At 40.7% G+C, this 72,089-nt stretch overlaps 1 protein-coding gene and 1 long non-coding RNA gene across 16 annotated transcripts; one reads left to right on the top strand and one right to left on the bottom strand.

Annotated features, from left to right (window-relative positions):
- The first annotated feature begins 29,369 nt into the window (after positions 1 to 29,369).
- Positions 29,370 to 30,342, top strand: LOC124289280. 15 transcript variants are annotated; one of them, XR_006901649.1, is made up of 5 exons: positions 29,684 to 29,793; positions 29,840 to 29,862; positions 29,908 to 30,032; positions 30,103 to 30,204; positions 30,274 to 30,342. It is a non-coding gene; the product is annotated as an uncharacterized LOC124289280 (long non-coding RNA). The 15 variants fall into 15 exon arrangements; XR_006901647.1 differs by lacking the exon at positions 29,840 to 29,862 and having other exon boundaries at positions 29,690 to 29,793; positions 29,886 to 30,055; positions 30,103 to 30,135; positions 30,182 to 30,219; positions 30,256 to 30,286; XR_006901651.1 differs by lacking the exons at positions 29,684 to 29,793; positions 29,840 to 29,862 and adding an exon at positions 29,370 to 29,405.
- Positions 30,343 to 31,018: 676 nt separating this feature from the next.
- LOC124289282 lies at positions 31,019 to 58,917 on the bottom strand. The gene is made up of 25 exons (XM_046725894.1): positions 58,837 to 58,917; positions 56,640 to 56,746; positions 55,500 to 55,563; positions 53,915 to 54,169; positions 51,906 to 52,115; positions 48,301 to 48,420; positions 47,294 to 47,444; positions 46,407 to 46,613; positions 45,445 to 45,540; positions 44,794 to 44,907; positions 44,390 to 44,648; positions 43,695 to 43,760; positions 42,805 to 42,881; positions 41,655 to 41,729; positions 40,381 to 40,388; positions 40,098 to 40,170; positions 39,361 to 39,401; positions 38,850 to 39,024; positions 37,972 to 38,043; positions 34,534 to 34,615; positions 34,299 to 34,360; positions 33,017 to 33,088; positions 32,452 to 32,491; positions 31,828 to 31,919; positions 31,019 to 31,344 (listed from the first exon to the last, which is right to left on the bottom strand). Exons 1-25 carry the CDS (start codon positions 58,846 to 58,848, stop codon positions 31,181 to 31,183), a joined length of 2,694 nt encoding a protein of 897 aa, XP_046581850.1. The 5' UTR covers positions 58,849 to 58,917; the 3' UTR covers positions 31,019 to 31,180.
- Between the last annotated feature and the right edge of the window lie 13,172 nt (positions 58,918 to 72,089).

The following is a 72,089-nucleotide window of genomic DNA, read 5'->3' as shown; positions in this document are numbered from 1 at the left end:
CAACAAACAAAAAGGTCAACATGTGTACGTTACACTATTTTGGTCCTGCCATGTACGTTGGAGGTGATTCAGTCATGATAATAATAAAGAACGTGGGGTTAGCGTAATCGGGGTTTAATGTCGGTGTTTCAAATACCTGTACTTCTATAGCAACGTTGAAGCACGCGTGGGGCTTTGTGTCCTGCACAATGTGTTCGTGTGATTCTGTCTTTTTGTCACTGAATGTGTGCAATATATTAGAACTGTTTCTAGATTATAAAAAAAGACATAGTGTTCTCGGGTGTATCACATACTTATATTGACAGTTTGTCGATTTTGTCTCGTGACTGCAAAGAGGCGACGCTGCTACGACTGTCGCTATTGAAGAATTATCCATGTTTTACTTAATCATTTGAGCTGTGGCCAAGTTTTGAAAGCTGAACAATATTTACTGTAGCTTGATCCAACACTGGTGGCCGTTTTCTGAAGAATAATAACCATAGTTCCTTTTTGTATTTTACAAGTTCATGTCACAAGAGTGCTATTGCCACGAGACGACTTGTCCACTTACCTTATCGCGCCAGTCAGCCGTGCATGCTAAACCATAAATCCCTGCAAACAAAACGATAGCCTAGACGATCCTCAAACCACCCCCGGTTCCAGTCAAAATCAATCCGAGACAAAATTTGTACAAGAAACCTTTTGCTGTTGATATTTCAGATAACATCGTTAAGTTAGGGTTAATGAAATGACCAGGGTTCTCATCACCGACAAGCAAACACAAACGGAAAGATTATTCTAGCGCCATGCCATGTTTCTGCCAACCATGTTTAAACAGCTCTTCAGTTGGTCGCTAAAATATGCTACATGAAATAGTCTGTTAATCCTTTGTTTGATCTCCGAAGTGAATTTCCGATCCCTTTCAATGTTATCAGATCGGTAATCTCCGGGCTTTTGATAACCTTCGGCAATTGTTGTTGGAGTCGTCGTCGATGTCGTCCTTGCAACAAGCGTTCGACGTCCAACAGTATTTCAAAGAGGCTCTCAGGCAAAGTTACTTCTGTCGCCATGACATATTTCTGCCAACCATATTTATACACCTCTTCAGATGGTCGCTACAATATGCTGTTAATCCTTTGTTTGATCTCCGAGCACCTCTTCAGATGGTCGTTAAAATATGGGCTTTTATAAATCCTTTGTCATTCGTTGATCTCCGAGGTGAATTTCCGATTCCTTTCGTTGTTATCAGATCGGTAATCTCCGGGCATTTGATAAACCTTCGGCAATTTACGTTGTTGTAGTCGTCGATGTCGTCCTTGCAGCAAGCGTTCGACGTCCAACAGTATTTCAAAGAGGCTCTCAGGCAAGAGTTAGTCTTTGTCTCTTACCGTGAGTGACAGGACTTTGTTTTCACGATGCTCTCATTTGATTGGCTAATAACGTCGTGTTTTTGTCACGATATGTGCATAAACTAAACAATCACCTGATACACGTCACATCAAAGTATGTATTCCTTCGCCTTTAATGTTTTTAATCTCGTAATTTCTGTGTGCATTAAATTTTATAATTGTTCTTGATTAAACCGTTCTGTCATATTTTTGTGGAAACCAGAGTCCCTGAGTGGGTAAGAGCGTTGATGTTGTGTGCTGGCAATTAGGTGCCTGACCGAGTGTGTAGGTTCGGATTCTGGATGGGAAGTAATAAATGTACTAGAATCTGTGTATTTACTCAGAAATACCCAAATATAACATATATTGCATATTTCTGTCGTTGTCCATGTTTTACTGTGTAATTTGTTGGGTTTTTTAGGTATAATAAAACAAACGACACTACAGGGACTAACACAGTTTGCTCTTCAGATGTTTGATTCATACCCCTCATTATACCGACAAAGATCTCTAAATAATCTATGCTAATCAGTGGGTGAAACAAAGCAGTGACTGCTGACACAGTCAAACAAGGCGGCCGTCCACAATAACAAGTCGTCCCCATGAGGCAACAGCAAGATATGCCTCCATCGTTTCCAGTAACTGGACAGACTGGAATCCTAACGGGGCTGGCAAATGTGCGCTGAAAAGTATGGCAACGTCCCTGGGATGCCCTAATTTATACACAGTCATTGTATACCTAAATCCACTTTTCCACTTATCGCTGGGTCAGTCTGTGTTTGCTTTAATACCTACTCTTCCTCATAGTCCCTGAAGAATATACTTTTTCATTTTACAATGCCTTTACTGTGGTGCCACAGTCCTAAATGAAACAGGTTTGGAATTTCATCAACAAATGATTCTTTAAGTGTACGATTTTAATCAAGTGTCTTTACACTGTTCAATTTCCTGTAAATTTCGCACAATGCGTTTTTCAAAACAAGCAACTTCTCAGTCTCGTCACCTGCCAGATGACCTGCGCAGTTGCAGTTTCTTGACGCGAATGTGCAAAAGAAAACCCAAATGTTTGGAAATTGCATCTGCATTGTATCTAATAGTATGCAGTGGCTTATTAGACAAGTTGGGTTGAATGACATGTTTTGAATTAACCCAAACCCGGAATACGTTGTCGGCTGTGTATTTTATAGATGGTCTCAGTAAAAGGTACACCCTACTCCAATGACAGGTCAGTCAATTGAGTGTTAATAACACGTACATGTAGGATTACATTCATGATGCTATGTATTACAGTATGATAGAACTTCCCCTCCTGACACCACAGTCCATCAGTGGAACGACGACCAGGCCGTCTGAACTTCTAGGTGTGTGAATCGGTGTGAAACGTAGACATTGTCAGATTGATACAAATGAACTGTAAGTCATCAGACAAACAGACATTTGTTTGAACGACATGCACCAGGTTTACTTGGACCGCCAATCTGCGAAGCCATTTAATCAGTAACAGGGTCAAATACAAAAACATTCGTCTGGGGCGTAGTTTGAATCTCATCGGACAGTGGTTTCAAACCTACAGCTAATTTGTCCCATGCTTTATGGTCGTCTCTCTCACTGGTAGCTATTACCATTGGACCCCAGCCTGATTATGTGTTGGTAGGAGGCCGGGCAGACTGATCCCAACACTGAACGCCTGTAACGAATGTGTTCGTCTACTAATTACCTCGCCAATGGTGGATATATCTGCCTGCAGATGATCCTTGTTGAGGAAAACCTTCATCATTAGTGTTGTCTGTGTTTCCTGGGCGAGAATCACGCGATTAGGGCTAAGAGTTATGTAGGGCAGTATGTCATTATCAGCAAATGGAGACCTATGTGTATAAAGGCCTGCAGGTTACAATGACCCAAGTCATCTTAACTTTTGGCATCGTGTCATCCTTTATACATTAAATGGTAGGCTGGATATTCTGAAGAGCATGTTTGTTTTACAGCAATTCTCAACGATCGAGATTTCAGAAGCAGGAAATCTTTTGGTATCATTCTCATTGAGAGTTAAACGCTCCGTCAAAGTAGCAAAGAATTAAAGCCTTATATTTTTGTAAACGAGATATATGAGATAAAATGATTTAATATTCCCATTAAAGGACGCGGGAGACACCATTCATGCTCAGTCGTCCCATGGTCTGATGAAGCTGATATGTATGTTTCAAATTCTGATTGTAAGGGATATGTTCCATATTGAAATGTTCAAGTATACTCATTCTAAAATGCTTAAATGGGTAAGGATATATATTTTAAAGAATGTGATATATATTCATCGTTGATGTTTTAGTAGTGAAACTTGGGTGTAGATAACTCTGTAATGGAGCTATATTGTAAGTGAACCACACAATATCATGGAGAGAAAAAATAGGAATTGAACATGGGCTTCCGAGCGATCAGAAATTGCTTCAGCCGAGTGATTAAAGTATTCAGCCATAAACCCAGATCGAAGACCCAGGTTCGTTTCCTGCAAAAAAAGGTGAAAAAAGAAAACTTCAGCCAAGTGATTAAAGTATTCAGCAATCACGCCGATTCCCGACTTTTTAAAGATATGTATGCTTAATGAATATATTCACACACTCAACTGGACCTAACTCGGTCAAACGATCATAGTTTTCTGGTGGGTCTTAGGGATTCTAAACAGCAGATGAATATCTAAGGTTGAGAGAATGAATAATGCGACATGGTATCTGTGACCATTTTAAGGGAGGACTGGTCTAATCGCTGCAATGTGTCAACAAAACCCTTCTGAAATCGCAACATTTTTGTTGTCAGCACTTTGAGTGGGGAGATGTTGCTTTCGTAGCGACATGGGGGCGTTGATTATATTACTGAACAAACGCCTGGTTACCTGATAACCAAATGACTTTATGGGGGCCACAAATATTGAAATCTGATGTCTAGACTCTTATGTCATTATCAATACATTCGATGCATACATCACTAGGTATTTTCATCGATGGCGGCAATATCATGTCTCTATCAGTTAACTGGTATAATCTCTTTGTTCCATAATCTTGGATATGAAATGATTACAAAAGACTTTGGACGTGAGTGGTCAATTTCTTAACTGTTGCTATTCTAGCACACGCAGCACACCGAGAAAAAGTATCCTATCGTATTACACGTTTGTAGCTGATCAAACCGCCTCCGTGGTGTAGTGGTTAGAGCGTCCGCCCGGACGGCGGAAGGCCGCGGGTTCGATCCCCGACCGCGTCATACCAAAGACGTTAAAATATGGTACTTGTTGGTTCCTGCCTGGCGCTCGGCAATAATGGGTATAACAAGGACTGGTCGGCTTGGAGTCAGTATAATGTGTCTGAGTTGGGTATTCATGCTTCACTGCGGCATGGTATCTCAGTGGGCTAGCACTATAAAACCAGCTTCAGCATGGGCTAGTACAAGCAGCCGCACATACACATACACACGCATGCACGTCGTCACATGAGCGAAATATTCTCCAGCGCAACGTTAAACCCAATTTCACCCCACCTCACCTCACTGACGTTCCATGACCCCATCTCCCACCCCTCAACGCGAACTGCACACCGATACAACTATAGCAACAGAAGAAACCAATAACGAGTGTGACCTACCAGAATGTCCATGAGGGAAACACAATGTCTCCTCGTGGACAGGGGAACTTGTCGGAACACTCTAACAGGAAGTGTTCGACATTGGTCACCGAGGTCTTGCCCCAGGTCTTGTTGCCAATCTTAACAATAACCATCTCTACTTTCAACAGACGCTGATTAAGTAACCGAAGCCAAATGCTACTTTAATTGTGGTAAAACCCATAGGCAAAACAATTCTTGTTAAACTATCAGCTATATTTCATTGAAAACGTGACAGTGTCTGTATCGAAACGGCACGCTCATGAATAATAAAAAGGTTTCATCCATAAAGTTTGTCAATATTGTACTTCTCTACTTCTAAAATGTCACTCAAAGAAGTTTCCTAATAGTTTTGATCATCCAAGCTTATGTTAAAGCGTTCGACAAGCCACGTTTGAATGAATTCACATGACAGTTTGTATGCAAACATGGTGAATCTGACAACGCAAGGATGTGGTCGACAGAGGAACTAGCTCGGAATTAAGACGAACAATACGTTGACAAAGACGAAGGATAGGTTGAGTTCAAACTTCTTCAGGACATGGCAAACAAGTATACAAGACAAAAATTAGCTCAATTGCCGGCTCAGACATAAATGAGGTGAGCGGAGTTCCCGCTCAACCCCAGAGCGTTTCCTACGAGCAGCAGTATCCTGCTCGTGGTCGTCCCTACACAGACAGTCGGAATACCGGACTGCTTGACAATATATACTTCCCATCAAAAGTTTAGACTCACTTAAAACACTCACTATATGTTATGTATATGTATATTGTTACATCGAAGACAGATTTCTCCACTAACTTTGGGGAACCAACTGCAAACTTTATGCAGATGAATAGCACGAGGACCATGCATCAAATTGCTGAAAGGTATGTGCAAATATCGTGCATGTGAACAGCTGCATATTGGTGTAAAGTTTTGTTAAAAATTCGCCAATTCTTACCGAGTTTAATCATTTATTGAACTCATGACAATAATCTTTTCAACGTTACGCATTTGGTTTACAATACATCAGTTCATGTGTAAACAGTAACTTTAAACAGTATGGAATATTTTGCAAAATATAATTTAGAACAGGTTCCTGAAGTAAGTGGCTATATTTACACTAATGAGTCTAAATTTTTGATGGGAAGTATAGATGTGAGCATCTATAAAGTTTTTTGACAACAACGGACAGGCGACGACTCATAATTATTTAAGTCTCACATGGCTTGGCTACATAGTTTTTGGTCTTTACAAATATTTGGACTATGGCTGTCCTGAATTAGACGCTGTAACAAATCTGTGAAACAGCTTACCATTCTTAACTATAAGAGATGTCAGAATGGGCTTTGAATGAAAACCATCAGCAAACGTCTAACTCCCGCTCATGTTTTCTTCACCGAAAAAATATACAGGTAAAATATGGTTCTGATTTTCATTGATTAGTAGCACAACGACATTTTTCAGTAAAAGAAAACGTTCGCGAGAAAAGGAATGGGAACCATGGTGCTGACGGTACGTGACTATAATACTGCTTGCTGGTATTAGATAACTCCATGCTTTAACACTGGTGTCACGAATGCGTGGTATTCATTTTCATATGTTAAGTGCACATTAAGGTGAGGTGAGGTGAAATTGGGTTTTACGTCGTGCTTGAGAATATTTCGCTCATATGACGACGTGCATGCGTGTGTATGTGTATGTGCGGCTGCTTGTACTAGCCCAGACTTAAGCTGGTTTTATAGTGCAAGCCCACTGAGATACCATGCCGCAGTGAAGCATGAATACCCCACTCAGACACATTATACTGACTCCGAGCCGCCCAGTCCTTGTTGTACCCATTAATGCCGAGCGCCAGGCAGGGACCAACAAGTACCATATATTAACGTCTTTTGGTATGACGCGGTCGGGGATCGAACCCGCGACCTTCCGCTCTCCGGGCGGACGCTCTAACCACTACACCACGGAGGCGGTCTGCACATTAAGAAATACTGTGTAAATATCTCCTATCCTTGAAGAAAAGTTTGAAATAACGAGTGATTCGAATATATAATTGGTTCACATTGTGAGAAAAATTGAAATACGTGATTATGATTGACAGAAGGGACTGAATCAGTGGTGAAGTGAAAGGAGGTTGGTTGCTCAATACTCAGGCCTAGTTATACCCAAAGACGTTAACACGATGGAATTTGTTACCCTGTCTTCCACTCAACCTTAGGTGAATGAAGTAAGTGGGTGAGTATGGTTTTATGCCGCTTTAGCAACATTCCAGCAATATCACGGCAAGGGACAGCAGAAATGGGCTTCAAACATTGTACCCATGTGGGGAATCAAACCCGGATCTTCGGCGAGACGAGCGAACGCTTTAACCACTAGACTACCCCACCGCCCCTCACGTGAATGAAACTCGGACTTTCTATGTTTGTTCTTCAACGCCGCACTCAGCAATAGTCTTGCTATGCGGCGACCGTCTGTAAGTTTATGGGTTGCTGAAGATCAATTTCAATCCTGAGTCCTCATGGGTGTTTTTCAGCTTGGAGTAGTGTATCCAGCATGGGACTTCTCACTCTCACCACATTACCTTGTGCATGGATGACGTAAATTCCCGTTTCTCTTTCAAATGACTGAAACATAACGCTAAGCCATAAATTATTACCTTTAGGGGTCTCTTGAGTAAGAGTGAGTGTGTTTGATTCAGCGCCGCTTGAACAATATTTATGTTGAATACGACAGGAAGTCGCGAATTAATGCAGTTTTGCTGTAACCAACAAGGACGGGTATGGTGCAGATGCCAGGCGAATATGGGATTCTAACAAATTCTCATACTATTGGGAATCCAAAAGGAGGCAACTGTGAACAACAAGGGACAGCATGACTTTGTTTCATCATATTGTTGGATTCAAACCCAAGATCATAGGTTTCTGTCAGGCCGAGGACCTGCACAGACAATTGTTTCAGACGACGGGGCCACCTTGTATCGCGCTATAAGCAAGAGTGTGATGAATTTAAAACTATGGTAAAATTGAAACATGTGGTATTGACACCACACGAAGGATTGGGACGCGTGCTCTGCCACTGCTAGGACAATCTAATCTGTTTGTACCTCTGGAAAAGTCGAGACCTCTCTTGTGAAAACCTGCACTCTCCTTACATGAAGTTTATTCGTGGACTCCCGTGACGAGAACTATGCGAGGGTGGTGGCAAGACGTGATCTACGTACAGGAAACACTCAGAATGTTCTTGTGAGGAAATTGATTTCTTGTGAAACAAGGTCTACTGGAAGAAGGAAATACCCTCTTCGTGCAAAGCCTTATTATTGAAGGGTTCATTCTACACAAACTGCGTCCTGAGTTGCTGATTGGTATAACCGCGGATTGTGCCTTGAGGCATTTGGTCCATACTAAAACGATTATCTCATAAGCGATACAGATAAAGAGGCGATTTCAAGGTAATGCTCAACTGTGTGGCTGTCTGGTACATATACAGTCAGTAATACCCTTCTGTATTCCTATTTCTAAGTATGGCACTGATAAAAAACGCTTGCATTTCTTCCTGACTGACTGACTGACTGAGTATGGTTTTACTTCTGCATTTCCCTATTTCGAACACCAGCATGGCACTGATAAAAAACGCTTGGCTACCCCACCGCCCCGCATTTCTTCCTGAAAGCAACGAACACAGTTAGTGGGCTATCCCGTCGATGATCATGCTCGGAACAAAAAATCATCGGATCCTGATACGGCTAAGGATAACAACTGTGATTTTACATATTCGAAACGTTATGTGTATCTGTTAGATCGGCATTCTAGAAGTTGGTGAGTCAAGAATACAACTTTACATACAACTTCTATGGATGACAACCAAATGTTTTACCTCGTTAGCTAAAAGTGACTACAACCAAATGGTGAGAAGTATATACGATGTGCCGTTATGTTACGACAAACAGCGTAACATTAACATATAAATAACATAATAATGTATGAACGCCAGGAGGGAGTCTTTATTAACATGTGTATAAAACAAGGAGGATAACCTACGAGCGGTTACAATGTTCGTTGGTTACTCTCAAAGTCAGTGTTCGACTCTGCACAAGTGCCTTCTGCTTGCAGTCCATGCAAATATCTCATTCCATTATCACCGAAGTTAGCAAGACGACCATTATGTCAGTCTGAATTATTTTACCTTTCTCTCAATGCATATTTGCGATTCTATTCTATCAGCTACTAACGAGTAATAATTACATACGAATACGTATTCTCAGTGTGCTGCTTATGCTAGAAACGCACTAGCTAAGACAACAGTTCGTATATTATCAGTTTTGTTATTTTCTAAATGCTAATAGTGGAAGGGAGACTTTCTCTGCCTAATCCTCCCAAAGATTTCATTACTTCATTGGTTAATATCTTTTTTCAATTTCATATGGAATGACAAACCTGATAAAATCAAAAGGAACAATTTGAAAAGAGTATACAAAAATGGTGGACTAAGGATGGTTGATACTACAACTTTCTGTGAAGCTTTGAAACTAGCTAACCTGAGACTATATTGTAGAAAAACAACAATTAAAAATCCATGTAATATTCCTTTTGATGTCATTTTACAATCTGATGTAAATGTTGATCAAGTAACGCACATCGACAACCCTTATTGGAAGGATGTTTTGAAATCTTGGAACAAATATTGTAAAACAATGTCATGTGAGTTCTGGTAATAGTTATGAAGTCGTAGCCCAATCGCTATGGTTTAACCATAATTGCAAAAATCTAACACATTACAATAAAAACTGGGCACGTAAAGGCATTTTTACAATTAAGGATCTGTGTTAGGGCTGGGTAAGGCAATATATTATTCAGCTCGAAGGCTAAAATATCGAGTTTTTCAAAATCTTAATCATGCATTTTTCAAAACATTTGCCTGTAAATAATGTTGAAATCTCCGATGACAATACAACCTTTTAATCATGAAAGAATAACATATTACCTTGTTAAATATAACAGTCACATGATCATAACGGGTCCGGGTATTGAGACGGGTACCCGGGTCCAGCTCATTACCCAGCCGTCCCGGGTATCCGGGTTACCCGTCCCAGCCCTAAACTGTGTAACAAATCTGGTTTCTTATCCTTTGACAAGTTGAAGGAAATGTATGGCATTAAAGGCACATATCTCGACTATTTGTATGTTTTAATATACTACCTGATACTTGGAAATATACTATTAGACACTCTAGAAATATCCCACTTTTTTATTTACTCATAACTGAATGTCATTTGAATTTATTGAAATCATGCAAAGGCTCTAGAGTCTTTTTATGACGCCTTGATTGTAATGAAGAGTTACCTAAAGTGTCTCTTAAATGACAAGCATCTTTTGCTAATGTTACTTTCAATTGGAATCAGATTGTTATGACTTACAGAAATGGTTTGAGAAATGTCAAACTACTTGATTTCCAATACAAGTTTTTACATGGTATTATCTATACTAAAAATGAACTATTTAAAATGAAACTTGTCGACAATTATGTGTGCTGTTTTTGTAATGAGCTGAATGAGAGTATTTGTCATGTTTAATGTGAATGTAGAGAAACACAAACATTCTTGAATGAACCTTGAAGTTTGGATGAATAATCATATTGAGAACACAATCAAAATAACAAAATACCTTGTTTGGTTTGGAACATTATACAGTGATAGACTATTAAATCATATAATCCTAACTTCCAAAAAATATATCCATTTATGTTTGATTAACCAACATACTCCAAAACCTCAAAGGTTCCTGGTTGTTTTGAGAGACATTTTCAATGTGGAAAAGTTCATTGCAATTAAAAATAAAAGCCTTCAAAATCATGACACAAAATGGCGATCTATATTCCCACCTTAACAATAAACCTATACTCTATATTCGGTACATAATTTTGAACTCTGTGTGTCAAAACCCTAAAATGTGATTTTTTGTGTAATTTCGAACTCTCAAAAATATGAACTGGTGTGTAACGATGTACCCTTGGGAACAATAAAAGCATGAAAATAGTAGACTTATGCCCCAAGTCTTCTGTAATAACTTCATGTTCCAGGTTATGAAACGAAGAGATTATAATAGTTAACTTACAGAGAGATGATATTGTCGCCATCGATGAAAATACCTAGTGCTGTATGTTTCGAATGTATTGATAATGACATAATAGTCTAGACATCAGATATCAATATTTTTTATCCACATGAAGTCACTTGTTATCAGGTAATCAGACGTGTGTCCAGCAATACAATCAACGTCCCCAAAGCAACATCTCACCCGATCATGGCTGAAAACATAACTGTTGCGAGTTCAGAAGGGTTTTATTAACATATTGCAACGTTTAGCATTATATGCAAAGCTTCCAAGTGCCCAGGAATTATACATCCTCCACACACAGTGACAAGAACAAATCTGTCAAATTCAATAGGCCTCGCTACCAGTCAAAAGCCAACAGCGCACTCAACAATGCCTTAAACTTATCAAGGTTCATGGAAGTAACGGTTTACACATTGGTAGTGGTTGTAGCTGGTCCGTGCCACTAGCCTTCAGCATCTAAGAACGGCTTCGTCAAAATGTTTGAGAAACCAAAGTTGTGAGTTTCCAAATTGATCATGTGTTTGATTCCGCTGCAGAAACAGTGGATGTAACATTTGCTGGCTATTATAAACGTGTGGCTGACTTAACGAGTCATTTCTATCGCACATCAATGCCCTCTTTCATAATAACCTCAGTAGCCATGGCGAATACTTCGTCAGCTCATCCTAAGCAATGCCTCTGCCGTTTAGAGTCCCTAAGGCCATTCAGAAACATATGATCGTGTGCTCAGATCCTGGTTTTGACACGCCTTTTTTCCCCTGTTGAGAACATTTACCCTGTTGTACGCCGTCATGTACATAGTGTCACTTTTGTGTGTGGTCTGCAATGCTGCTACTCATGTCAGCAAAGTGTCTTCATGTTTAGGAACTTTGACTTTGACAGGTTCAGTTGAGTGAAGTGATTGAATTTGTTCATTGACCATATATATCTTTAAAACGTCAGGAATCCAACCTGTCTTCGGACTGGGTCTATGGCTGAATACTTTAATTACTCGGCTGAAGCTTTTTCTGGTCGATCGACAGTCCCGGGTTGATTCCTATTTTTCTCCATGGTATTGTTTGGCTCACCTACTCCATAGCTTCATTGGAGAGTTATCTACATCCAAGTTTCTCTTATAAAACATCCACGAGCTGTATGAGCTGTCCGCTATAACAATGAAAATAACCCCCATTCTTTAAAATATATCCTCCATAAATACCTTACCCATTTTCAGAATGAGTACACGTGAACATTCCAACATGGTACATTTTGTACATATCCTTTTTAGTCGAAATTTGAAACATACACATTTCAGCTTCACCAGTGCACGGGCCGACGTAGCAAATATAGTGTCTCTCACGTCCTTTAATGGGAGCATTAAACCATTTTATCTCATATATCTTGTTCCTTTGCTACTTTTACAGGAGCCTTAAACCCTCGATGAGAATGATGCCAAAAGATTCTCTGCTTCAGAAAACTCGATCGTTGAGAATTGCTTTAAAACAAACATGCTCTTCAGAATATCCAGTCCACCATTTAAAGTATAAACGATGACACGATGCCAAAAGTTAAAATGCCTTGGGTCATTGTAACCTGCAGGCCTTTATACACTTAGTTCTCTATTTGCTGATATTGAATTATTACCGTACGTACCTCTTAGCCCTAATTGCGCGATTCTCGCCCAGGAAATACAAACAACACTAATGATGAAGGTTTTCACTCAACTATTGGCGAGGTAGTTTAATAGACGAACACATTCGTTACAGGCGTTCAGTGTTGAGATCAGTCTGCCTGGCCTCCTACCAACACATAATCAGGCTGGGGTCCAATGGTAATAGCTACCAGTGAGAGAGACGACCATAAAGCATGGGACAAATTAGCTGTAGGTTTGAAACCACTGTCCGATGAGATTCAAATTACGCCCCAGACGGATGTGTGTTTGTATTTAACCCTTCTGCTGATTAAAGTGGCTACAGATTGGCGGTCCCAGTAAGACCGGTGCATGTCGTTCAAACAAATGGTTGTTCGTCTGCTGGCTTAAAATCCATTTGTATCAATCTGACAATGTGTACCTTTCACACCGATTCACACACCTAGAAGTTCAGACGGCCTGGTCGTCGTTCCACTGATGGGTTGTGCTGTCACGAGAGTCACTTCCAGCTGTAATACATAGCATCATGAATGTAATCACCCATGTACGTGTCATTAAAACGCCATTGACTGACGTGTCATTGGAGAAGGCTGTACCTTTTACTGAGACCATCTATACATAAACGGGCCGTCAACGAATTCCGGGTTTGGGGTAAAAAAAACCAAAGTCTATTTGTTCTTTAACACGCCATTCAACCCAACATGTCTGATATGAGGAGCTAATGTATACTAGTAGATACAATGCAGGTTTCCTTTCGAAAACTTTGGGTTTTCACTAAAGTGATACATTAGCAATGCTGACATTCGTGTCAAGAAACTGCCACTGCCCATACCATTTGGCAGGTGACAGGAAGGTGAAATTGCTCGTTTGGAAAAGCGGCATTGTACGAATATAGCGGGGAATACAACAATATAATGAAATTTATATACAATACAACAGTGTAATGACACTTTGATAGAAATCGTACACTTAAAGAATCATTCCAAACCTGTTTCATTTAGGGCTATGGCACCACAGTAAATGCCTTGCGAAAGGGGAAAGTACATTCTTCAGACTGACCCAGTGATAAAGTGATACAGTGTTTATTTTAGGGCATCCCAGGGACGTTGTCATCCTTTTCAGCGCAAGTGTGCCACTCCCGTCAGGATTCCAGTCTGTTCTGTAACTGGAAAGGATGGAGGCGTATCTTCCTGTTGCCTGAGAGCCTCTTTGAAATACTGTTGGACGTCGAACGCTTGTTGCAAGGACGACATCGACGACGACTCCAACAACAATTGCCGGAGGTTATCAAAAGCCCGGAGATTACCGATCTGATAACAACGAAAGGGATCGGAAATTCACTTCGGAGATCAAACAAAGGATTAACAGGCTATTTCATGTTGCATATTTTAGCGACCATCTGAAGAGCAGTTTAAACATGGTTGGCAGAAACATAGCATGGCGCTAGAATAATCACTCCGTTTGTGTTTGCTTTTTCCGTGATGAGAACCCTGGTCATTTCATTAACCCTAACTTAACGATGCTATCTGAAATATCAACAGCAAAAGGTTTCTTGTACAAATTTTGTCTCAGATTGATTTTGACTGGAACCGGGGGTGGTTTGAGGATCGTCTAGGCTATCGCTTTGTATGCAGGGATTTATCGCTTACTATGCACGGCTGACTGGCGCGATAAGGAACGTAGACAAGTGGTCACGTGGCAATAAAACCACACACAAGGCTCTAGTGACATGAACTTGTAAAATACAAAAAGGAACCATGACTAATTTTCTTCAGAAGACGGCCACCAGTGTTGGATCAAGCTACAGTGAATATTGTTCAGCTTTCAAAAACTTGGCCACAGCTCAAATGATTAAGTAAAACATGAATAATTTTTCAATAGCGACAGTCGTAGCAGCGTCGCCTCTTTGTAGTCTCGAGGTCCGGACAAAAATCGACAAACTGTCAATATAAGTATGTGATACACCTGAGAACACTATGTCTTTTTAAAAAATCTAGAAACGGTTCTAATATATTGCACACATTCAGTGACAAAAAGACAGAATCACACGAACACATTGTGCAGGACACAAAGCCCCACGCGTGCATCAACGTTGCTATAGAAGTACAGGTATTTGAAACACCTACATTAAACCCCGATTACGCTAACCCGACGTTCTTTATTGTCATAACTGAATCACCTCCAACGTCCATGGCAGGACCAAAATAGTGTAACGTACACATGTTGACCTTTCTGTTTGTTTTCAATGGCGAGACAATGCCATTGAGTTAACGTGACAGTAACCAGAGATAGGGCAATATCTGATTTATCTGCATGTTTCCGCCTCCTTATCAAATGGAATCATCAGCGCCTCTGGAATATGATCCTAACTTCCCACGTGTTTTCACAAACCAACGACGCGAACACTTCAAAGGAACGGCGATTTACAGTTAGAATTAACACTCTCTCTCTCTGCGTGGGGTGGTGGGGGTTGGGGGTTGGGGTTGGTGTTATATATTTCCTCACTGATTTGGATTTTATTACATTGTAACATAACAGAAAGTCCATTTGTGGGAATTAAGACAACGCCACCAATTAAGGCTGCTACGATTAACAAGGGATCTGTGATGAGGATATACAATTTCAACATGGACGAGAGCACAGTTTATCGCACAGTAGAAAACAATACTTACTCACATTGCATATATCCTTGGGTTTAATATTAGCCCCACTGGGTTTAGACGTAAGGTACAGCTGACTCGCCGTATGTCACACGTAACTGAGATGTGATTCATATCGAGGGTATCAATCTTCAGCAAGGTCACAGTGACCTACAGGGTGAAGGCATAACATGAAGCGCAAGATAAAATAGAGGATGGCTTTGTGATTAGAAGATCCGCTAAGTAATCTGCGCAAGCGATGTATTTGTTGAACAAGTGAGCCGTTTTAGGTAGACTTCATATATATATTCCAGGTATATCACCTCTTTAACGACACACAGAGATGTATCGGGAAAACTAATCAAAGCGGTATTATGCTATAGGAAAGCTGGAAGCGTTGTTTTTCATTTGCAGTTCTTCCACTTCTTCACTATTCCCGTCGTCTTTTCTAATCAACTGGTGCTCAAGATAATAATGAAAAAAATACTTTGCATGACAAAATTACTAATCATTCAAACCGTTTATAACGACATTTATCGATGCAAACAACGCCTGTCTTGTATGATTTACTGAATACATTTATAATGTCATAACTGTCTGGACATGATATTTATACTAGTAATGCAAACACTATGTGTCTTGCCTTGATCTGTTGTGTGTCTAGACATCTGATGTTCAATATTTTGACACCCACCTTATGTCAGAGTTACAAGTCTAAATAAGGAATTGCATTGGACATCACTTCTGTCACTGATGCATCAAATTTCGAAATGTCCTCCACATGTGTATCGTAAAAAGATTGGGAAGCTTTACTGAGGCCTTGAATGTTTTAACCTTGATTGAATAATTTCTGAGCACGAGTGGTATGACGCTCTTAAGCAGCGTCCCCGAGTAACTTCCAATAAGAAAACCTCTTCCAATCCAAGTGCTGGAAACATAACTGTTGCGAGTTCAAAGGACTTTACACATACTGTTGCAATTAGCTTCATGACCAGTCAAACGCCAACATAGCACTTCAGAAAGCCTTAACCGTATCAAGGTGCAATGAAGCAATGGTATAAAAATTGGAAATGGTTGTAGTCCGTCCGTGTCACTCGCCTTCAGCATCAAAGAGAAACGTCTTCATGTTTCCACATTGATCCGTTGTAGGTTCCTCTGCAGAAACATTGGACCTAACGCTTTGCTGGTTGTTTCGAATAACGTGTCGTTGAGTTGAACCGTCCTTTTTAGTTCAACATAGCTGTCCTTTCTTAAAAACAGTTCAGTAAGGTTGCTAACTGAGTCGCTTTCTTTGTCAGCTCAGCAAAAAACCCTACTATATCAGAATTCGATTCGCCCTTGCCATCTACAATGACACATTTATATTTCCATACCTGAGCCTGTTGGTATTAATTTGAAATACTTCATCCCTGCATGATTAATAAAGTCAACGAAGTGGAAGTTATGTTCAGCAACTCAGCTTGTTTGATTCAGTTGCGCAACATCACTGTCAATTGACCATGCACATTCGTAATATTTTGAGGAACTTGCAATTGGATCTTCGGCTTGACGAGCGAATGCTTTCACAACCAGAATGCCATTCATATGATACCTGTACAGCGCAGAAGTTTTCTTTTAGTGTTGATCTTCACATTGTTCTTCGCTGTTCCTCGTGAGGTAGCCAAGTGGTTAAGGCGTTTGTTCGTCATGACGATTACCCGATTTCGATTCCTCGCTTGCATGTAATGGGTACATTTCTGGAGTCCAGTTTGAGTACTTAACCTCGGAAGATGCCTGCTTTCGAAAACTGGAAATTCAACACGACGTGATAAGTTTGCCAAGTCGTGTTCATTCAAATATGTTTCCCAAGGAAAGCTCGATCGCTGAAAATAACCATAGAAATGGGAACGTTCATCGTAATAACAAGCCTACCATTTAACATACAAAAAGAGGACACAATGTCAAAGGTTATGCTGACTTGGGTTAGGTCAACCTGCAGACATTTATGCACTTAAGGTCGTCATGTCCTGACATTAAATACTGCCGTACGTGCAGCTTGAACATAATCACATGATTCTCGCCGTGAAATGCAAGCACCAATTATAATGGACGTTTTAGCGGCTCACTCAACAATGTGAGTGCTTAAAGTTTTCAAATTAGCGTTCAGTCTGGTGTCCAGCACACAATCAGGCCGATATCCAATGGTAATAGGCGTCAGGGAGGGACACGACGATAAGGCATTTGATAAATTAGCTGTGGGTTGAACCCTCTGTCTGTTCAGCTTCAAAGAATGAGCCCAAGGCGATTTGTGTGTTTGTATTTGGCCGTTCCGGAAGTTGGTGCTACTGCTTAAAGGTGGCTGGGCCTCGCTGATTAACGGAGTGAATCTGATTCGTGTCGTTGAAACAACAGTTTGTCTGCTGACTTAACTCTGTTATGAGTTTCAGTTTTACAATATCTCAGTTTCACACAGAATCAGTTTTCTGTACCTTTTGACATAAGGACATTGTATACACATCTGGGAGTTCGGAAATCCTGAGCACCGACCGATCGTGTTGTTACAAGACTCACTTCTAATCTACTTGAATACAGTATTATGAATGTTATCATGCAATAAAAAACACATTGCAATGAATAATGTGCCATTCAATTCGATTGAAGATGCCACGTACATTAACGACCATTTACGTCATAAAGCTTGTGGTACCATTAACCTGCACAAAATAAAACCACGCTTGCCTCATAATGTGAGAAAATGTGTTGACAAAATGCAGACGTTTTGCGTGGAGGGGATATATTGGTAATCAGGATTTGTTCAACTTTCAAGTCAGACAAAACTATTATTAATGCAGCTTGGCAGATGATAGAAAGAAGAAGGTTCTATTTCTGTAAATACAAATGTGTACTGCAGGTCTGAGTCAGGTGTCCATATTAAACTGTGGCAGGGTAGTGACGCCAGCCCTTTTCGCCTCGCCTCGCCCCGCCTCGCCTCGCCTCACCTCACCTTCTAGATACCTCCTAATTACAGAAAGGTTCAAATGAAGGACCTCGTCAAATTTACAATTTACAAACCCTTGCAGTTGTACGGTCTCATCCATGTCCTGGAAGTTCTACTCCGAACCTACTGAACAACTTCATCAAGTCTCGCCAACAGGATTAACAGACAAAATCACCTAACATTAAAAAAGGACATTCTCTGTTTGATGACAGTGGGTATGTTTGAAGTGGTGGCTAATAGTCTGGTCAGTGCTGGACCATCTAGAGTCATCGTGCTGTTGTCACGTTCTGTGTTTATGTTGAAGATTGATGCTGGTCAGCCTGGCACGGTATGTTCTAGCCTACGTGCCCAGTCAAGCAGTAATTAGTCTGTTATGCTGAGGAGAATATTGTGACTCGATGAAAGTAAGAGACCTAGATGTATGACAAAGGTACGTTCTCTTCCAGACAACCATTTAGCCAAGACAATTACTAAGAGTTTTAACATGCATGCTTTTCGTGCATTGCAATGGAACGTGATCTCAGAGGTTGGACATTTACCCATGTTGAATATTGAATGCAAGAAGATAACTAAGTGTATCAGTCTGTATGTCTTTATATGTTGTCGTGGAAAGTGTCCGCAAAAGCTAGACATGGTGACCAAACATGTAAGCTGTTGAATGTTGTTCTCTGCGTAGATATTCCTTGGTGACCATTGAATCAGTGAACCTGTGGGGGCCATTGAATCAGTAAATCTGTGGTGACCAGTGAATCAATGAATCCTTGGTGACCATTGAGTCAGTAAATCTGTAGTGACAAGTGAATCCGTGGTGACCATTGAATCAAGGAATCCTTGGTAACCATTGAATCATTAAACCTGTGGGGACCATTGAATCAGTACATCTGTGGTGACCAGTGAATCAGTACATCCGTGGTGACCATTGAATCAGTGAACCTGTGGGGGCCATTGAATCAGTAAATCTGTGGTGACCAGTGAATCAGTGAAGCTGTGGTGACCAGTGAATCTGTGGTGACCATTGAATCAGTGAACCCGTGGGGACCAATGAATCAGTGAATATGTGGGGACCATTGAATCAGTGAATCCTGGTGACCTGTGGATCAATGAATGTGTGGTGACCTGTGAATCAGTGAATCTGTGGTGACCATTAAATCAGTAAATTTGTGGTGACTTGTGAATTAGTGAATCTGTGGTGACCATTGAATCTGTGGTGGCCAGTGAATCTGTGGGGACCATTGAATCAGGGAATCTGTGCTGACAAGTGAATCTGTGAGGACCATTGAATCAGGGAATCTGTGGTGACCAGTGAATCAGTGAATTGGTGGTCTTCATTGTAATTGGGCTGTGGTTGAGTAAGACAATGAGTTAATGGTACTGGCTCACCTATCACTGTCATCAATGTTTAGTCAGAGTTTGCTACAGGCTCAATAAAGCCGAGTGGCTCTGTTTCCAATGCCAATTGTTAGGGATGGCATTTTATTACCATTTAAGACCAACTTGACTCCTTTGCACTTTCAATAAGTCTAAGGTATTACAGGCTTAATCTCTAAATATGTGCTATTTTGATAGACCTCCAAAGGAGCAAAGGAGGGTGAGATCTTGAAACTGTGAAATATCTAGACTTAACCTCTTGGGGCCTTTGTATCATAGCATGGACGGAAAATTATTTGCATGATTGACTGTGAAGCACACAACTGTACATAGAATAAATCCACACCCAATCACAAGTGGAAATTTGTCCGTACGACTCTATCGACGGCGTGTTGAGTGAGCATCCTGTTTAGCGTGGTCAAATTGACGATATTGTCCATAGCAGTGCAAGAATGTCATCTCCGTTGGGATCCCAGGGTAATTATCGATCTCAGCAATCCGAAAAACGAACACATTAAGGTCTGTCTTTTTTAATGTCAACAACATCAGGTTTACAGCTGTTGCTTCTTACACAAGACTTGTATTTGTGGGCGTCTAGCTTGCGTGACTTTGTTGGCAATATCTGCGTTATTTTACATCAACAACTCACTCACTCATCAGATCAAACGACAAAATGCTACAGGAGTTCAGATTAGGATATCTGGGCCTCTTTTGTAAAACTGGTTTTATATACCGATAAGTAAGTATTTTGAGCAAAGGTTGCAGTACCTGCAATAGTATCAGACTTATTGTTCATCCGTTTCTTGAGTGAATCTGGAATCCCGTTCTTGATCGAATCAGTGAATTGGTAGTTGCGTGAGTCGGCGAATAGGCAGTGATCAGTGAAGGATGGTTGTGTGAGCCAGTGAGTTCCTAGTTCTGTTCCCAAATGTGTAACAAGTGTGGAGTTGTTAATGGAGTTAGTGGATGGGGTAAATGGTTCTGTGTTTGGGTAAATGATTGGCTGTTAGATGGAGTGTGAGTGTGAGGGAATGAGAGAAAGAAGGCACGGGGCTGACCTTTGTGTCCAGATGTCTGACGAGCACCGATGTAAGCTTGTTGTTACAGTGTTGATCCATCACCCTGAAAGTCCTAGTTCAATTCCCAAATGTGTTTAAAATGTGAAATACATTTCTAATGCCCGCCACAGTGATATGAAAGTAATGTTGTAACACAACGGCGGAAAACAATGCTCAAACTTTACTCGAGCTGTTTCAGTATTTCTGGAAAGCCTCTGTAACGCTTGTTGTGACGACGACATCGAGCATGCATACAACAACGCAAAGTGCCAAAAGTCTTCACCAGCCCGGAGATTACCGATCTGATAACATCGGAAGGAATCGGAAATTCATTTCAGAGGTCAACCAAAGGATTAACAGGCTTTTTCATGTAGCATATTGTAGTGAGCATGTGAAGAGCTGTATAAACATAGTTGGCAGAAACATGGCATGGCGCTAGAATAATCTTTCCGTTTGTGTTTGCTTGTCGGTGATGAGAACCCTGGTCATTTGATTAACCCCAACTTCACGATGTTATCTGAAATATCAACAGCAAAAGGTTTCTTGTACAAATTTTGTCTCGGATTGAGTTTGATTAGAACCGGGGGTGGTTTGAGGATCGTCCAGGCTATCGTCTTGTATGCAGGGATTTTCGCTTATTATGCACGGCTAACTGGCGAGATAAGGAACGTAGACAAGTGGTCCCGTGACAATTAAACCACACACAGCGCTCTTATCACATACTTTTTACATTATACAAAATACTGAATCGAAGTATTTAGGTCTAAAAGGAATCATGGTTATTTACACCTGTGCTGGACAAAGCCTACCGTGATTACTGTTCAGCCTTTTGAATCTGGCCACGACATTGTAGCAAAGGAGGACAATTAAGGGTTTGATGAGGCATTGGAAATTCTTCCTTAGTGCGACAATCGTAGCAGCGTCGTGGCTCTGAGACCCGCAAAACGATAAACTTTCAATACATGTGTTCTGTTTTGTATCAAGTGTTGTGAGTTAGCTGATAACACTATGTGTCTGTAAAGACCTACTTATGATATAATGCACACATTCAATGACATAGGGTTCAGCTTCGGATTCAAATGAAACCCTGCCTGGCATTCGGCATTCGGGGGATAAAACAAGAAGTGGTCGGCTTAAGAGTAAGTATTCTGTGTCTGGGAGGAGTGTCCATGTCAAAATGGTCAAGGCATCCTTATGGGCAAGCACTACATGTATGTATTATGGTATTAGACTGGACAAGTGCACGCACACACACACGCACGCGCGAGCTTACACACACATGTGACATGACGCGCGAGCGAACTAACATTGAATAACGTTGTACAAATATCGACCACGGTTAAGGCTGTTCCCAAATGCGAGACAATGCCATTGAGTTAACGTGACAGTAACCAGGACCAGAGATAGGGCATATCTGATTTATCTTCCAGTATCATTCCCTTATCGCATGGAATCATCGGACTTTCAGGAATATAATCCTGGAAAGACTTCCCATGTGTTTTCACAAACCATGTGACACGGACACATCAAAGGAAAGGTGATTTGCAGTTAGAAATTAACACTGAGTTTTTCTCTCTAAGGATTTGTGTACGATTATGGTCAAATCGTTCATCACTGATTTGGATTTCATTACATTGTAACATCACAGAAAGTCCTTTTTGTCCGAATTAAAACAACGCCACCAAGGCTGCTGCGATTAACAAGGGCTTTGTGATGACGATATGCAACTCCGTCATGGACGAGAGCATAGTTTATGGTGCAGTAGAAAACAATCCTAACTCACATTTCACGTGTCCTTCAGTTTGATGTTAGTCCCTATATTGGGTTGAGACGTAATGTGCAGCTGACTCGCCCGTATCTCACACATAAGTGAGAAGTGATCCAAATCGAGGCTATCAATCTTCATCGAGATCACGGTGACCTTCAAGACAGGGATGAAGGCAACCCATAAATCGCAGGATAAAATGAAACATTGAATTCTCCGCAGAGTTTGTTTGCTCATTTTGTTTGTGCACTCTGCACTATTCCAGCTGTATGGCGACGGTCCGTAAATATTCGAATCTGGATGAGACAATCCAGTGTGCAACAGCATGAACATCGATCTACGTAACTGGGATGCAATGACATGTAGTCAACCAAGACAGCGAGCCTGACCACTCGGTCCTGTTATTCGCCTCTTACGACAAACAGGGGTTGCTGAAGACCAATTCTAACCCGGATCTTCACGGGTCTTGTGATTTGTGGAAGTGTATTTGTTCTTGTGGAAGTGTATTTGTTAAGTGCATGAGTGAGTGAGCTGGTCAGTAATTCAGTACTATCACAATGTGTCAGTTTAATGAGGGTTACTCGAGCATTAATGGGTTTGGTCAATTAATTTGAGTCGTGTCAATTGACAAATGTGAACCTAGATATTATTCATATGGAATAAAGAAGTTATATGTTTTGCACACAATATTAGGATATATGACGAGTGCACTTAATTACGATTTATTTAGAATAAATATTTAAAATATGACGCATCATGTCAATGTGGCCACGGATGTGAGAATGTTTTTCATTACTTCCTTGAATGTCCATTGTATACTACTCAAAGACATAAACTGTTACAATCATTAGAAAGTATTGTTGAAATTAGAACACTGATTGGTATTAATCGTATCTTACATGGCAATGCAGGTGTCTCATTTACTGCAAATCAGAATGTTTTCAAATATGTACATATCTATATCTCTCCAACAAAACGTTTTCTCAGTTAACTTCTGTTGTACATATGCTATTATTGGGAGGGATCTTTTCTATCAATAAACACAATCAAGACTCTCATTGACAAACCTGTTTTTAATATTCGATAGAGATGAGAAATCATTTATCATTTAATCACAACAAGGTTCCACTTACCCACAATCAAACTTCTCAGTAACGAATCTGTTTCAGGCCCACCCTGCTCTACTCACTAGAAAGTGGACTGTTCCATTAAACCCGTAGGTGTTACCCTAATTAGCCTTCTAGTTCAGTGTCTGTCAATTGGGTGTCTGTCAAATGGGAGATAACCACCAATTACGGTATGAATACTACCTGCAGCCAGTGTAATTGGCATTATAACCAGGGGAAAATGACGTTTTTATTCTAAAAACTATTGGCAAATAACATTCTATCAAGTTTGGCATTATAATCAGGGTAATATAGACAGGGAATCCGTTCTGACAAAACAAGGCATTATAACCAGGGTGCACTGTACATGCAAGTGCTGGTGTATTGGTGCAGCTATCACATTCGGTTGGCGTGTGGGTCAGCAGCTAACAAGTTCTGGTGGTGTGTGGGTAGTTCTCACGTGTATGGGGGTTTTGATACAGCGAGGAAGTTCTCGTGGAGGGTGGATGGTTTAGTGAAGCTAGCAAGCTGTTCGGGATGTGGGTGGTTCAGTGATGCTAACACGTTCTATTGGTGTGCGCGGTTACCAAGTTCTGTATTCGACTATCTACTACTGGTGGTGCTGTGGTTGTTTAGGGCTAGGTCAAGTACTAATGTAGTATGGGTGGTTCAGTGCAGCAAGCAAACACTCCGCCTGGACTGATGGTTCTATGGGCTATGATCTCGCAGACCAAGGGTCATTTAGTGCAAACATCTAGTTTCTGAAACCCGTGAAGGTCCGGGTTAGCATGAACCTTCAGTAACCCATGCTTGTAAGAGGCCACTAAGGGATCGGGTGGTCAGACTCGCTGACTTCGTTGACACGTCATAGGTTCCCAATTGTGCAGGTCGATGCTCATGCTGTTGATCACTGGACTGTCTGGTCCAGACTCGATTATTTACAGACCGCCGCAATATAGCCGAGTGCGCCGTAAAACTCAACTCACTCAAGTTTCTGCTGACTTAGTGTTTTAATGCAGCCATCACATCCTCGCCAGATTTGTGGAACAGACAAACCAGTATCTGGTTCCAATGTCTCACATCGTCAAGCTTCCAAAACATGCAATCAACCATGTCACCAAGGCCGATAAATTGCTCCCCTGAGTTACCTCTCATGGCCAGCATAGGTCGGTGTGGGGCATGGCAGGGTCACGATAACATACACAACAAGAAATTCATGATAACATATTTTAATGAAAATAACTCCAGATAAGAACAAAGCATTAAAACGGCTGCCACGTCTGTACAAACTATCACTGATTAAAATTTGGAGTGTAATCATCAGCACTGTTTACCTTATGATGGTGAAAGGAAAACAAATCAGCTTCATAAATACCAGCACATATAAGCTTGTCTGAAGTTGATTATGCTGCAAACCAGATTTCCAAACATGACCCTGGTACTTCTAAAATGCATACTATATACACAGTAACGATGAAGCCTGTCAAACAATAGACCAAGATGGCAAAACCTTAAAACTCCTTACACCATAAATTGCAACTCTGAATTGTCGTAAATGTCTTTGAGAGTCTAAGAGTAGGATTCATTAGGAAAACACTGGTGCTATTTGCTTTGGCTGATGTTTTCTGTTTGCTTTTTAATGACTCTTAGAAAAGGTCAGCAAAATTTATACTTCATCACTTTTGACTTGTATACTTGTATGTTTCCATGATACAAAAGACTGGTTCTCATGTCAAGTGGATATTTAGATATACCTGACATACTGTCAGTTTGTTATTTAATTTTGCACTCACCAATAACTAACTTGTATGATGATGGTCTTTAAATAATCGAGTCTGGACATGGCAATCTAGAGATTGACATGATGAACATCGAACAACAAAATTGGGATCTAATGATATGTGACAACCAAGTTATCAGTGCTGAACACCTGATGCTTTCACTCCCTCTTACAATCAAATCTAACCAGAATCTCCACAGATCTGACATATCGGATTAACCCTATCAAATGTGATGTACTACATAGTATATATACACCTGTACATCAAAATGGGAAAACTACAGCCATCTAATAGAGTCTAGAACCATATACTCCAGCACTTGATAGCAAATCCATCAGTAGCATGACATGCCTGGACCAGACAATCATGTGAGTGATATCATGAGCATCAGTCACGTCCTATTTTCAGTCATCCCATAAAATCAAGTCATGCTATTAATGCATGCCCATAAAGTCAAACACAGGGACACAATCTGATCTGCATATTAAAAGTCAATCAAACTGAATCAAAGGATAAGGTATGATTAGGGCCCTTTGGTCTCACAGGATCTGCATATTTGAAAAAAATAGTATAAGTTTTAGATACAAGTGAATTGGGTTTAATGCTGCTTTGAAAAATATCCCTGGTATATGAGGGCATGTCAGCTTCATGTGGGAGGAGATCCCTGACATACGCCACCTTGGAGAAACCCATAACCACATGTACCGTGCCGACAATCCTTGAAACATAATCAGACCAAACTGGGATTCATGTCCACACTTAAAGGCTTCTGATATCTCCCCGTAAAAAACCCGGTGTTGCAGGCCATTTCTTTCCCCGGACTAAACTCTCCGCGGGGAAGTTTTGTCCTAGGATATTCTTACCCTCAAGAATTTTGGGCTTGGCTAAAGTCACACACAGTCACACACAGTCACACACAGACACACACAGACACACACACACACCTGTTTAAACTAGGATAATTTATTCTGTTTCTATGGAAAAGGGAAGGGGGTGAGATTCTGGCCTAGCTAGGACACCTCTACTCCACCCTTGCTCTTATATAAAAAGGACTCTTATATAAAAAAAATAGCCTAACTAGGCCAGAATCTCCCCCTTTTGATATAAGAACAAGGGTGGGATTGAAGTAGCCTTTAAAATTGATTCAAGGGTAGGAAAACTTTGGCCTAGGACAAAATTTCCCCAGAGAAAATTAAGCACAGGGGAGAAAAGTTTGTTCTAGGCCAAAGTTTCCACAGGGAAGGTTTGGCGAGGTTGAAAGTTTGGCCTGTTACATAATGGCAACTACCATTAATAATACACAAAAGTTAAGCAAATGTATCAGTTTTTGGAGACAACTTTAGCAAAAGGCTTATTTAATCAAGCTTAAGGGTGACCAACCCAATGGTAGAAATAAATAAGACTAAAAATGCCCTGCATAGTGAATTGTAATGCCATAGACAACTGCCACCCCAACATTGGAGAAATTGTTATGAGTTATCAGATAGGTTCACCAAAATGTTTCTTATTTACTAAATAAATAGTAAAACAATCATCTTAAAAAGCATTTTAATTTTTTAACAAGGGCAAATATTTCCTAAAAAGGTGGTTTCTCAAGAAATAGATTACACATCTGAGGTTTTTTTTGTTGATGTTGAAATATCGACCTTCTCCACTCCATCTAACTATCTACAGCATACTTGTGTATTCATATTATTTCAGAAGTAAACTTATAACTGTAACAAAAGAGAAAGGACCAGCTGCCAGGCTTTTGAATAGTCTTAACGTACATATCACTACCGGTACCGGTACTTCAGAGACATCCAAGTTACAACTATACATTTTCCAGTTTGGTGGAAAGAATATGCTACCTTGTCCAACATTAGGAATGTAAATTGGTCAGAATCATGTTTTTAAATGTTGCGACTGGTATATCTCGATATGGTATCAGGTGTGGCTGTATCATAATACATCATTATATAACATAACAAATATAGCAACGTTTAACCATATTTCTTAACATGCTAAGCTTAGCTGAGTATTAAATATCAGAGACTAGAGGACAGGCTTACACTTCTTGTGTGGGTGTTGGTAGGAAAAGAAGAAACAGAGATACTCTATCCATAATGCATGTTTCAAAATTGTCGGCACATTATATATTCCTGTTATATAACTAAATCATGACAAGACGTTCCAACACACAAATGCATGTTCTTGCTGTAATAACTAATAACCACAGCACTGTCACTTCTTCAGTTGCAGCAAATGGTTAATCATTGGCAATCGATTATTGTGAAAAGAAAATTCATCATTGGCACATCGTGTCCTGAGTAAAATAACCAAATTTTTCATGCCACTCAAAGATCTTCAAATCATGAATTTTCAAAATCATACTTAACCAGCGAATTTAATCATCATAAATATACAATTTTACATGATAGAATATCAGTTGAAAAAATAAACATAATATTGTTTATAGTTTTATGAAGACATTAACAATATACAAAAAATAAAAAAATGTATCATTTTTGCTGACATTACAATTTTAGCAAAAGGTTCTCCAATCCAGCTTAAGGGTGCCCAAACCAATGGCAGAAAATATAAAGCAAAAACATGCCCAAGCAAATTGGGGCAATTGAAGAAGATAAGGGTTCAGTCTTAACGAGAAATTGAAAAGAAAAATATTTATTTAATTTCTATAAAGGACTGTACGATTTTGGTGAAAATAATATTTTGCATATGTGCCCTATTACCCAAACTCCCATGAGACACATCAAGTAATTCTGGAGTGACAATCACTCAAATCTGTCCATTTATGAAGTACATTGAATGAGATCTGGCCCCGATTTTTCGAAACAAACTTAAGTCTGTTTTCAGACTTAAGTTTGAGTTTTGACTCAAATATGAGAAAACTCAATTGAGTCAAAATCTCAAACTCAGTTTGTAATTTGAGTAAAAACTTAAGTTTGTTTCGAGAAATCGGGGCCTGGTGGATAATCATGATATTAATATTAAAATAATAATAATGACTGACAAAGGTTGTAAGAATGTCATTGTGGAAAATATTTTTTTATTTCATAAGAGGGACAAAAAAAAGAGACAAATCTGCTCATAAATGTGTGAGCTAGTTTAAATAAAGGGTACATCCATTCTTGAGTGTTTGACTTGGTGATAACACCTCTTTGAACATTTTGAAAAATCGATCAGTTATGTCATGGTATGTCAGCGTAATATATGTGGAAAGCCTGTAGTAATGCAGCTCTCTGACATCGGATCCTAATACAATCAACCACAACCAGATCCTGCATGGGCAAAGGGACATAACTCTGCATAGGGAATAATGATTTCTATTTACACTGTGTTCAACTGTTAAATAAATTAAACTACAAGATTCAGCTACCGGGAACAATACTTATGTGAATCAGGTTGGTTGGATAATACACATGCATTCACACACATTCACCTCTATAAGTTATCATTCCAGCATCTCACACAACCTGCATTAAATGTGGAAGTCTCAATAGTTATATATCATATTATAAATAATACATTTTCCTTTGCTTCTCAGAAATTTATTTAACAGAGAGAATTTGAAGGGTGTGACTCATTCAGAGAGAGGGGCGTGACTAATTCAGAAAGAGGTAGGACTCATTCAGAGAGAGGGGCGTGACTAATTCAGAGAGGGGTAGGACTCATTCAGAGAGAGGGGCATGACTAATTCAGAAAGGGTAGGACTCATTCAGAGAGAGGGGCATGACTAATTCAGAAAGGGGTAGGACTCATTCAGAGAAATGGCATGACTAATTCAGAGAGGGGTGGGACTCATTCAGAGAGAGGGGTGACTAATTCAGAAAGGGGTAGGATTCATTCAGAGAGAGGGGCGTGACTAATTCAGAAAGGGGTAACATTCATTCAGAGAGAGGGACATGATGTCTTCTGAGAGAGGGATGTGATAAGGTCAGAGAGTGGGGGAGAGGGGGACGTGACAAGGTCAGAGAGTGGGTCAGAGAGGGGTGTGACAAGGTCAGAGAGAGGGGTGTGACAAGGTCAGAGAGAGGGACGTGACAAGGTCAGAGAGTGGGTCAGAGAGGGGTGTGACAAGGTCAGAGAGAGGGGTGTGACAAGGTCAGAGAGAGGGGTGTGACAAGGTCAGAGAGGGGGGACAAGTGACAAGGTCAGAGAGAGGGACGGACAAGGTCAGAGAGAGGGGTCAGAGAGGGGTGTGACAAGGTCAGAGAGAGGGGTGTGACAAGGTCAGAGAGAGGGTGTGACAAGGTCAGAGAGAGGGGGTGTGACAAGGTCAGAGAAAGGGACATGATGTGTTCTGAGAGAGGGACATGACAAGGTCAGAGAGTGGGGTAGAGAGGGGTGTGACAAGGTTCGAGAGAGGGATGTGACAAGGTCAGAGAGAGGGGTGAGACAAGGTCAGAGAGAGGGGTGTGACAAGGTCAGAGAGAGGGGTGTGACAAGGTCAGAGAGAGGGTGTGACAAGGTCAGAGAGAGGGGTGTGACAAGGTCAGAGAGAGGGACGTGACAAGGTCAGAGAGTGGGGCAGAGAGGGACGTGACAAGGTCAGAGAGAGGGACGTGACAAGGTCAGAGAGAGGGGTGTGACAAGGTCAGAGAGAGGGGTGTGACAAGGTCAGAGAGAAGGGACATGACGTGTTCTGAGAGAGGGACATGACAAGGTCAGAGAGTGGGGCAGAGAGGGGTGTGACAAGGTTCGAGAGAGGGACGTGACAAGGTCAGAGAATGGGACATGACGAGGTCAGAGAGAGGGGTGTGACAAGGTCAGAGAGAGGGGTGTGACAAGGTCAGAGAGAGGGGTTTAACAAGGTCAGAGAGAGGGACGTGACAAGGTCAGAGAGACGGACGTGACAAGGTCAGAGGGAGGGGTGTGACAAGGTCAGAGAGAGGGGTTTGACAAGGTCAGAGAAAGGGACGTGACAAGGTCAGAGAGCAGCATGAAAAAGCTGCACAATTCTGGGTAGGTCATAGATGGGCCCAAACCCTCTTCGGGCCACAATAATCTGAACATCCACAATATTTGTGAGTGCAAAGATTACAAATTAAATCAAGTCATTTCAAAAACATGTCTCCTCATTGAATGCAAAATACTTAACAGATAGAACCCAAAGGCCTTCAAGGATATTGAATCAAAGCGTCTAACACTGAGAATAATCATGAGTGATATAAGGTATCTTGAGAACTGCATCACCCTCAATAACTGAAGACAATCGGAAATTGGTGAAATGTTCAAAGAATCAAAGGATACATTGAAAGAAAACAAAGTTATTGTGTACTACAGGTGGCCTTTACAAGTTATAAATGATGTCTATTTCAAAGAGACAGCCTTGACAATATTGAGTAAAATATTTATAATAGCAGCTTAGATGACTGGCCTCATCAACAATGCTATCTGGAAAACCAGTTGCATGTTTTTGACACAAATATGATAACTGTAACTCTGTCACATAATTAATTGAAGTATTTGTACACCCATTGTCAATTTACACAATACAGCACAATCTACCAATATCTCCTCACATCTTCTCGTATCACCTCACACTTTCCTACATCTCCCCAAACTTTCCCATGTCTCCTCACATTTTCCTGTATCTCCTCACATCTTCTCATATTTTATTTTCCTTGCTGCATATCTTTATGTATATTCCAACATCTTTCCATATTGCCTCACAAATCATATCTCCTCACATTGACTATCACCTCGCATCTTCACATCTTCTCGTATCTTCTCATATCTCGTCACATCTCCATATCTTCCTCCTCTCTGATTGGGTTCAGACTAGCCATAGTGATATTGCGGATGTTTGGACAGTTACTCTGCACTACTGAGATAATCTCAGGATGGACGTGGGTAGCATCCAGGTTCAGGAGAGTCAAAGACATCAACTTCAGGCACCGGACTCCTGGCGAGAGAGCAGGCAAATATATGACAAATAACAAAAAGCAGGTAAAACTACTGAAGAATGGCCAGTTAGTGAATGGCAAGGTGAGTGGTTAGGGAAAGCAGTGAATGATAGGTCAGCAGTGTTTGTTTGCTGTTTTACGCCGCACTCAACAGTATTCCAGTTTTATTGTGACGGTCTGTAAATAATCGAGTCTGGACCAGACAATCCAGTGATCAACAGCATGAGCATCGATCTGCGCAATTTGGATACGATGACATGTGTCAACCAAGTCAGCAAACCTGACCACCCGATCCCGTTAGTTGCCTCTTATGACAAGCATGGGTTGCTGAAGACCAATTCTAACCTGGATCTTCACGGGTCCATATATCAGACGTAAGGAGCCTTAGAACCTTGTACAGCTAAACACAACATCAAACACAGGAGTGTATACTGTAGCTAGGCGACACTGTAAGCCTGTCAGACCACCATTCTGAGGTTTACCTTTGTCTGACACGCTAGTCCTGCTGAGATTGAGCTTGGTGAGGAGATGGCAGGAGTTGAGGCACCCGCTATACAGGAACTGGCTTGTAATACTGAAACATAGAATCGGTTCCAAGCAACGTTGTACAAGAGTGAAGACATACAATACCAGGAATTTGTCTTTTGGATTCCAAACTATGCGCTCATGAAGGACAAATTGGGAAACAAATTCAAATTTGGAATACTTATAATAGTTCTTCACTAATAGTTCTTATTCTCCTAACTTCAGAGACCGCCTCCGTGGTGTAGTGGTTAGAGCGTCTGCCCGGAGAGCGGAAGGTCGCGGGTTCGATCCCCGACCGCGTCATACCAAAAGACTATATTTGGCGATAAACAGAAACAATTGCCAACCTTCCAAACATTAATATGCAAAGTCTGTGATTATTTTTATATCAATAAATGTGCAGCTGAAATGTCAAATAGAGTCGATATGTTTTACAACTTATATTTGTCTTGTCATTCTCTGTTCGTGTAAATGCATTGTGCGATTGATACCTGTATTTACTTTGAAATAAAAGTTTAAATAAAAAAAACAGAGGTCTTTTTCCAGTCAGATGATGTATGATGTAGAGTAGTTTTACTTACCATGTGGATGAAAGACTAAGCTCCTCCAACTTGGTGAAAGCTGTCACATAACAAGAAATACATGGTGAAGGTACACATCAAAAACAATGAAACAAACATCAGTATTACAAGTTGTACACAGACTGCTAATGAAATGAAAAATGATTTAGAATGAAACAGATTTGTCTTCGTGAGTAAACCAGATACAAAGGGGAGTAACTCTTGTATAGAGGGAGTTTGTATAGAGTATATGTTGGTTGGTTGGTTTCTTGTTTAACAATATTCCAATATATGGCGGCAGTCTGAAAATAATCGAGTCTGGGCCAGACAATCCAGTGACAAACGTCATGAGTATCGATCTACGCAGTTTGGATACTCTGACCAAGTGTGTCAACCAAGTCAGCGAGCCTGACCACCCGATCTTGTTGGTCGCCTCTTCGACAAGCATGGGTTACTGAAGATTCGGACCTTCACAGGTCTGTAATTAACACAGAGAATAAACACCAAATAAAGAGCTTGAAGAATGAGTGTACAAAATCATGACAAGAAATTATATTATTTTTGTCCCATGCTGAAATGATCATACCTTTTATTCGAGTAGCTCCGACATCTGACACCAGCGTTCGGTCCAGAAAGAGTGTTTCCAAGTTCACCAGACCTGGGAGTATAATGAATGTACATAGATTGTAGGAAGGGGACATTTGTTCTTTCACTGACGTGTGCTCAAATGTGCTTTTATGCCACTGCAACTGTCAATGCTCACCTCACCCAAGGTTACATAAATCCATTATGCCTAAACTGTGATGTGATTATTTTTTGCTTTGGATTAGCTCTTATTGGGCAGTGTTCGCAAATTGTGTCTGACCCTCTGACAAATCCGGCAGATTCGCCAACGGTTCGATAGAAGTCTACAACCCACCGGCCCCAGTGTCGGACTGTATATTTCACAATGACTTTGACTGAAGTTGTTATATGTGACATGTGACACTTGTTTGCTGTTTATTTTATCTTAATTTTTCTTATGTTTGTTAATAATTTCAATGCCAATTATAAGAAATGTTAAATCTGAAATGTGTGTTTAATTTGATTCCATGGGTCCTGTGAATTTTCAATGGGTCAGACAGACATCTTAAACTTACAGGACCCAATGTCCTGTTACTTTGAAACACCACTCGGAACACTGATTGGGTCTAAGAACAAATCACATATTTTAAATCTTTCACGGTCTCTGAATAACCCCATCGGAACTTTGTATGTAAAATTCAGCCTGAGCACTTCAAGATATATTATCAGCTGTTATGTGCACAGAACACAGGTCACACCACTGATGAAGTTATTTACTTGTTAGTTTGTGTAATGTCATGATCAGCAAGTTTCAAACTATGTGAGGGCAGTCTGTAAATAATCAACTCTGAACCAGACAAACCAGTGATTAATATCATGAGCATCAGTCTGCATAGCTGGCACATATCAACCAAGTCATGGAGCCTGACCACCAAATCTCATTTGCTCTTGTAATAAGTGAGTGAGTGAGTTTAGTTTTATGCCACACTCAGCAATATTGCAGCTATATGGCGGCAGTCTGTATATGATCGAGTCTGGACCAGACAATCCAGTGATAAACAGCATGAGCATCGATCTACACAATTGGGATACAAAGACACGAGTCAACCAAGTCAACGAGCATGACCACCCGATCTCTTGATCACTTTGATCTCTCTGATCACTTTGATCTCTTTGATCACCCCTCACAACAAGCATGGGTTACTGTGAGATCTTCACAGGTGGGATGAGATCGGAAACTACTGTAAAACTTCTAAAGCCGCCATCATCATCATCACCACCACCATCATCATCAAAGCACATACCATCTAAATACAGCAATCCTTCATCTGTTATCTTCGTGTTATTGAGAAGAAGCTTCTTTAGACTGCAAATAAACACATGTAAATTGTTCACAGATGATGACATTTTGTTTAGTTTAGTGCATGTATCAATAACCAGTCTACCTTGTTATCTCACAATGAGTAGGTTGTGAGGTCAAGGTTGGTCAGAGGTTAACATTGGGTCAAGGACAGTTTAGCAGACATATCAAATACATACCTTGTTATCTTGCCTATGTGTATCAAGCCTTCGTCCCCAACTTTGATGTAGTTGGTAAGGTCAAGGCTGGTTAGAGGTAAACCTGGGGTCAAGGACAGTGTCAATGGTATAAGTGCTGAATTAACACAAATCAGTCTTTAGATGGCTACTTGTTAAAACATCTACACCAAACAATGCATCAGTATGGAATGAGTAACTATAATTTCACAATAAAATTCATATAAAATTGCATACAGTAAATTTTACATTTTTTTTACCAACATATTCAAATGGATTTCCCATTTTTTTTTAGAGTGAAAAATACCCAAACCCTCTTCAAACATACGTTTATGCAGGAATGAAATATCCATTTGCACTTCAGTTGATTGTTATACAATATTATTAATGAACCTCCATCTTTGACCCAAAGATGAAAGAACTGAAACATACACGATCAGTTGTCTAACAATGATAACAATAGTCCCCTTTCATAGTGCTATTCCAGAATGAATGTCTTGCTCAAAGCACTATTATTATTACCCTGGATAACTCAAGCTGCATGTGAGCCACTCGAAGATTAATAGTCACATGACTTAACCCACCAGGTACCCATTTTTGTCTTCTGGGTGAACAGAGACATGTTTGAACAAACTCACTTGCCTAAGGTGAGGCCACATGTATCACATGCGCTTCCATGTGGGGCAGGACTAATGTTCTAGAAAACTCTCAGGAGTCAAGCTGCCAAACACGGTCACCCATCCAAGGACTCTCCTTGCTCAACGTTGCTAAACTACAACTGATTTGTGACCTGATCTCTATGCACAGGACCAAATATGTGCAAACGGCTTTGGAAATCAAAGGGAGATATTCCTCACAAAGAGACCAAATGCGATGCTGTGAGATGTATGTGACTGACCCTATTGAATTGATGAGTGTGTCGTGCCCTATGTACCATTTGTAAATAAACACAACAATGTACAACATCAGGGACATACACCTACAATATTTGATATACCTGTGCAACAAACCTTTGTAAACACTGATGTAAAACATTTATGTACCACATCACACACATACCTATATGATATACCTGTGCAACAAACCTCTGTAAAACATTTATGTACCACATCAGAGACATACCTATATGATATACCTGTGCAACAAACCTCTGTAAAACATTTATGTACCACATCAGAGACATACCTATATGATATACCTGTGCAACAAACCTCTGTAAACATTTATATACCTGTACATTTATGTACACATCAGAGACATACCTATATGATATACCTGTGCAACAAACCTCTGTAAAACATTTATGTACCACGTCAGAGACATACCTATATGATATACCTGTGCAACAAACCTCTGTAAAACATTTATGTACCACATCAGAGACATACCTATATGATATACCTGTGCAACAAACCTCTGTAAAACATTTATGTACCACATCAGAGACATACCTATATGATATACCTGTGCAACAAACCTCTGTAAAACATTTATGTACCACATCAGAGACATACCTATATGATATACCTGTGCAACAAACCTCTGTAAAACATTTATGTACCACATCAGAGACATACCTATATGATATACCTGTGCAACAAACCTCTGTAAAACATTTATGTACCACATGTACAGAGACATACCTGTATGATATACCTGTGCAACAAACCTCTGTAAAACATTTATGTACCACATCAGAGACATACCTATATGATATACCTGTGCAACAAACCTCTGTAAAACATTTATGTACCACATCAGAGACATACCTATATGATATACCTGTGCAACAAACCTCTGTAAAACATTTATGTACCACATCAGAGACATACCTATATGATATACCTGTGCAACAAACCTCTGTAAAACATTTATGTACCACATCAGAGACATACCTATATGATATACCTGTGCAACAAACCTCTGTAAAACATTTATGTACCACATCAGAGACATACCTATATGATATACCTGTACAAACCTCTGTAAAACATTTATGTACCACATCAGAGATACATACCTATATGATATACCTGTGCAACAAACCTCTGTAAAACATTTATGTACCACATCAGAGACATACCTATATGATATACCTGTGCAACAAACCTCTGTAAAACATTTATGTACCACATCAGAGACATACCTATATGATATACCTGTGCAACAAACCTCTGTAAAACATTTATGTACCCACATCAGAGACATACCTGTATGATATACATGTGCACAAACCTCTGTAAAACCTTATGTACCACATCAGAGACATACCTATATGATATACCTGTACAACAAGATAAAACATTTATGTACCACATCAGGAGACATACCTATATGATATACCTGTGCAAGCGAACCTCTGTAAAACATTTGTACCGCCTCGGTGTCATTCCTGTATGATATACCTGTAACAAACCTCTATGGTAAGACACTTTGTACCACGTCTAAATAGCCTTAGACCTATGCAAGACATCACAAGATAACAAGTCCATGAAGACATTTTGTCACTCTCTTAAACAAAAACCGCCTATGTGTCACCTTGCATCTGTGTAAACAAGTATATTGATATACCTGTGCACAAACCTCTGTAAAACATTTATGTACCACATCAGAGACATACCTACATGATATACCTGTGCAGCAAACCTCTGTAAAACATTTATGTACCACATCAGAGACATACCTATATGATATACCTGTGCAACAAAGCCTCTGTAAAACATTTATGTACCACATCAGAGACATACCTATATGATATACCTGTGCAGCACACTCTGTAAAACAAATCAAGTAATACCTGTCCTGTTATATCAAACCTGTGGCATAACCTTTAGGCACCCGTCAGAGACATACCTGTCTGATATACCTTTTGTGTACCACACCGCTCTATTGGCAAGTACACCTCTGCATAGCTCATGACATACCGCAATACATGTAACCTCTGTAAAACTTTATGTACCACATCACACACATACCTATACTTAAATCTTTGTAAACACTGATGTAAAACATTTATGTACCACATCAGAGACATACCTATATGATATACCTGTGCAACAAACCTCTGTAAAACATTTATGTACCACATCAGAGACATACCTATATGATATACCTGTGCAACAAACCTCTGTAGAACATTTATGTACCACATCGGAGACATACCTACACGATCATGATAAACACTCCGTGTAAATGCGCGGTATGGCTACGCCTCTTTTGTACCACATCTCTAGCAAACAATCTGCTTAACCATGTTAACACACCCATGAAGACATCACAGCTCAACAAGTCCATGAAGACATTTTTGTCACTCTCTTAAACAAACCTGCTGTCACTCTCTTAAACAAAACCGCCTATGTGTCACCTGCATGTGTAACAAACCTGTGGAAGACACTGTGGGAACGTAACACCTGTACAACACATCCTGGAGTGTGAACTTACCAACAAGATGGGCAAGTCCTTGGCTTGTCGTTGTGTGTCTGCTTGGAAGATATAATGTGTGCAACTTTAAACCTGAAAATAGAAGCAATATCTTAATGTGTTATAAAGACACATTGTCAGTAAATAGCCTTAGATTGCAAACATGAGTATCTCGTATGTATCTCACCTGTGAGATTTTGCACAGCAAGATTGCCCATCACATTCTCTGTATTGGCTACACTGAGACGCACACACTCCAAATCAAGTAATACCTCCTCGTACCTCACCTGTGAGATATTGCAGGGCGAGAACTCCAACCACATTCTCTGTATTGGCTACACTGAGACGCACACACTCTAAATCAAGTAATACCTCCTCATATCTCACCTGTGAGATATTGCAGGGCGAGATCTCCAACCACATTCTCTGTATTGGCTACACTGAGACGCACACACTCTAAATCAAGTAATACCTCCTCATATCTCACCTGTGAGATATTGCAGGGCGAGATCTCCAACCACATTCTCTGTATTGGCTACACTGAGACACACACACTCTAAATCAAGTAATACCTCCTCGTATCTCATAGATCACCTGTGAGATATTGCAGGGCGAGATCTCCAACCACATTCTCTGTATTGGCTACACTGAGACGCAAAAAACTCTAAATCAAGTAATACCTCCTCATATCTCACCTGTGAGATATTGCAGGGCGAGATCTCCAACCACATTCTCTGTATTGGCTACACTGAGACGCACACACTCTTAATCAAGTAATACCTCCTCGTATCTCATAGATCTGTGAGATATTGCAAGGCGAGATCACCAACCACATTCTCTGTATTGGCCAGAATGAGATACAGACACTCCAAATCAAGTAGTACATCCTCATATCTCACCTGTGAGATATTGCAGGGCGAGATCGCCCACCACATTCTCTGTATTGGCTACACTGAGACATGTGAGTGATGGATGACCAGACAGGCACAGCAGAGAGTCTGTTCCAATATCTGTGTTGGCAACATCTAATATTTCCAGTTCCTTCAGATGCTGGATACCTGATAAACTACACACCTGAAACAGTGAGTGAGTGAGTGAGTGAGTGAGTGAGTGAAGACAGTTTTGGAATTATTTGAAGTCTGTTGGTTACGATATATCATATTTTGACAGATTTCCCAAAAATATCTGAAAACTATTGGTTAAGCATTTGACTATCTCATTTTTCTTACAATGCCTTAGTTACGAACAGTCCCCACACAAAACAACTGCTTTACTTTACCCTTGATTTTACATCATAATTCATGACATTTATTTACACATGCAGCAGTATTTATATAAGTCTTGTTTACTTCTTCACCAATCAAATTTTATACAGTTTCTTAATTGAATATATTTATGACACTTTCTTACCTTTGTCTGTTCTAGGTACAGGGACTTTAATTTGGATAAAACTGAAAGGAAAAAAAGACAATGTAAAATCGCTAGAGTGACATTTTGTTCTTTGAGCCTTAGTGTACTGGTTTACTCACCTCTCTCAGACAACATGACTGATGACGATTCACCTCTAAAATGTGGTATGACCAGTGTTTGCAATACCTTAATTTGCCAGTTGGCCATCAGGGCCTGCTGCTGCCTGCAGGCCTTAAAATCTACAGGCCCTGAATGAAATCTATAGGCCCTGAATGAAATCTGCTGGCCCATTTTGTTAAAATCAAACCAGTAAAAACAAAATAGACTACACTGTACACAGTTTTACATTGTTTCAATTAACGAAGCCTATGGCACTGAGAGAACTTTTTCTTTGTTAAAGACTGGTGTGGTGTTGACATTCCTACGCACAAAGCGCTGAAATACCAGAAAGTGAAACTGTAAGTATCGTAACATGATGGATCATGCATGATTCCCGAACGTTAACAAAGAAATACAATATGGGAAAGATTCCAGTTGGCAGAAACAACATTGACAGATAATTTACTGGAGGCCACAAAGGCCTGCAAATATTTGAAACTGCTATACAATAACAACCGGCGCTGGGCCTCCGGGCCAGTGATTATTTCGAACGCTTGGTATGACAACCACTCACCTCTAAGATGTATGACAACCACTCACCTCTAATATATTGTATGAAAGCTACTTTATTATATCACCTCTAAGATGTGGTATGACAAGATGGCTGACACTTGTTCTGCTCAAGATTAAAGTGGTATGAGAACCACTCACCTAGTCTAAACCCATGTTATAACCACTCACCTTTAAATTCTGAAGACTATATTCATGAAACAAAGCTTACTTGTATTAGAGAGTTTTTTTTCTTATAGCTATATTCAAGCTATACCCAAATAGTCTCTAAATATTGGAAGTTTTGAAACAAGAATTGTATGACAGAGTTTCTTGTTCTTCAGCTACATTCCACCTATATTCCAGCCATACCAAATACCCTTAAATGAGAACAAATATCAATTGAAGGTAACCAATGACTGATATAATGAGCAGCAGGTTACACACAACCAAGTCATAAGCCTGAGTGGGATTGTCTAGGTGTATCAAATTCTGAAGACTCAATGGAAGTTAAACCAAACAAAGGGCTCAAATATGAATTATATTATGAGTAGATTGGCCCACTTGGTCACATGACAGCTTTGGCTTATAGCTATATTCCAGTTGATATAACAATCCAAGCACCTCCCTTGGCTAAAATTAGATTTGGGATATTCCAGCTGTGAACTCCGCACTGCGTGATAAGGAAGCGATAGGCATTGCTTTGTCCCTGTGACTGTGTTGGTTTAGAGTTACGTCCCATCTGTATCAATATGCCACACAACACAACACCACGACTGACTGACTGACTGAGTTTGGTTTTACGCCGCTTTTAGCAAGATTCCAGCAACACTAACACCACGAAGATTCATGAGTCCTGACTGTGTCAGAAGAGGAAATAAATCGTCTATGTCACAGAAGAACAAGTATTTAGTACTTTTGTCATATAATAAAACAATTATTGACTTCAGTTCAGTTGATCCAATGATTTATCGACCTTGGACATGTGATATTCACTGAGGCGAAGCTAGAAGTCAATAATTGTATAATAATACAGAAAAATATAACGATATTGTTAGGTGCTCAGAGTGAGTGAGTTGGGTTCAATCCTGCTTTGATCAGTATCCTAGTTATATCAGTTGCATCTTAAAGCCTGATGGAGATGAAAGGAAAATAGTTCTTACACACTTTATGACCAGTTTATACCCACCCCCCCTCCACCCTACCCCACCACCACAACATGGCATAAAGGCCAAGTAATTGCTAGTGTACTCCGGTACAGTGGCACATGTAAAATCACTTGCCCTGATAATTTTTCCACTATACTGGCTGATTTTCTTGGTGATTTTTTAAACAAACAACATAATTAACATTGGAATGTCAACTGGACACCAGTACAGCATGATATACAAATGTGCTTGCCTGACAGAAAAAAACACTGGACTCGGACGTCGGGCAATGGGTTATTTCCACCCCTGTGCTGCATGGGAATAAGGTCAAATCATCAAATTTGGTGGTACCAGATCACATATAATATTGTCAGACGTATTGACCTAAAAGATGTAGAATGTAGACATTACCAGCCATATTCAAAATTACAGAAGTATAGCCATTATCACAAACAGCCAGAAGTATGGAGGGTGGCCATGGTTCATTGTCGAACATACCTGCTACTGCTGAAAGACACTTGTTGGAGAGTTGACGACATGATCCCAAGTTCAACACCTTCAGTTTCTTCAAGCCTTAAAATAAATAATGAGTGAGGGTGTGAATTTTATGCAGATTTAATCAATATTGCAGCAATATAAGGGAGGTGGAAACCAGAAATGGGCTTCACACATTGTTCCCATGTGGGGAATTGTTTGGTTTGGTTTGGTTTGTTGTTTAACACCACACTCAGCAATATTCCAGCTATATGGTGGAGGTCTGTAAATAATCGAGTCTGGGACAGACAATCCAGTGATCAACAGCATGAGCATTGATCTACACAATTGGGATACGATGACGTGTCAACCAAGTGAGCGAGCCTGAAAATCTGATCCCGTTAGTCGCCTCTTAAGACTGTGGGAATCGAACCTGGGTCTTTGCCATGATAAGTTAACACTTTAACCACTAGGCTACCCCACCACCTCCAAAAACAAATAAATGGAGGCCTGTAAATAGTATATCAGTCCACCAAATATGTCCATCCAAAAGACCTGCATCCAAACTTCTTTGAAAGGCATGTGGTGGCATGTGGTCCTGTGCATAGCGCTCAGGTCCCGAATCAGTTGAAGTTAAGCAACATTGGGCGCCGAGGAGTCCTTGGATGGATGACCGTGTTTGGCAGCTTGACTCCTGAGAGTTTTAGGATTTCAGTCCTGCCCCACAACGAAGCACATGTGATACATCTGGTCTCACCTTAGGCAAGTGAGTTTGTTCAAACATGTCTCTGTTCACCCAGCAGAAAATGGGTACCCGGTGGGATAAATCATGTAACTAAAACCTTCTAGCGCCTCACAGGCAGCTTGGGTTATCTGGGGTAATAATGAACTGTCTGTTTGTATGTGCTTTCGAGCATGCACTTGGTGTATGGAATTTAGCGCTATAGAAGTACCCATTATTATATTATTATTATTATTTAGAAGTTGGAGCACTAGTGAAAGATAACAATATATGGTGCTTGATAAGGGTGTCAGAACCTACACCAAAACGTCACACTCACTGTAAAAAAAAAATATTCTTCCATCAATTTTTATCCTTCTTCACTTGCATAGATTTAGGGGTGGTGGGGTAGCCTAGCCTATATTTCAAACACACATAGATATTCCCACAGACCTGTAAGTGGCTTAAGTCCATTGTCAGTGAAGAGGGTGCAGGAGGAGAGACTTAGATGTATAAGGTTCACATGGTATCTGAAACAAAAACTCTTTCTTATTCATACTAGCAAAATTCTCCATATTCTAGTTTCAAAGATTCTACTGGATTTAATTTTATTGTATAACAGCTGAGCTTAAGTTACCTATATAATGATAGGAAACTCCATTAGAGTTTGTTAGCTTAATTAACTTAAGCTGTGTATAAAATAATAAAAAACTCTGTAGAGTTTGTTAGCTAATGCATTTATCATGTAACCATAGTATTGCTCTTAAGATATGAATAGCAAAGGTAAAATATATATAATAACAAACTCTGTATGGTTGTTAACTTATATATTGTATGATGTAATAATCATAGTACTGTGATGATAAAAGGAACTTAAGTAAAATTATACATAGCATGAAGCTATTTAGTATTGTTATAAGATAAGTAAAATCATTAGTTGACTTATCTTCTCCGGGGCTTGTCAGCTGTTGTCTAGAGGACCATGGGATCGAATGGTGTATACCTGAGACGTCCTAGGTGGTGATATCTCTCAGATAATGGTTTGCAACCACCATATGGGAGGTTTTCAGAAATAAACCCTCCATTGTACAATCACATTTGTGTAGAACAATTGTAAGAAGTTAGTACTTAATATGCTGCATGAACCACAACAAGCCTCACCCGAGCAGTGACACTTTCTAAAACCATACATTAATTATATCTGTTTTCAGAGGAAAGGTGGAAGTAAATTTCATACTGTTGTTACTAGGCTATTGTATTCTTCACAGCTGATTTTTGCAAAAACGTCTGTAACATACAAATTTGTTACATACTGGTAGAGGATGCAGAGAAAGTTCACTGACCTGACTGCATGTAACAGTTCGTTTGTGGTGTATGGGTAACTGTCAAACATCAACTTCCGCAGGTAACTGAAACACAGGCAGGAAGCGAAGGTAAGATTAAAAAGACAGAAAAATTGATATTTAGGGAGGTCCTGAAATAATGACAGCAGTAAAATTGATATTTTATACTTATCCTGACTCATGAGGTAAGCAAATAAGCATGAGTCAGAATAAGGAAAAATAGATAGAATTCCAGGATTAGGGAGGTCCTGAAATAATGACAGCAAAAGACGACAGGTACCAACATTTATCACAAGCAGATGGAGGGAGAGGGGGAAGGGGTAAGGAAATGAAAAAAATCAGCAGTTCTTATTTTCAAACCCAAAAATAAGTAATAAATCGGGGCCCCGTTCCTCAAAGCGATTGTAGCACTACGACAGTCATAAGTCAATGTTAAAGTATGGGAGTTACGATCATCTTACCGCTATGATTGTTTTGTGGAACGGACCCTGAACCTTAATAACGGCCTGGACATTCATTATACATACGGGGCTAGCCAAGAAAATAATGTTTCGAAAAATGTGGTGAGTGATTCATGAAGGATTTATACAGTCCTACGACAATCTCACCAACAATCCCAACATATACCATGGGGCAAATACTTGCTGGGGTGTACCAGGTTAGATCACTAAGAATGTTTCCATTATGTTTCTTACCATGGCACAAATACTTGGAGTGTTTTGGGTTTCAGCTTGCCCTCCTTCATCAGCTGTTGAAGCAGCTTCTGAGCCAATTCCTCTGCAATGCCTCCCAGAGACAGGAGGGGGTGACGTGGGTCACAGAGACGGCGGGAAACACGGTGGATACACAGGCTAAGTAATGATGACACCTCATGGGTAAGATGTTGACCTTGACACACCTCAGGGTCAAGGTTGGCAGGGCCTGGCTGTACGTATCGGTGGCGAGCTGCTTCCGCTGTTGATGAAAACATAAAAGGGAGGTAATGAACATACTGACATGACAAATTCTCGCACATTACCCTGTCAAAAGCAATTTCTATTCTATACAAGCCAGAATTATCACATGATGGCTGGTCTACTAATATGTACTGCAGAATCACCTGCTAGTTGGGCTGCTGGTCTGCTGTGATGTTCCCTTTCATCCACTGGACGTCCGTCAGCCACTAGCATCTGACCAACTCCTCCAAACGCCTGTTGTCTCATATGATGGTGACCTATAATGAGGAACACAGACTGAGCTTCCACATTCCATGAGATTACAAAATATAGGTCTCCTCATGTGGGTGTTTTGTTTTGTGTGAGTGAGTGAGTGAGTGAGTGAGTGTGTCTGTGTGTGTGTCTGTCTGTGTGTGTTTTCTTTTTTTTAACCCATGCTTGCCATAAGAGGTAGACTTGGTTGACACATGTCATTGTATCCCATTTTTGTAGATTGATGCTCATACTGTTGATCATTGGATTGTCTGGTCTAGACTCCATTATTTACAGACCGCCACCATATAGCTGAAATATTGCTCAGAGTAGCGTTAAACAACAAACCAACCAACTTCTAGTCATATCCCTTACATGACAAACATCAGTCGGTAACAACATGCACCATCTTGTAACGTCTCTTGGCATGACACCACCAGGGCTTGAACCGCTGACCTGAAGCTCTTCAGGCAGATCCTCTATCTACTAGACCACAGAGGCAGGCTCAGAAAGTGTATCCATGCATGGAAAAACACAGGTCTAAACAAGAGACTTGTACATACCTCCCATTCTTGGCATCCCTCCCATACCACCGAGAATGTTCCCCATGATGTCTTCATCCTCTTCTTCATCTTCATCCTCTTCATCTACACCCATAGCTTCAACATATAAAATAACCACAATAACGATCATAACAGAAAATGCCTTCATTAGTTGACAGAAGTCTGTCTACAGACATGATTACTGTAATGATCCAGTTGAGGTCCATTCAAATGAAGTGTAAGCTCAAATAAACTGCATAAATCATCATGAATGTGGCCTTGATTTCTAGGTAATACAAGTTACCTCCCTTAACCTTCTGTCAGTGTTTCATAGGTTGTGGTCCTGTGCATAGACTTACTGAGTTTGGTTTTACGCTGCTTTTAGCAATATTCCAGCAACATCACGGCGGGGAACACTAGAAATGGGCTTCACACATTGTACCCTTGTGGGGATTCGAACCCGGGTCTTCGGCGTGACGAGCCAACGCTTTAACCACTAGGCTACCCCACAGCCCCCCTGTGCATAGAGCTCAGTTCACAAATCAGTTGAACTTAAGCAACATTGCGGGCAGAGAGTCCTCGGATGGGTGATCGTGTTTGACAGCTTGACTCCTGAGAGTTTCTCTGACTTCAGTCCTGCCCACAACGATGCACATGTGACACATGTGGTCTCACCTTAGGCAAGTGAGTTTGGTCAAAATTACCTCTGTTCACCCAGCAGAAAATGGGTACCCAGTGGGATAAGTCATGTGACCATAACCTTCTAGCGCCTCAAAGGCAGCTTGGGTTATCCGAGGTAATAATGATCAGATTGTGTGCTAGCACTTTGAGCAGGTGCCTTGTACATGGAAAAGACGCATTATAAACTCATGATTATTATTATTATTATTATTATAGATTTACCAAAGTGCCAACACTGGAGATTTTGACAAAGCATGCTTCTGCAACACAAAGACTTGTGAAGCTTAATATATTCCAGTTACCTGCCCCTTGTTCCTCCTCATTATTCATTCTCTGGCCTCGACCCCATCTGTAGGCAGGGTTCTGGAGGATATCTGGCATGTGGGGTGGGACAAGAGGAGGGACAGGAGGCGGATCTTCATCTTCCATGGCTTCCTCTTCCTCAGGAACTGCATCTGCAGCAGCATTTGCATCCCCAACTACTTCTGGTGGGTTCACTGATGGTTGGTCTGTATAATATAATGTAAGATTTTCTACCTCGGAAATTTTCTTCAGCAACTTATGGTGGTTGTAAGAAGCGATTGCCTTCATTGATGCATTGTACATCAATGCTCATGATGTCCATCACTGGATAGCCTGGCCCAGACTCCATTATTTATTGACTGTTGTCTTATTGCTGGAATATTGCTTCAGTGTAAAACAAACAAAGTGAGTATAGTTTTACGTCATTTCTAACAATATTCCAGCAATATCACAGACGTGGACACCAGAAATTGGCTTCACACATTGTACCCATGTGGGGAATCAGACCCAGATCTTCAGCATGATGAACGAACACTTTAACCACTTGGCTACCCCACCACCCCAAACAACAATGAATCTAGCTCTGACTGAAAGGCAGATTACAAATGAATATCAAAATAGAATAAGTGTGAATATGAAATTATAAATCTTAACTATATTCATTGTTGATGGCAAAACTTTTCCGGTACATGAATGAATATCAAATGACCTGAATTGTAAATCCTACGAAAAATACTGTTTAAAAGTTTGTAGTGTATGAATAACAGCACAGTTGTGCCGTTTGAGACTGACATCCAAAAATCGAGGGAAAAACAAAGCGCCTTTGAGCAGGTAATCTGGATATTGGCTCTATATAAATATATGTAAATAAATAAATAAAACTCACCGATGACATCGTTAGCCTGTTCAGTTTGTGACACCGTCTGTGAGGCAGGAGGGCTTCTACTCTGCAGCACCAGTGACCCTGTAGGGGTCAGACCCAACTCCATCAAGCTATTCCTCTGCTCTTCTTGACTGAATTCTCGACGAGGAAATGGCTGTACAGATAAAGAGCTGTTAACAATATCTACACAATGTAAACATTGGCTCAAAAGCAAAACATGGATAATTTGTTTCTACAAGTGATGGAGTAATGCAGGTCTCATAGACGTGTACCACTTTTGTGAAACCATTGGCTTCACGTATATATTTCACATATTTCAGGAAAGTTTATGAACAGAATTATTAGCACAGTTGTAGTGTTTAGACCATTTTGTGGTATGGACCCTATCCAAATCCAGTGACTGTTGGACTTTGAACAGCATTTCAGTTGTATCCCATCATGGTGCCTAATGTGTGTGGAAATCCCAGAGATGAAGGTCTCAGGACTGACTGACTGAGTTTGGTTTTACGCTGCTTTTAGCAATATTCCAGCAACATCACGGTGGGGGACACCAGAAATGGGCTTCACACATTGTACCCATGTGGGGATTCAAACCCGGGTCTTCGGCGTGACGAGCCAACGCTTTACCCACTAGGCTACCCCACCGCCCTGAAGGTCTCAGGAAGCATTAACCTCTTGGTAGGTCACAGAGAAAGGGTAATGGCGTAATTCATATTTTGGCTGACTCTTAATGATGGCTGCAGTGATGCAGTTCTGACATGCTTTTGTTTGTTTGTTGTTTAATGCCGCACTCAGCAAAATTCCAGCTATACTGCCGCCAGGCTGTGAGCAGTGATCAACAGCATGAACATCGATCAACGCAAATGGGATACGATGACGTCTCAAACTAGTCCGTGAGCCTGACCTCCAGACCCCGTTAGTCGCCTCTTATGACATGCATGGGTTGCTGAAAACCAATTCTAACACGCATCTTAACGTATGATTAATGACATGCACTGCAAAATACAGACCTGTATAAAAGTCATGTTGGTCATGCTTTTGTTCTTGCTGTACACAAAGTCCCACACTGTGTTGAGGGTGTCGCTCGGCTGGAAGGACTGACGCTGGACTCGACCGTCGGGGAATCGAATCTGAAACAAATTCGTGCCAACAAATCATGAACATTGTGGGTTAACAACACACTTTGACACAACACATGACATGAAATACCTCGTTAGGATGAGTAAGCAACAATAACTCGGTGCGTCTAGTGGCTGCAAGAGTTGTATACTCCCCAGGGAGTTGAGATTGATAATGCGATGTGCCGTTGAGATTGACATCCAATGGTCGAGGGAAAAAATACCAGCGCCTTGAGCATGCACTAGTGCGTGGATATGTGCGCTATATAAATATCCTATAATAATAATAAATACTTGACATTTGCTATACTGTTGGACTCTGTTGGACAACCCTACCAGAACATACCAAGAAGTTACTCTTGTCGAAGCACAGGATATCATAATTCACTACACATTGAATGAATGACTACTCCTATTCAAACCCACAATCTTCAGCTACAAAGGGAAGAAAACAGAATTCACGAAGGACAAGTTATTCTCTTGGTTTAAATTTTCTGTTAATTTTAACCATATAATGGTAAAAAACTAAAATGTAATTTTCTGAATAAAATTGATATTTTATACTTATCCTGACTCATGCTTATTGCTTGTCTCCTTCCTCTTGCGAACGTTAGTGGAACACTTGTATCTTCTATTGAAGCTCCCTTCAATAAAAACATACGTAAAATCACTAATTCCCCAGTTCTCCCAGTAGGTTTGAAGGCGTCCACCCACTTGTGAAGGTTGTACAGGAACGGCTGGGGGTGGAAGACTACAGGCGTTCCGAACCCCTCTTTCATCGTCTCTGATCCCTGGCGCCTCTGGGTGCCCTGCCTCGTCCAGGTCGTTCTCTATAGTTGCTGGCTGGGCGAAGAAAAGAGTCTGGAGGTGTTCATTTTCTTGTCTCTTGCCTTCTGGATGCCTGGGAACTTCGACTTGCTCGAGTAGCGCTGGGACGTCTGCCTGATGACACTGGCTAGGGTATCGATGGACTTTATCATGAGGACCTCTCTGGAGTCTTTGGTAACTTCTTTGGCGACGTCGTCAAAGATGGATGACGTCGACCATGGGGCTGTGTACAGCGACTTCGTGAAGCGTTCACTCCAGTTGCAGGATGCTAGTAGACCTTGTCGCCTCGCCAACGTCAACCCTGCTGAGATGGATGATAGATGGTCCGTCATAAACTGTTGGTCCTTCTTCTGCATGAGTAGAGCAGAGTAGATCATCCGGTCCTCCTCTGCGGTAGAGTCCTTGAACTTGGCGATGAGCGTCTCGTTCACTGCCCTGGATCTATTCAGGCCGAAGAACATCCTTCTGGTCATAGTCTCTATCTGCGCCAGCTTTTTGTCGTCAATCTTGTAAGACCTGGTCCGGGCGGCGTTGATGACCTTGTAGTTATCATCGATGTCCTGCGCCTCCATGAAGGGGTCCATATTGTGTAGAGAGAACTTCTAAGCGTTGAACTGTGGAATATTCGGCGCCTGAGATTTCGTTGCCTTCCGGAAGGCTGCGTCCAAGTTCTCTGGAACCTCTGAGATGGGATCAATTGGCGGTAGAGTGATTGTGTCGACATCATCGTCTTTCATCAGGTACATGAGTGCTGCATTCTCTTCCTTAGAGGGTGACGCTAACTCAAGTCCGTTGGCCATCCAGTATCTGATCTCTGCGTCGGAGAAGATAATACCGCCATCGTCCTCTGTTTCAGGGGCGCTGATCGGAGATCGTTGAACATCCTCCGCTGGGGATCTGTGTGGAGACCTGCGTGGAGACCTGCATGGAGACGTGCGTGTAGACCTTCTTGGAGACTTGCGCGGAGACCTGTGTGGAGACCTGTGTTGAGACCTGCGCGGAGACCTTCGCGGAGACCTGCGTGGAGATGAGCCTGTAGAGCTGCGCCTGTAGGGCCATCTGCGTGGAGACCTGCGTGGAGGTGAGCGTCTCTTGGTTCGTGAATCGGCCTCGGCGAATCCCTCGACGATCTGTGAGATGTTGATGACGTCCTTGAGGCTGTCTCCGAAGACCTTCGCGAAGGCTGTTCATCTGCGTCGTCCATGGGAGGCCTCTCCAATGCGTCGTCGGCGGAGGGTCCTTTGTGCAGGTCCGGGTCCTCTCTGCGGGTGGTGTCCAAGGCTGGTTGTCGATCTCTTTCCTGCGCGAAGCGCCTTTCCATCATTTCCATGATCTGTTGTGAGAACTGCTGCATGAAGGCCCTGGGGTTGAATGTCTGTGGTGATAGATGAGCTGCCCTCTCTGCGTTGGTAGCGATATGGTCCAGGGATCGCTCATCTGCCGTCAGTGTAGATACCTCGGACTGCGTAGATAACTGCGCTGATGTTACCGTTGCTGAAGCCTGCTTCTTCTTTGGGTGATGTATCTCCGGGATGAGGAGCAGCGGCTCATCATAGTTCTCTTTCCTCCATCGGAACAATCTCGGCCAAGAAAGTCCTAGTTGTCTGCGCAGACGTCCCCGTAGAGCTGCCCGTCGTCTTAGGGGTGCGTGGCCGTCTCTGCGTAGAGGATGGCTTCTTCTTCTTCGTCTGCGATGAAGGGATGTTCGAAGTGGCAGCCCTCTTCTGCGAGGTGGCGGACAACGTCCCACGCCCATCCTCCGAGGACATCCCGGCGGATCACTGGAGGGAAGAGGGTCATCTGACATCAGTTGACATGTGAGGGACTCAGCTGGCTTATCCATGACTTGAACAAGTCGCCTGGATCTGTCTTTTGCACGCCTAAGTACGCAAAAAATATATTAATTAAATTGAAAAGTGGTTAAATGCTGACAAAGGTTGCAGCAAGAGCTGGAAGTACATGGTGTTGTGCAGCTAGGGCACAATAAATGCGGCTCTGCAGCAGCGAACCTAAACCTACAGCGAGAACAGGTTTTCATGAAATGTAAACAACTGAACAAACACGGACAAAACCGTGAATAAACAGTGAAATTTACGAATTAATTTCAAACCATATTGTTGAAGGATACTCCCTAAACCCCTATAAAGTTAATGTATAGGGTAATAACTAATAAATGAAAGGATATAGTGCCGAATAGAAGACACAGGCGCTCTCCCAGAGTGAAGCATGTGAAGCATGTGGGAGCGGTGGCGCCACTTTTCCCGCCAAAACGGCCAGAGGGATAACTCATGGTGAGTAGTGATTTTACGTATGTTTTTATTGAAGGGAGCTTCAATAGAAGATACAAGTGTTCCACTAACGTTCGCAAGAGGAAGGAGACAAGCAATAAGCATGAGTCAGGATAAGGAAAAATTATATAAATAGAAGAAAATCGGTCACAAATAATTTATTTACTCTGACTCTGTCATGTAATATTTGCATGAAAGTCATACCTTAATTAATGGATCATCAGGACATACCCCCATATTGCCTTTGTGGGTAGAGGTATTACACACAAAAATGAGGTAACTTAGTGAACACAAGTCTGCTGATACAGTCCAGTAACGAAAGAGCAGGTAAGTGCTAAACAACTTGTGTTCCTAAACGTTCCAACAAAAGAACATATATACCTGGAGCGTGCATTTGTCAGCTGGTTTGGCCTCTGGACTTGTGGCACTTCCTGTGGCACTTCCTGTGGCACTCCCTGTGGTGCTCTCTGTTGCAGCCTTCTTGTTGGGAGACTCACACTCAGCAGCATTCTCTGATGATGGGCCATGAACTCTCATGACCTTCGCCTTGTCCCGATCCTCAGCAATCTGTTGTAGGATTCTGGCACGCTCCTGGAGAGAGAAAGTGAGAGAGTGACTTGAGATTTCTGGAGGCAGGGCTCCAGATAACTTTAGGGGGTGTGAGTGTACTTACACATCATATTGCAAGTGGAGGTGTACTGAGAATTTTGAAGGAGTACTGACATGTTTTTGTGTAAGCGAGTTGATGTGGTTTGTCTGGATGATTCATCGTTCACTATTTCCTACCATGTGTTTGTATTTGAAGACGCGTGAGAAATAACTGAGCGACTGTGTGATGCGCGAAATGTCAGGTCCGACTGGATATAAATAGGAACAGTGTAGTTTTTAACCAATTGAAAAACAAGTATTTATCCGAAATAGATTTCCAACTGCACGATAAGAACGGAAATTAAATGTTAGACGTACGAAGGTATTTATGTGCGTATCCGATACGTTTGAAATCTTACATTATGTCGACTTAATTGATTTTGAGGTGTACATTATGCCTGTATGCCCCTTATCTGTAGCCCTGTGGAGGTACTGAGTATTTGATGCCAGTGCTTTCATGTAGAACCTGAAGCCTCGAGGATTTAAGTGTCAAAATATTATATGATAAGTTTTATCATTATTTGTATCATTTAAACCCAAACCTACACAAGACACAGAAATTCCCTTCAAAACTGATTGGTAGAATGGTGGAACTATGGAAGTGATTTCCTCACACAGTCATCTCCACTGTATCCATGACAACAAATTTGTGTCAACTGACCTTGTTATAATATTTGCTTTGGTTGGATCTGCATGTATAATCAGCATGAGTCACTGTCATGCACAGTAGTTTGTAATATATTACAAAATCCATCATACACAAAACACTGTATCAAAATATATTGCAATACAATGATTTTGGCCACTCTACAGCCATACTACCAAACTTCCATCATGTCAAACAATGCCTCACACCACACGCAGACTGTAGCGCAAATATGGCTGTGCAACAGAGAGGAAAATGACCATTCTTTCTATATGCGAGCGAAGCGAGCAAAAGTTGGCAACATACTTCCCTCGCTTCAGTTCGAAAAATATTTTTTTAAATATCAAAATAAAATACAGCCACCATCAAAGGTAGACACCCATTTCCTCACAGGGTTGTGCTCTCAGATTTCCAACCTCATATATAATAATTAGTCACGTACAATATATTTAATTCAACATTTCTAGCGCACTCGTGGCATGTCTTCGCCTCCATTACCCCTGCCAGCTTCCCGTTCACCCGGAATGAAGGAACAAGAATAAGCAGAAATTAAAAATAAATATCATGTTGACTAATTTTACTGTTGGAAATTATTCTTCTTATCTGTCGTCGTTATTGTTAGAATTTTTGTAACGTTTGTTCTACAAAAAAATAACACTTCTGGCGCAGTGGGCGAATGAAGCAGGGGAGGTAACTCCGCAAGTATTCCATATGGTGGACATGTAATTCAACAAGTATATTTAGATTTAACTCCCCTGTTCCTTCACTCTGTTGAACTGGAAGCTGGCAGGGGTAATGGCTAACAGGATCAGGTGTAAAGGCTCACTGATTTGATTGACACATGTCATCATGTCCCAAATGCATAGATCGATGCACTTGATGTTGGTAACTGGATTGACTGGTACAGACCGCCGCGATATAACTGGAATATTGCTGAGGGGGGGCGTTAAACTACCAAACAACCCCCTTCACACCCATAAGATCTTGAACATGTCCAAGAATGTGAATGATTGGAAAAATATAAAAACATAGCAACTGATAACAAAATCCAAACTGGCTCCCAAAACAAACAACATTGATAAATAGTCACATCTACCTGTTTTGCTTTCATCTTTTCTTCTCTTGCTTGCTTCTGTGCTTCTTCTCTCACTTTTTCTTCGAACTTGCTCTTGACCTTCCTCTGCTGTGACGAGAGATGGAGGCGGCTAACCACCAGATCCTCAGCTTCCTTATCACTGGCTGACGAGGATGATTCCTGGCCAGTTGATTCAGGCTTCGCGGAAGGTTCGGCTAGAGAAACGGGGTTCACAAAGGGATTTGATGAGGCTGCAAGACCTGTAGCATTGGAATCCTGAAAAGGAAGTGATAGGGGACGAATTTATTTAATTGTTCGTTTGTTCTTTCATAAATTCTAAGACTTGCTTTTCACAATATTTTAGATAGATGGTAGGTGAGAATAATGAGAAATTAGTGTGATCCAACTTAATGATTATTGTCGGACCGATGAATTGCAAATGTTATCATTGAACAAAATTGCCACATAAATATAAATAGTACACATGTTTATCATTTACTAATACCCAACAGCTTTCTTATATTTGAAAATTTTCCGGACTCCACCAAAAAAGATCTTTAAGAAACTATCATTAAAATTTTGACACAGTTCACTATTTGTTACGAGGGAGGAGTGCAGAGTAAGGGACAGCCAGGTGTGCGAGAAAGGATGGAGACGGCACAGCACAGGCTAATGAATCAATAACTTGGTGGGCACTTGTGCACGTGCTTCTCTAACACCTGGTTGTCCCTTTCTCTGCGTTTCTGACTCAAACGGACTGTAATTCCTAATGGTGGATACAGTGTCGGTGTAAAGGGCATGATCATGATCCAAACAAACAGTGAGTGAGTGAGTGAGTGAGTTTAGTTTTATGGCGCACTCAGCAATATTCCAGCTATATGGCAGCTGTCTGTAAATAATCGAGTCTGGACCAACCAATCCAGTGATCTATGCAATTGGGATTCGAGTTCATGTGATGATATGTGTCAACCAAGTCAGCGAGCCTGACCACCCGATCCCGTTAGTCACCTCTTACGATAAGCATACGTTAATGATCAATTCTAACCCGGATATTCACAGGTCCGAACAAAAACAGCCTACCATGATCATGTCTGACTGAGTTTGGTTTAACGCCGCTTTTAGCAATATTCCAGCAACATCACGGCGGGACCATGATCATGTAATTCACACACAATATCTGATACTCTAAACATAAAGGGGCTGTCTTTGTCATCTATTTACATCGTACAATATTTCACGCACACTGCTGTAACAGTTATTATAACCTTTTTCTTATAAAGAAATTCTGTTTCAGAGATATGTTCATAAGATCATATTTATCCATCATGTTCAGAAACATTTTGTTAACAGATAAAAATGATACCACCACCATGTCAATGACGAACTTTATATCAAATCATATTGATTGTATTATGACAAGCTTTTTAATAACACATAAATACATGGAGATCTTGTGCTATTACTTGAATGAAAATGTTACAGTACGACCCTTCATGGGTGACCTTAGCAGGGTCAAGGTTACTTAAAAACAAACAAAACACATTCTGTTGATTATGTATCTGAATACTTGTTTCTCTAGACAAGCATAACCAGTTGAAGTTCCCACCTTTGACAACTTCAGAGTTGGTTGGTCAGTCACTTTGGTCATTCCAGGTTTGCCAGCAATTATCCTGAAATTCAACAACATCCATGAAAATAACTGTAGGCAGCCATCATGTGAGTAGTGCTGTGGGGTGAGGTGGGCGAGCTGGCTAAGGTGGCAGGCTAGTGATCCAGCGAGGTTGAGGTGCCGGGATAGAGCCCACCTGTGACCGGGCGTAAAAACCTTGGAGTCAGCTTTGTGTGCAGACTCTTTCAGTGTTGTCACAACCCCTAGTGTACAGTACACAACCCTGTGCAGTTAAAAGAACCCATGAATCTGTTGGTAAATGACCAGATAGTGGCCACATGAATATGTGCAAACACCTAGTTGCGGGTACAGCAACGTGCAGTAACTTGGACAAAGTACAGTGACTACGTGTCCCAGTCACTCAGCTGTGAATGGGTACCTCAAAAGGATGGGAAAGTCACATTAACTCAGTGCGCCTAGTGGCTGCAAGAATTGTATGCTCCCCGGTTGAGTTGAGATTGATAACATGATGTGCTGCTGAGATTGACATCCATTGATCGAGGGAAAAAAACAGAGAAGCGTTTTGAGCATGCATGTGGGATGGACTATAGTGCTATATAAATACCCATATGAATAAATAAATGTAATCGTAAACCCCACAACCAAACTCATGTGAGTAATAACACGACACAATCATAATATTGTGCAAACGAAACAGGCACCTATTAATGATAGGCTCAAAATGATCAAGGATACTTCCTGTTGAATATGTTGCAGTTTTACAAGTCAGGAAACTGCATCTTTGTTTATGTGTTATTTTAACAAACATAACAATGAGCAACATACTTTCTACAGTTCTAATGTTATATTTTTTTATGAATATTGATTAATCTCCTGAGCAAGATCAATCGACTGACAGATTATTAAATCAATCGCTCTAGCACTAATGCTGAGTGAACTTGGGAATCAAACCCATAAAAAAAAATCATTGGTCTCTGGCATGCCTAGGGGATGCAACTCTGCTTGCTTGTAAAATGTTTACATGTATGATTTTGCATGATATGATTAAATGTACAATCAAAATTCATCTTAAAATAATGCAGAGTTTTGCACTGCCGTTACCATGGTAACACCTACCATTCCACAGCTTCTTGGACTGAGATTTTCCCATACTGTACAGCATCTTGGCAGTCAGGCAGCTCAAACCCCATGGCCATGAGCTGGACTATCATGTCATCCATCGTCTGAAATGGCATCAATATGTCAGAGCTTGAGATAAGCTGCTCATTAACATAAAAGGCAAATAATTATATAACCTAATAAAATATATAATCCAAGTATGTTTGGCACATAGGTCACGATCCAAAATGTCATGATACGCATGTTCCAGTCAAAACTAAATATCTTGGAGCATGTTCCAAAGGAAAATCTAGCACTTGACATATGTTTACAGTAGAGGTGTGACGATACAAAAATTTCACAATACGATAGGTATCTTGATATCTTGGAACTGTATGATTCAATTCGATGCATATCACAATATGGTATCATTAGTTATTTTCTTCAAAAAACAATGCCGAAGACCCGGGTTCGATTCCCCACATGGGCACAATGTGTGAAGCCCATTTCTGGTGTTCCCCCGCCGTGATATTGCTGGAATATTGCTAAAAGCGGCGTAAAACTAAACTCACTCAGTCAGTCAGTCTTCAAAAAACGATATTATAATAGCAACTAACAGTGTAAATTTTGACAGAACTGTCAATTTCTAGTGAAAATTAACAATTTTAAGGTCAACGATACATTTCACGATACAAAAAAGGTATCAATGTATTTATCATCAGAAAAGTATCATGATTATCGATACTAGTTCCTGTGCAATTTTTCTAATAGTGAACTTGACATTTATTTTGCGACATTTGAAAGATAAAACATTTGGCCCGGGAGAGTCACTAAACAATCAGTAAGCAGGGCTTCAGATAATTTTTCAACATCAGGAGTACGTACTCCTTATTTTTTCAATACAGGAGTACTGAAAACCTTAAGCGTACATTTAGAGTACTGAATGGGATTTAATGGAGTATCAGTAATCTTGTGTTTCGTTTCATATATGCACCACAACATTGCAATAATCAATAAAACAATACATTTTCAGTAGATACGTCTATAAAGGATTCTAAGACCGTACACCATTGCTGTGGTGCGTATCTGCTACGTTTTCTAAATTATTTCCTACCGTATCGTGCTTATTTTATATCCGTACATACGCCGATACGACCCTTATCTGGAGCCCTGAGTAAGTATTGTAGCAAGTTATCATCTTGTTCCAACACTTATTTATCGAATTGTCCCAGGACTAGTCATATGTAACAATGTCACCTTTATTTGCTACAAGCCAATAGTATAACACACAGCATAATTACACCATGTCTTTTACTTCTTGTTCTCATCCATCATACATTACACAGTAAATATTACATGGTCTTGGAAAATAAAGACGATTAATGGTGTTTTGTATCTCTGATTCTATTATTCAGGATGCTTTGATGGTAAATGACAAAAAGTGATTTGGGCTCACTTGTTTGTACCAAGAGTAAAACATTACCGACAATGCATTTGGTCATGTTGTTAAAATGGCATTTACTTTTGTGGCTAGTTTTACCTGTTGGCTGATTTCTACAATGGGAGATTTTGAACAGTATAGTGAACAATGGTGAATATGCAACAGGCAAATTGGCCAATGGAAACAGAGACTCAGAGAGATACAGGTCGGTTAATTTTGCAGGATGTTGACAGATTATTAATTTAATATTATCGAACATGTCTTCAAATTATATTTCACGTGTGATACAGATATTGAAGAAATCCCTTCGAACAGTAACAATGATAACAATGCCTTACAGCAATATTTGTCTTTGGGAAAGTTATCTAGATTCATACGTGGACATGATGTTTATCATTATTTCTGTTATGAGCGAGTCCGAAGGACTGGAAATCGGTGATGCGGAAATAAACTTGGATATCAATTCATGCAAATTAATCGGTGAAAGTTAATTTGGTCACATAATATGTTAGGACTGGCGTATACATCTCGCTCTCAGCTCTGCAAGAGGAGTCCATCTTATTTCACAATCTAGTGAATCTAGATCTAGTTGTAAATGCAAGTGAGCCAAATGACTTATCTAAATGAGCATATTTTGAAAGGAATGAGTAAAGATCTTGCAGTGCAAGGCAACCGAACACAAAGCGTCTCAACAAGAGCATTCAAATTTCATGACACAAGTCTAGATCTGCGATGCCAAACAATGTTTTGATCCTCAGCTGAACTCTTGTTTACCTGTGTCGCCATTTTTGGTAGGACCAAGGAGGAATTCTAGTGGATAAAAGATGAATTTCGGATACAAGCATTGAAATATCCACTTAAAGATATTCATATTAAAATGATTACTCTACGTGCTTTATTACATTTTTATATAATATTCTATGCAAATATATCCTTATTTCGTTAAGATTTCTGCGCTAAACGAATAAATATTTTATCGAGTATAATGAGCTACCAGTATTACAAAACTAGCCATTTACAAACACGAATTATGATTTTAGGTAGTAAAAGAATATCGAAATCCATATGTCGTAGTTCAAATCGAGATTTATTATTTCTCCCATTACCATGATTACGTTTTGACTTGAATGAATGCCGGATCCGATGTAATGAGAAATGAAAGCTGCTCCGTGGCTGCTCATTGTACATATATATTATATGACTCTTCAACCAGTTGTTATCTTCAGCCAGTTAACAGTTCAGTGTATGTCCAACCACGAACTAGCCAAGTACTGCGTTCCTGTTGGCTGTCTCCGAGACACCAAGATAATAAAGTAAGAATGCGTCAAATTCATGCATGGAATATTCAAATGACAGAGTGTGATGACGTAATTCATTCGCCCAAGACATACTGTTTGTTTTCAAAGAGTAGATTTGGTCAATTCAAGGGTCAGAAAACATTGGAATTCGGACTGGGCAGATATCGGATTAAACAGAGTTTTTAATGATTCTAGGGGACATTGGCGACCGAGTCGTCTCAGGTGTCATAATTCACCTTGCAGAATTGCACCCCTTGGGCAAACAAGGAGCCGATATGATCGTGGGTTCGAACCCGGGATCCACCCGATTACGTTTCAAGGATTGTGAGCACCATGCCTGTGCTAAACGTCTCAGATATCCGTCATACCGGGTTTTCTTCCACATCCAACCAACGCGCCGTGACAAAACTGGAAAACAGTTCAGAGCGGCGTTTTATCTAACTCACCCATTCTCTCAATCCAGTTATCTGAACAAGAGAAAGTAATACTTCTATTATTAAGACAACTGGCCTTGAAACAATAAACAAATTGATTGATTGAAAATAATACTTGAACATCGTATATTCAAACATACCCACAAATCTGAAAACACATAATGTTTATTTCATAAATGGCAAAGGTATAAAAGCGAGATGAGAATTACATGGACATGAGCTGTGCTTATCCGAACAAACTAAAGTAACGCCAACTTTGCCAAATGTTTGAATCGCTCGTAAAATGACATCTATTCTTTATCCACAAAGATGTTTGACGTTGTCCGTCGCTGTCGTGATTCCAAGATAATCAGCATGTCCATCGCGATATTGGATGACCTCTGTATGAACCAGTGTAGCCTATTCAGTGTATTCATATGAACGATCATGTAAAGTTAGCCCACATGATCAGTTAGAATGGTTATGTTGATATCGACATTTATGATAAACCGAACCAACGCTTTTGAGTATGTATTTTACTACGCTTTAAGCATCATCCCAGCAATGGCAGGGACAAGACTGACTGATTGACGGAATAAAATTACAAGGGTCGGTCGGGCGATGAGAATCACAAAAAATAAAATGTTGCCCTAACAGGCGACTAACGGGATGAGGTCTGTAGGTCTTTATTTAAGTCATGAGAAACGCGGATAGAAGTCGTTATACAAGTACAGTGCTATGCTGATGTGAATTCGAAATCCTTTCGACATCTGATTGGTTCCCTGAGTACGTAGCGCCAGTGCTCCATAAGTATGTAGGTCCCGTACCCATAATTAATTATAAATACGTGAAAGACCTTGAGTCAAACTGTTTTCTTTTCTGTACGTATACGTAGGTGTAGAAAGTTCAAATGAGTGATAAAATAATTCTCTTGCATGCGACCGCTCATATTTCGATGTTTTCTTGAACTGTACCCTTTTCAACAATTTAAACCAAACGCCTTTACACTTTATAAGTGAGACGTAATACGAATGCAGTGAAAAGTCTGGTGACAACTTTCAACCCCCGGTGAGGTGAGGTGAAATTGGGTTTAACGTCGTGCTTGAGAATATTTCACTCATATGACGACGTGCATGCGTGTGTATGTGTATGTGCGGCTGCTTGTACTAGCCCAGACTTAAGCTGGTTTTATAGTGCTAGCCCACTGATATACCATGCCGCAGTGAAGCATGAATAACCCACTCAGACACATTATACTGACTCTGAGCCGACCAGTCCTTGTTGTACCCATAAATGCCGAGCGCCAGGCAGGGACCAACAAGTACCATATTTTAACGTCTTTTGGTATGACGCGGTCGGGGATCGAACCCGTGACCTTCCGCTATCCGGGCGGACGCTCTAACCACTACACCACGGAGGCGGTCTTCAACCCCAGGGCCACATGCCAATAATATCATTCTTTTTACAGCGCACCTGCCAAGATATCCACCAAGAGCTCTGTACCCTTGTCGACATGCTATGGGAAAAGTACATGGCTCTTTTCTAACATCAATCCAACAACGTCAGCATCAGAGAATATATTTGAATGCTTTTTCTTGCGAAGTCTTTAGGTTTTGACAGTGATGAAGGATTGCATTTAGAGGACACGAATATGAGCTCCTTGAAATTAGCTGTTTCTCAGTATTGTCACGACAAAGATGAAGAAGTGAAAACGGGGGCATCATACACAGACTGAACCTTCGACCTCCTGTCAATCAGCTTGTCAAATTAAACCCTTCGGTTAATAGTGAAACCTTCCCCCATGAAGGTCCAGAGTTTGAAATGGAAACGTGAGATGCGACTAGCATGCGTATATCGATGCTTGTGTGGTCAGTCACTGGATTTTCTGGCCTAGACCATTATTTTAAGACCACCGTCATACAGCTGGAATATAGCTGATTGTGGCAATCCTAGATATCTTCAAAAATAATTTTTTGAAAAATATATGCAGTAAATATGATGTTTCTTTTGTTTTCAAAGGCAACTGATTCGTTCATGATATTCGTTCTCTTCATCTTTTTGCAAGAAAGTATCCGCACTGAGCAGACTGTCTGAGCTGCCGGAGGTAGGAGGGGAGACTGAAACATTATGAGCCTCACTCTCTTGGACTGTTTCGACGAAGTTGCTAATTATGTTTCAAACATTAGACGGATCCACAGATTTCTGACACCATGTCCCACTGACATCCATCCCACTGGTGGAGATGGTATCGTGGCGTGAAACGTCCCCCACGGCAGCAACGACTTCATCCGTATTTGCATAACGCTCGTCTCACGTGGCAGTAGATGAAGGTCGGTGTTGGTGAGTGGTAGTAATACCTACCACTGTTAAGGCTTACGGGGGCGGTGGGGTAGCTTAATGGTTAAAGCGTTGGCTCGTCACGCCGAAGACCCGGGTTCGAATCCCCACATGGGTACATGGTGTACCTGGTGTCCCCCGCCGTGATGTTGCTGGAATATTGCTAAAAGCGGCGTAAAACCAAACTCAGTCAGTCAGTCAGTCAGTCAGTTAAGGCTTACGGAATTGCGATTTAGAGTTATCTGTTCTTGATTGTTTTCACTCACTTCATCGTTCGAGAAGTTTCGTGATGTCGATATCAAATGTCATGTTACTTATTGCTGCTGCAACTTGTATTATCAGTTGTATTGTCTTTTGTGAATGGAAATCTCAACATGTGTGTTTCAATTGAAATTCCTATTTAATCATTGGCCTTGTGGTGGTATTTAGTCCGGCGAGACCCAGTGTTCCGTGTTAGAATTCAATTTGGAAATCACCTGGTAACAGAAATAAATTTGTCTCGCCCGAAATATGAATATATTTTTGTGTAAGGTCATAATTTGACAGCAAATTCTTTTCGGTTGTAAATGTGATCGCGTATGTCCGACTCAATCTACCCGTTTCTTCATGCGGGGTAAACGCAAAAGCAGTATAAATGTACTGTGGAATTGATCAATTTGTTGTCTCTGATAACAGGCGAGCTGAAAATCATGGTTTTGAAGAAATCGGCATTGTCATGTGTAGCTAAGTGTTCGTCTTGATTCTAAGCTTTCAATGAGACAAATTAATTTGAGAAACATGAAGAATATCTGCTTAAGTTTGACATTTGAGTCAGTCAGCCTCGGCATTAGTGATTAAAGAAAAATCAGGAAATCTGGATTTGAAAAAGCTCAAATGGGAATTTCAAGGAGGAGAAGAGTTAACGGTTAGATTGAAACCGAAAGAAATGAACATTCCAAAAGATGCAAGAGGGAAAATTTAGATTGAGGAAACTGGAATTTTAAGACAAAATAATTCCTTTCAAAACGTTTAGAATAATTCTAATGTGAATAGAAATGTCAGATTATTCCCTCATTTTCAAGAAAATAGGTTGACAGGTTGAGTTTCAAAATTAAAATGGGGTAATGTTATTGTAAAGTGTATTAAAAGACACAACTGATGACGTCCACTACAAGCTGAAGTTACTTCAAATATGAAGAAGTGAAAAGTGATATTGCCACAAGCCAGGTCAGCTGATTTATGGTTGTCTTATACTCAAGGTGGGACCATAGGGTGGCCTAGTGGTTAAAGTGTTCGCTCGTCACGCCAAAGACCCGGGTTCGATTCCCCACATGGGTACAATGTGTGAAGCCCATTTCTGGTGCCCCGCCATGATATTGCTTGAAAGTTGCTAAAAGAGGCGTAAAACTATACTCACTTAAACTCAAGGTTAAAATGAGTTTGAACAAACTTTCCCCATACTTTGTGAATGTCAAATCCCATTCATTCTGATATAATCACGGATATATTTGTGTTGTTTAGGAGAAGGTATGCTGTTGTCACTGCGGCTATGTGTCACTAAGAGGTGATAAGAATGCACATTGCGACCATTTACTATTCCATGGGACTTTTGCTGGATGACTAACTGACTGACTGAGTTTGGTTTTACGCCGCTTTTAGCAATATTCCAGCAACATCACGGCGGGGGACACCAGAAATGGGCTTCACACATTGTACCCATGTGGGGATTCGAACCCGGGTCTTCGGCGTGACGAGCCAACGCTTTAACCATTAGGCTACCCCACCGCCCCTTTGCTGGATGAAGTGTTTTAGATGGACCCCTGATTGTCGTAAAAGGCGACTGACGGCATCGGATAGTCAGGCTCGCTGACTTGGTTGACACATATCATTGTATCCCAGTTGTGTAGATCGATGCTCATGCTGTTGATCACTGGATTGTCTGGGTCCTGACCCGAATATATACAAAGTGCCGCCACATAGCTGGGATATTGCTGAGTGCGGCGTTAAACAACAAACCAACCAACTTAATGGATCGTATTTGTGGGGCTGCTGATGCTGCAGTCAGGTTATCTTACGGTCTTGGTGAATGTTGGCTTCAAAAGACTCTCACTTCCAGGCATCGATCTGCTTGATGGTAATGATTAGGAGGTCCAAAGTTTTAGCTGATTCGTGAATGGGCATTCAGCCAAGCAGCATCGAAATTGCATTGGAAGAAACGCGCACTTACATACACATGTGAAGACCTAGGTTAGAATTGGTCTTCAGCAACCCATGATTGTCGTTATAGTCGACCAACGTGACCGGTTTTTAGGCTCGCTGTCTTGGTTGACACATGTCATCGTGTCCCATTTACGTAGACTGAATCTCATGATGTCCGCCGCTGTATTTTCCGGCCCAGGCTCAATTGTCTACAGATCGCCGTCATATAGCTGTCAGCCACCCCATGAAACAACAAACACACGTACGTAGTCATAACATACATGTCGATACAATGCCTGGGAAATAGCATCCGTTGTGTATGAAACATTTCAGGTTCGAGCAAGTCAAAAATATAACATCAAACGACATGGCAGTAAGTGGAGTTCATCATGCATTTTGTTGCTCAAGCCTGACAACGCCTGTACTGACAGAATCGGTCAAACATTGACCAGGAGTTAGTTCGACCTTTTGATGTGGTATCTAGGGGCGTAGCTACCATTATTTAAAAAGCCCGGGCTTACACATGATTGTTGCTAAAAAGTTTGGCAAGCACTCTTACTATCAAAATATAAATCTTTGCAACCTATCGGGCTTACACGAAAAAAATGGTTTGCTACGCGCCTGGTATCATCAGATTCCACATGACTGGACATGCAAGAATGATTACTGCTTTTGCTACGCAAGACGAACTTCTCAGAACAAGATTATGTCATTTGGGTTAACAGAATCCTTCGGTTGTTTTCCATGGCTCATCAATGAAGTCACTTCAGGGCCTTTAGGTGCAGAGACTTTCTTTGATGACATATCATTTATCAACAGTTCAGTTAAGTGTAATGGCACATCGAAGAGAATCCGTGCCTTATATGAGATCCTTTCATGCGCAACATTGACTTTATGTCATGGCTTGGGATATAGGGTGTTACAGCGTTCGCACGTCACGCCGAGGACCATGGTTTGATAACCCACAAGAGTACCCTCGTGTCCCCTCCGTGGTAGCTATATTGCGACGAAAAGCCATAGTCACTCATTCATTTGTATCATGTTTTAATAGTGCACGGTGAAATTCGCAATTGTTTTCGCGCAGGGAATATCACTTATGTTTGTGACGAAAGATGATATTTCTGTCGTACTATTTGCGGAAAATCGATGAGCGAGGAAGAATACTATCTGCCAATAGAGTGGTAGTGAATGGGATAGATAGCATATTGCTATTGACGCTGCCTTAAGCGGAATTTCCTTTTGTCTCAGTTTAATTGGCAAAAAAAGAAAGATCATAAAATGAGGAATCAGACGTACGATCACTGTCACGCTTGAAAGACGCAGTCTGCACTGTGTTTGTTGTTTGTTGTTTGTTGCTAAAAGCCGCATTGAGCAATATTCCAGCTATATGGCGTCGGTCTGTAAACATTCGAGCCTGGACCAGAAAATCCAGTGATCAACAGCATAAGCATCGATCTACGCAAATGGGATACGACAAGTTGGTCAAGCAAGTCAGCGAGCTTGGCCACCCAATCCCGTTAATCACCTCTTACGACAAGCATGGGTTACTGAAGATCATTTCTAACCATTTCTAACTTCAACATCTCTGACGACTAAGCCCGTGTGTGCCCCTTGACAGAGTGACAGGAAGTACACGCAAAACCAGACATAATATTTAGTAACAGAGGTTATTCCAATAATGTGCAATTGTGTATAATATTTGTCACCGTCTATCAAAATACGAGGGAGTATTCCGAAAATTTCCGAGAACTACGGAAGATGTATATAGCCGTAACAGTTTGCATGTAATATGTATGCTACTTTCCATGCGTATAGGTTCATGTGAACCAAAACATACGACCAGACATGATACTTCTGGAGGCACCAACATGGTGAGGTATTGCCTTTTGTTGAAGTGGATGTCAAGTGTATCCATCTAATTATAAAGAGCCAATTTCATCATCTATCCAGGGAGATATACGTTGTCAATGGGTGGCTGTGCTTTTTCAGTTGCCTCTATGAAGAGTTGGGCTGCAGAGTTTACGAAATGAGTGTGTGCGTGAATGAATTTGGTTCAACGCTGCTTTTAGCAATATCACGGCAGGGGACACCAGAAATGGGCTTCACACATTGTACCCATGTGGGGAATCGAACCCGAACGCTTCAACCACCAGGCTACCCCACCGCCCCTACGAGAAGAGGATGAACATAATCCAAGATCAGGAACACCTACAAATACTAAGGAAAACGTTGAGAAAATCCCTGATATACTGGGATGATCAAAAACTCCCACACGTCACTTAACCAACTGCAAGAATGCATTGATCATTAAAGAGTTGAGAATCTTCTGAGAAATAAAGTTGTTGAAAGGGATCCAAGAGTCCTGAACTGGAATGCTCTAGGTTCATCGTGTCATGTGAGAATTTAATATTGGTTCGGAGGAGTTGATGTGGTTGAGAATAATCAGGCGTCAAAGTAATGGAAACATCAAATGTCTCCTCTCCTTGTCTTCGAAGAACAAGAACAAGAAACCAAAGTTCAATCAGCTGACAAAGTGATGGCCTTGGCTTTCTGGGAATCCAAAGGAGTACCATGATAGTATTACCCCATTGAAGGTCAGCCAACCATCGCCAATCTTACGATAGTCGGCTTAGAGAATATAAAGGCTTACAGTGTATTATTTGACTTCTCGAACACAAGGTTGTACGAATGACTGTTGCTTTGAACACATTCATCCTCCAGATATGCCTCCTCCAAAGAAGGCAACATCCTCCATCATCCGTCACAGCGATGGCTTCGGTGTTCTGGTATTTCAATGGAATCCTGTCGGATCTGTTGCGCCATGGTTTTGGACCCAGAGAACACCTACTGTATTCACCAGATATGACATCCTCATATTTCCACTTCTCCCAAAAGGAAAAGACAAATCTGCAATACGGTCTTCGCGCAAGGGAAAATTACGCCATTTATGCCATAGAGGACAATTTACTCCACCCACAGGTAGCCATTACGTCAGAGGGGTCTAGACATTCTAGCATCGTTGGGACATCAGTGTAGGAACATCAGAAGGGTTTATGTTGAAAATTGATAAGCATTAATCCCCGTAAAGGCATCACGCCGTAGTCAGGCCCAGGCATTTTCTTCCGTGCCACTTTCCTTAGTGACAGATAAACTGTATGCGAAATAGCATACAACATGTTCGTGGAAGAGGAATGTAGCCCTTGTTTTAAAGAGGCCTTTTCATACTGACTGATTTTCGGTTAAAAAACTTACGTTTTTATTGACGCTATTTTACTTGTTACTGCGATCTATTTTTTATTCCTCACACTGATGGATTTGGCAGCTCAAAAAGAACAAATGTGAACAAAGAATGTGAATTTATACAAATATAACTTAAATTCAAACTAACAGCAAAAACACAGTCGAAATATTCTGATTGTTAAACAATCTCAAAACGTAAAAAAATAAAGGAGGAACATATCGTTTCATGTGTCAAGACGTAAAGTAAGTCTGGATAGGTGATCAACTGATTAAATTATGTCCTGAATTGTCTTGACTTCACGTGATTTGTTCTACAGCCCATTAACATCATCTGTTTAATTACTTCATTTCTTCTTTTGATCGTACAGGTGATATTTTTCTCCCAAAAGGTCCAGCTGGAGAATGATATTAATCAGTTGTGTATATTTTGCGTGCTTCATTTACAAAAACGCATTTGGAAGAAATAGCGCCATCTTGCTTTCAGACATGATAGCAACCATTTACTGAAACGTTAACAAGGATTTATAAATCATGTCTAGGGTATCCGCGTCTGCGAGTTGTACATTTTTTCAGTATCCTATGGCTTCTGGTGCAAATGCGCGATACCGGAAATAGTGCAATCTGTCTGCAAAGCCAGACACTTATTCCGGTGTTTGCGTCGCAGATTGGTCAGAAAAAGTGCCTCTTTGCAATTAGAAACCCTTCGTCACTTTCACGACAATTTGAAGGGACATACCATCGGATATTTTGTTGGCACTCCTGAGCAGGAAATGACGTCATTAAACGTCCGAAAACGTTCGACGTCACTTAACCCAGCCTAATGGCTGGTCATAAGTATCTTGTGTGCGTGCTTGTCGCGATTAGCGGAAATCAGGATATTATTTTGGTAGTTGTACTTAAAAGTATTGGCAGTTTTCTGTTTGTGGGGGTGTCAAGGTCACACTGTGTAGGTGTGTCAATGATAATGTCGCTCTGTGTAGGCGCCGCGTTCGCGGGTGTAAAAATGGAGGTGCCGAGTTGGTGAGTGTAGTAATGTCACGTCATGGAGGTGCCGGGTTGGTGAGTGTAGTAATGTCACGTCATGGAGGTGCCGGGTTGGTGAGTGTAGTAATGTCACGTCATGGAGTGAGTGTGAGTGAGTTAATATTTATCGTCACATCGGCAATATTTCAGCCATATCGTGACGAGAACAATTAATTGGTACATGTAGTAAATAATAGTAAATTATAAAAGCCTGCCTACGAAGGACAGTAAAATAACTTGATTATCACAGAGAATAATTTAAAACTAGTAATTAAATCTAAAACAGTTTAACTATAGTTGACAATACAATATAAAACCTGGCTATTGATTGCCAACAACTGAAGGTAGATCACCATACTAGGGACCATGGGGACTTACAGTACTTTTGCTTCCTGCATGGACCCTAGCTGGATTTACATCGTCCCTCAGCTATTAGCAATTTTGGATATTCAAGCCACAAATTAAAAGAACATATATTCTACAATTAAAAATAACAGTAGATTAAAATTTACACTGAATGCTTTGGGACTTACGTACCCTCTCAGGAGGACAATAATTTTACAATACTTCAACCCCCTTTGAGGGCACAGCCACTAACAATCTCAGTTACTAATCTAAACTACCAATAATAAAATATATATCTATTTACAAATTACTTAACAAATCTAATTCTTTTAAAAATGCAATAACTAAATGAGAGCTGATAGTATTAAAAAGATCCTTCATAGTGTTTACTTTGAAATAGTTATCCCTTGTGATGGAATATTCAATGCAATCAAGCAAGACATGCTTGACTGTGATTCTTTCATCACAAGGGATGCAAAACAGAGGATCTTCGCCTTTCAATAAATATTCATGAGTATATCTAGTATGGCCAATGCGACATCGCCGAATAATGACCTCTTCAAATCTGGACTGACAACCCAAGTAGGTGTAACCAATATAGGGTTTTATTGCATGTAATTTATTAATACCTACTTGGGTGTCCCACTTCTTCTGCATCAGATCACGGATGTAGGTTCTAATGCTAGCTTTGTAATCAGAATATGGGATAAGAAGTGGTTTTACAGATTTGTTGAGTGCTGCCTTAGCAGGAAGATCAGCCAGTGTATTCCCAGAAATGCCAACGTGGCTGGGTAACCAACAAAAGACGATGTCGCATTGGCCAGTAGCAAGCTCATTATACAATTCAATAATTTCTAATAAAAGTGGATGTTTGCAAGAAAGATTTTTAATAGCCTGAAGACAAGAAAGAGAATCTGAAAAGATGATGTAATGTTTATACTTACGGTGTCCATTAATATATTTAAGAGCTGTTAATATGGCGTTAGCTTCTCCTGTGAAAATGGAGCTGTTATTTGGTAGCCGAGAAGATATTTTTCGGGAGCCAATTACAGTGGCACATGCCACCGCGCCACCATCCTTTGACCCATCTGTAAATAAGGATTTGTATGTATGATATTTACTTTTTAATTGATTATATTCTTGTTTATATTGTAATTCATTAGTTTCTGCTTTCTTAAACTTTGTCAGTGTGAGGTCAACTTGTGGTCTTACTAATTGCCAAGGGGGAGAAGAAGGAAGACGGTAAGGAGCTATATTATCTAGCTCAATGCCAGCATCAGTAAGGAATGGTTTCATTCTTATTCCTAACGGTGGCATAAGAGAAGATTTTTTATTATACAGATCCTCATAAAGAGTATTGAATACACTGTTATAAGCAGGGTTGGATTCATTAGAATAAAGTTTTGTGATATATTGCAAAGACAATTGGATGCGGCGATGTTGTAAAGAAGGCTCATCAGCTTCGACATAAAGACTGTCAATAGGAGAAGTTCGGAAAGATCCAAGACATAGTCTCAGACCTTGATGGTGGACAGAATCAAGAAGTTGAAGGCTGCTTTTGCAGGCGCCACCATAGACGATGGATCCATAATCCAGTTTCGAACGTATAAGTGCTCGGTACAGTTGGAGGAGGGTTTTCTGATCCCTTCCCCATTTTGTATTAGAGACAACTTTCAGCAAATCAAGGGCCTTCAGGCATTTATTTTTTAAATATTTAATATGCGGTCGGAAGGTCAAGTGCTCATCAAAAATTAAACCCAAGAATCTCGCTTCTTTTACTACCTTAATAGGAGTGTCATCTAAATATAAATCTGGATCTTTGTGAGGCTTGTATTTTCGGCAAAAATGGATACAATTAGTTTTTGACTTTGAAAATTTAAAGCCATTTTCCAAACACCATTGATCAATCTTGTTTAAACAAAGCTGTAGTTGCCTTTCAATAGTATGCATGTTTTTCCCACGGCAAGATATATTAAAATCATCCACGAAAAGTGATCCATCAATTGAATCATTTAAAACACTTGCCAAACTGTTTATTTTAATGCTAAATAGAGTGACAGACAAAATACTGCCTTGTGGGACACCCTGGTCCTGATTGTAATGGTCAGACAGGGTAGATCCCACGCGGACTTGAAACTGTCTGTCATTTAAAAAGTTGGATATGAACTGAGGTAAACGACCTCTCAATCCAAAACCATGTAAATCTTTTAAAATGCCATATTTCCATGTTGTGTCATATGCTTTTTCGAGATCAAAAGATAGACACTGCATGCTGTTTATTGATTAAAGCGTTTTTCACAAATGTTTCCAAACGTACTAAGTGATCGATGGTACTTCTGTTTTGCGGAAACCACATTGAACATCTGTGAGTAGGTTATTAGTTTCTAAGTACCAAACGAGACGATTATTAATCATGCGTTCCATGGTCTTGCAAACGCAGCTTGTCAAAGAAATAGGTCGATAATTCGAAGGATCGGTATGATCACGTCCAGGTTTAGGTATGGGGACAATAATAGCATCACGCCATGAGGAAGGAAACTTTCCAGACGTCCAAATGTCATCAAAAACATTCAAAAGGGTTTCTAAACATGATGCCGGTAAGTGCTTCAGGAGTTGATAATGGATGTTATCAGCTCCTGTAGCAGTATCGTGGGCCTGGTCAAGAGCAGTATGGAGCTCATGAATCGAAAATATTTCATTGTAATCTTCCCATTATCTGAATTGAAATTAATAGATTTCCGTTCTTTCTGTTGTTGATACTTTTGAAATTTAGGTACATAATTAGAGGAGGAAGAATGTTTAGCCAGTGTCTCACCAAGCTTATTTGCAATATCCGATTTATCAGTCAATAACTGATTCCCATCTTTCAGATGTTGAATGCTAGATCTAGAGCCCTTACCCTTGATTTTCTGGATCATATTCCATACCTTCGAAATCGGCGTACGTGCATGTATTTTAGATACATAGTTTCGCCAAGATTGACGTTTATTTTGCTTAAACGTACGCCTTGCTTTAGCATTTAAAATTTTAAATTTGTTCAAATTATGGACCATGGGATGGCGACGGAAATAATGCTCAGCCTTTTTCCGCGCCTTACGAGCCTGTTTGCAGTTATCATTAAACCACGGTTTGCGTACGTGAGGAATTACAGAGGACTTTGGGACACACTCGTCAGCTATGTTATGCAATTCAT

This window comes from Haliotis rubra, unplaced genomic scaffold (genome assembly GCF_003918875.1).
Source record: "Haliotis rubra isolate DU_JTF1 unplaced genomic scaffold, ASM391887v1 Scf439, whole genome shotgun sequence".
Lineage (NCBI taxonomy): Eukaryota > Metazoa > Mollusca > Gastropoda > Lepetellida > Haliotidae > Haliotis > Haliotis rubra.
The sequence above is the reverse complement of the archived record's forward strand: the minus strand, read 5'-3'. Positions and strand labels throughout refer to the sequence as shown.

Excerpts from the sequence above, each read along its gene's own strand:
- LOC124289282 (XM_046725894.1), bottom strand. Across the intron at positions 55,564-56,639 it reads GTCCAAGAAGCTGTGGAATG|GATAATTGCTGGCAAACCTG; the intron begins GTAGGTGTTACC and ends GTTGAATTTCAG. Across the intron at positions 48,421-51,905 it reads CTGACAAATGCACGCTCCAG|ATTCGATTCCCCGACGGTCG; the intron begins GTATATATGTTC and ends AATTTGTTTCAG.